The sequence below is a fragment of the Oncorhynchus clarkii genome, chromosome 12 (assembly GCF_045791955.1).
Source record: "Oncorhynchus clarkii lewisi isolate Uvic-CL-2024 chromosome 12, UVic_Ocla_1.0, whole genome shotgun sequence".
Classification (NCBI taxonomy): Eukaryota; Metazoa; Chordata; class Actinopteri; order Salmoniformes; family Salmonidae; genus Oncorhynchus; species Oncorhynchus clarkii.
Genome location: NC_092158.1, coordinates 85,850,813 through 85,916,122, shown reverse-complemented (window position 1 = coordinate 85,916,122; position 65,310 = coordinate 85,850,813). Strand labels below are relative to the sequence as shown.

Genomic DNA, 65,310 nt, shown 5'->3' with positions numbered 1-65,310 from the left:
CACTTTGAATCACCTCACGGTGCGTGGGTAGCACTTCTCGACAACACCAGTAACACCTGTAATTATTGTCAGGTCATGTCACACTGCTGTCTAATTTGAATTACCGTTACTGTGATTGTTCTTAATAGAAATGTCAAAAAATATTTTTCTAATTGCTCTCAGGGCCTTGATATATCAATGAAATATTTACATTCCATCTCCTTAATATATCTGTAATACAGGGACACAACTTTCACTGGGGATGGGGGGACATGTCCCCCCCACATTATGAAATAGCATTTTTGTCCCCCCCAGTTTTATCATTGGAATGTGATACAAAACGAGGCAAGCGGTGTGCTTTAGGACCATGAGGACGCCTCCGAGCGGTTTGGCGTGTTTATCCGACTGGATAGAAAATTTAAGTAAAAAATAAAAATGATGTACCCCCCACTTCTAAAACCAGAGTTGCTATAATATGTTGTCTGGCTTGACAGTAAACAACTGGCACCTATCATCAAGCAATTCTGTTGTTATATATTTACACTACCGTTCAAAAGTTTTAGGTCACTCAGAAATGTCCTTGTTTTTTAAAGAAAAGCACATTTTTTGTCTATTAACTTCTTGGTGACAGGGGGCAGTATTTTCACGTCCGGATGAAATGCATGCCCAAATTCAACTGCCTGCTACTCGTCCCCAGAATATAAGATATGCATAGTATTAGTAGATTTGGATAGAAAACACTCTGACGTTTCTAAAACTGTTTGAATCACGTCTGTGAGTATAACAGAACTTATTTAGCAGGCGAAACCCAGAGGACAAACCATTCAGATGTATTTTTTTTGAGGTCACTCTCTTTTCAATGAGTTTTCATTGAATCCAGATTTCTAAGGGACCTTCTTGCAGTTCCTATCGCTTCCACTGGATGTCAGCAGTCTTTAGAAATTGGTTGAGGTTATTCCTTTGTGTAATGAAGAAGTACGGCCATCTTGAACGAGGGTCACTTGAAGTGTACTGTTGGATAGAGGCACGTGACCAGAAAGCATGCTTCAGTCTGTTTTCTTCCTGTATTGAACACTATCTATGTGGTTATGTTAGCAGAGCCGTAGGGGGCTCTATCTATGTGGTTATGTTAGCAGAGCCGTAGGGGGCTCTATCTATATGGTTATGTTAGCAGGGTCGTAGGGGACTCTATCTATGTGGTTATGTTAGCAGAGCCGTAGGGGGCTCTATCTATGTGGTTATGTTAGCAGGGTCGTATGGGGCTCTATCTATGTGGTTATGTTAGCAGAGCCGTAGGGACTCTATCTATGTGGCTATGTTAGCAGAGCCGTAGGGGGCTCTATCTATGTGGCTATGTTAGCAGGGTCGTAGGGGACTCTATCTATGTGGTTATGTTAGCAGGGTCGTAGGGGGCTCTATCTATGTGGCTATGTTAGCAGGGTCGTAGGGGACTCTATCTATGTGGTTATGTTAGCAGAGCCGTAGGGACTCTATCTATATGGTTGTGTTAGCAGAGCCGTAGGGACTCTATCTATATGGTTATGTTAGCAGAGCCGTAGGGGACTCTATCTATGTGGTTATGTTAGCAGAGCCGTAGGGACTCTATCTATATGGTTATGTTAGCAGAGCCGTAGGGGACTCTATCTATGTGGTTATGTTAGCAGGGTCGTATGGGGCTCTATCTATGTGGTTATGTTAGCAGAGCCGTAGGGACTCTATCTATGTGGCTATGTTAGCAGAGCCGTAGGGGGCTCTATCTATGTGGCTATGTTAGCAGGGTCGTGGGGGACTCTATCTATGTGGTTATGTTAGCAGGGTCGTAGGGGACTCTATCTATGTGGTTATGTTAGCAGAGCCGTAGGGACTCTATCTATATGGTTATGTTAGCAGGGTCGTAGGGGACTCTACCTATGTGGTTATGTTAGCAGGGTCGTAGGGGACTCTATCTATATGGTTATGTTAGCAGAGCCGTAGGGACTCTATCTATGTGGTTATGTTAGCAGGGTAGTAGGGGACTCTATCTATGTGGTTATGTTAGCAGAGCCGTAGGGACTCTATCTATGTGGCTGTGTTAGCAGAGCCGTAGGGGACTCTATCTATGTGGTTATGTTAGCAGGGTCGTAGGGGACTCTATCTATGTGATTATGTTAGCAGGGTCGTAAGGGGCTCTATCTATGTGGCTATGTTAGCAGAGCCGTAGGGGGCTCTATCTATGTGGCTATGTTAGCAGGGTCGTGGGGGACTCTATCTATGTGGTTATGTTAGCAGGGTCGTAGGGGACTCTATCTATGTGGTTATGATAGCAGAGCCGTAGGGACTCTATCTATATGGTTATGTTAGCAGGGTCGTAGGGGACTCTACCTATGTGGTTATGTTAGCAGGGTCGTAGGGGACTCTATCTATGTGGTTATGTTAGCAGGGTCGTAGGGGACTCTATCTATGTGGTTATGTTAGCAGGGTCGTAGGGGACTCTACCTATGTGGTTATGTTAGCAGGGTCATAGGGGACTCTACCTATGTGGTTATGATAGCAGGGTCATAGGGGACTCTACCTATGTGGTTATGTTAGCAGGGTCATAGGGGACTCTATCTATATGGTTATGTTAGCAGAGCCGTAGGGACTCTATCTATATGGTTATGTTAGCAGGGTCGTAGGGGGCTCTATCTATGTGGTTATGTTAGCAGGGTCGTAGGGGACTCTATCTATGTGGTTATGTTAGCAGAGCCGTAGGGACTCTATCTATGTGGCTATGTTAGCAGGGTCGTAGGGGACTCTATCTATGTGGTTATGATAGCAGGGTCGTAGGGGACTCTATCTATGTGGTTATGTTAGCAGGGTCGTAGGGGACTCTATCTATGTGGTTATGTTAGCAGGGTCGTTAGGGGCTCTATCTATGTGGTTATGTTAGCAGGGTCGTTAGGGGCTCTATCTATGTGGTTATGTTAGCAGGGTCGTTAGGGGCTCTATCTATGTGGTTATGTTAGCAGGGTCGTAGGGGCCTGTCTGGCTGCAATTTGGGGTCATAAAAAGCTAATGGGCCTAACATTCAACACTGGCTGACTGGATGAAAAGCCAAAGCCCTCTGGCCTATGGTCCATTCACCAGAGTGGATGGGTCATGATCAGGGGCTGGAGCAGGGGGTAGCATAGGTAACCCTGGGTTGACCCAGGCCTGGAGTTTTGCAAGGTTTAGTTCCAACCAGGCACCGCACCTGACGCTCCTGAAAACTCTGGAGGTAACTCTCCAGAGGTAACTCTGGAGGGCTGGATACTGTACAAGCACCATCATGTTTTAACCTGCTATAGCCTTCCCTATCATGATCCCTGCTGAATCAGCATGATGCACTGTCCATGGTGCTGACAGACTGCACTAGCCTTTTTCAGCATGCAACTCTCTCTCATAAAGATCCCACTTGACACAGACATCAATTCAACTTCTATTCCACCTTAGTTCAACCTAATTTCATTGAAATGGTGGAAAGAACGTTGATTCAACCATTGTGTGCCCAATGGGATATTCTCACAGTGAAGACTAATAATATACCTAGTAAAATAGATATCATCTCGATTAAGCTAACTTGAAGAAGTAACTGTAAAACAGACTAGATATACAGAAATGAGAACTAGGCAGCCTAATGAAAACTCAGTGCAGTGATCATGATTCATCTGTATGTCTTTGATTATAACAAATCAGGGTTCTGCGTTCAACTCACTACTCATGCCATCCGTTCAGGGAAACGTGTGGGCGGGTGAATTGTTTTCACTGTCGGTCGGGAGTGTGATTGGTGTCTTAACTTCCAAATGGCAGACGGTGGAAAAGGGGACAGCGTGGTGTGTCAACATCTGCTGATACCAAGCCATCTCTCTCTCTCGCTCTCTCTCCCCCTTAGCCTCCACACTCAGACGCGTCGCAGACACATTTTCAGTATTATTTCAAGAAGTACAACCAATGCTGTTCAGCCAATACTCTTAAATACTTTCTCATATAATCCATATTATCCAACGTGCACACGCTTGCTTGTGACAGCCTGTCAGCCTTGCGTTATGCAGAGAGAGAGAGAGAGGGAGAGAGAGAGAGAGAGAGAGAGAGAGAGAGAAAGAAATATATAGCACCAACTTGTCTAGAGAACACATCACATGCAGAACGTCACAGTATTATCCCCGCGTGATTCCCCTCCTCCCTCCAAATCCCCCTCTCACATCTGTCCATCCGCGCGCCCAACCGTCGATCTATCGACCGACACCGTCTTTCTCATTCTTTTTCCCAAGCAGCCTGAACACATATAATGTTTCGTATAGATGTATCGCCGCACAAACATATCCAACAACTGTAACTCAAATAGGCAATGTTTCCATTAGGCTATTGCGTCCTACACGAATTCTAGCCTACATCATCAAACTGAATTCCAACATTTAAAAAACTAACAACACAATCACGAACACAAAATCGGCTATTGAAAGCAGTAGGCTTTGCCTACAGAACCATGTCGTCTACTAGTACTGCTGCGTCGATAGACAGACAACGCAGAGCTTATGTTTAGCGCAGGTGGCTGCTCTGCAAGCAACAGCATTCGCCCGGTACCATCGATCCGTTTCCCTCTGAACTATTCATTACTATGCGACTACAGGAGCATGCCATTTACAAAATAATTCACATTCGCTTGGAAGGTAAACAAATTATTACAGTACCTCCTCTGATTTCCGTTCCAAAATATTCTTCCAACGCTTGAAGCAAAGAGGCAGATTTTTTATATTCTCTGCCAACGCCGTAGTTCAGCTGCACAGCGCGCGAGTGATGAGAGCGCGCGCGAGATAGAGAGAGCGACACAGAGAGAGAGAGACCTCTATGTGGAGGTAATGCCACTCCTGCTTAGATTGAATTGCAATGGGCTCAGTGGAGGCTCCTCAGAGGAGGAAGGGGAGGACCATCATCCTCTGTTTGCAACTGTTGGACTAATGATTACAGCCTAGATAAGCTGGATGCTGTCAAGAGTGTGTAAGGCGGTATTGAATGTGCCACTGTCTGTCCATGTCCATCATAAACGGCACTGACCACCACTGACTGGGCTATTTGCTACTAACATAACAACAACTAGACCCACCCACTATAAATGAACAGTAGGCTAATGTCAATGAATATATCTTATTTGTCTGCAAATGTAATGTCTTAGACACATTTCACTTTGACACAATCAAACTAGTCATTCCTCAGAGTGGTTTTATGGGTTTTATCAGGTAAATCTGGTATTCCACTCACTCAGCAATGCAGAGAGCCCCTAGCACCTGGAGAGGAGGTGGGTGCATTGACTAATCCTCTGTTGCCCTCACCCTAACTCAATCCCTTTCTGACTCACCCTACCTCACCCCTCAATAGCTCTGTTACATACTGTATACAACCTCAGCCTTCAATATCCCCCACTCCCCAACCAACCTCACCCCTCAATAGCTCTGTTACATACTGTATACAACATCAGCCTTCAATGCCCCCCACTCCCCAACCAATCTCACCCCTCAATAGCTCTGGTTCATACTGTATACAACCTCAGCCTTCAATACCCCCCACACCCCAACCAACCTCACCCCTCAATACCCCCCCCCCCCAACAATACTCCCCTCCCCAACCAACCTCACCCCTTATCACCCCATCAATCTAGACAGAGATAGAAAGAAAAGGGGTAGGAGACAGGAGTAGGAGAGAGAGAAAAGCCCTTATGAGTGTCTGTGTGTGGTCTTCTGTTGGACGGGTGTTGGACCAGACCAGTGGTGAGACAGGGAGTATGGAGTTGTGGCCAGAAACACCTGTCAGAGGATTATCCCACAGGACAACATGGAACACTGAGGAAGCTGCATGTAATGGGAACTGCGTTTGTGTGTGAAAAAAGTGAATGAATTAATATATGGGAAGATGTACAGTATATTATTTATTTAGGCTATGTGGGAAGATATGATATAAACAAGGGTAAAGAAGTGGGGATGTGAGTGGGAGGGATGTTGAACCAGTCTGGTTCACATGTATGAACATGCTCAAACTCAAATAGTACATATCTCAAACTGTGTGTGTGTGTCTGTGTGTGTGTGTGTGTGTGTCTGTGCGTGTGTGTGTGTCTGTGCGTGTGTGTGTGTGTGTGTGTGTGTGTGTCTGTGCGTGTGCGTGTGTGTGTGTGTCTGTGTGTGTGTGTGTCTGTGCGTGTGTGTGTGTCTGTGCGTGTGTGTGTGTGTGTGTGTGTGTGTGTGTGTGTGTGTGTGTGTGTGTGTGTGTGTGTGTGTGTGTGTGTGTGTGTGTGCCAATGTCCTAGTGACTCAAGTATCGGGCTGAGTATGATAAGACAACTGAGAATGCTGCATAGATACGTGTATGATACACCCCTGTCATGTGCAGACGTGCAGTACTCCACACATGCAGCACCTAGAGCATCATCGGGAGCAGTAAGATGACTTGATTGTTAAGAGAATCATGTTCTCAATGTTCATAAACTGAACCTCAATTAAACTGCTCAGTCTGCAACCCAGAATTTGTAAGATTCTAGTTGAATGAAACAGACAGTCCCAGCCTACAATAGCCAGAATGTTTATTTACGAGAGCTCTGAAAATCATACAATGCACCTAGCCTTTTATACCTCACATTTGGTCATACCATACCCCATACCCCTTATAAATGCCCCTCTTCTCTAACACTGTCAATGCTTTTTACAAGTCTACTCCAACATATACATTGCTTATCATATCCTGCAACATGTTACATAATCTACTGCAAGCCTAACGGTTTCTCCCCTCCCTGGGTGGAGAGACCTCCTTCCCTGTTATTAGTTTCACAGTGGTCACATGTGGTCTGCCACAGTTCCTTGTCTGGGGCGGCAGGGTAGCCTAGTGGTTAGAGCGTTGGACTAATAACCAGAAGGTTGCAAGTTTAAATCTGTCATTCTGCCCCTGAACAGGCAGTTAACCCACTGTTCCTAGGCCGTCATTGAAAATAAGAATTTGTTCTTAACTGACTTGCCTAGTTAAATAAAGATAAAATAAAAAAACAGTTCCTCTTTTTCTATGCACAATTCTAGTCTTATGATTCAAATACATCTCACTCCATTATCCAGTGACAGGGTGGAATACTGTTAGTTATTGCCTTAACATTAATTTTAAAGTATAAATCATTTAGTCATTATCTTACCATTACCTTAAACATATGAATCTCCATAACATTGATAGATTACAAACTATGATCTGATTCATCATAATTATGTCCCTAGACCAGAGACAGAGTGGGGGGAACAGGATCTCTTCCTGAGTCTTTTTGGTTCCAACCTTCAGGGCATGTGTTGAGAAAGAGAGCAACTCTGTTTGGGCTGATCTGTGACCCAATAGCACCTCCCTCGGTAAGAGGGGAATGATGCAACCTCACTTACACACCAGGATACTTTATTGACACACGCACAAACACACACGCACGCACGCACACACACACACACATATACACACACACACACACACACACACACACACACACACACACACACACACACACACACACACACACACACACACACACACACAACACACGCACACACACACATGCACACACACACACACACACACACACACACACACACACACACAGACGAAATGTACATGCAAAGGTAGTTGAATGGTAGTGGTTGTGAAACAGAAGAAACAGAGGTAATGAATCCCCTGTACACAACACTATAACTGATAGCACAAGGATGTTATCAAGGGAAGGATGAAAATGTATTCTGAACAAAAATATAAATGCAACATGCAACAACTTCAAAGATTTGACTGAGTTACAGTTCATAAAAGTTTCAGTGCAGCAAACTCTCTCCAGAAGTTCAGTGAGGATCTCTGAATGATCCAATGTTGACCTAAATGACTAATGATGATAAATACAATCCACCTGTGTGTAATCAAGTCTCCGTATAAATGCACCTGCACTGTGATAGTCTCAGAGGTCCGTTAAAAGCGCAGAGAGCATCATGAAGAACAAGGAACACACCAGGCAGGTCCGAGATACTGTTGTGAAGAAGTTTAAAGCCGGATTTGGATACAAAAAGATTTCCCAAGCTTTAAACATACCAAGGAGCACTGTGCAAGCAATAATATTGAAATGGAAGGAGTATCAGACCACTGCAAATCTACCAAGACCTGGTCGTCCCTCTAAACTTTCAGCTCATACAAGGAGAAGACTGATCAGAGATGCAGCCAAGAGGCCCATGATCACTCTGGATGAACTGCAGAGATCTACAGCTGAGGTGGGAGACTCTGTCCATAGGACAACAATCAATCGTATATTGCACAAATCTGGCCTTTATGGAAGAGTGGCAAGAAGAAAGCCATTTCTTAAAGATATCCATAAAAAGTGTTGTTTAAAGTTTGCCACAAGCCACCTGGGAGACACACCAAACATGTGGAAGAAGGTGCTCTGGTCAGATGAAACCAAAATTGAACTTTTTGGCAACAATGCAAAACGTTATGTTTGGCGTAAAAGCAACACAGCTCATCACCCTGAACACACCATCCCCACTGTCAAACATGGTGGTGGCAGCATCATGGTTTGGGCCTGCTTTTCTTCAGCAGGGACAGGGAAGATGGTTAAAATTGATGGGAAGATGGATGGAGCCAAATACAGGACCATTCTGGAAGAAAACCTGATGGAGTCTGCAAAAGACCTGAGACTGGGACGGAGATTTGTCTTCCAACAAGACAATGATCCAAAACATAAAGCAAAATCTACAATGGAATGGTTCAAAAATAAACATATCCAGGTGTTAGAATGGCCAAGTCAAAGTCCAGACCTGAATCCAATCGAGAATCTGTGGAAAGAACTGAAAACTGCTGTTCACAAATGCTCTCCATCCAACCTCACTGAGCTCGAGCTGTTTTGCAAGGAGGAATGGGAAAAAAATTCAGTCTCTCGATGTGCAAAACTGATAGAGACATACCCCAAGCGACTTACAGCTGTAATCGCAGCAAAAGGTGGCGCTACAAAGTATTAACTTAAGGGGGCTGAATAATTTTGCACGCCCAATTTTTCAGTTTTTGATTTGTTAAAAATTTTTGAAATATCCAATAAATGTCGTTCCACTTCATGATTGTGTCCCACTTGTTGTTGATTCTTCACAAAAAAATACAGTTTTATATCTTTATGTTTGAAGCCTGAAATGTGGCAAAAGGTCGCAAAGTTCAAGGGGGCCGAATACTTTCGCAAGGCACTGTATACATTCATTAGGCCCTAATCTCTGGATTTCTCATGAATGTGAATACAGATATGCATCTGATGGTCACAGATACCGTAACCCTAGTCTAAACCGTGTCTAAGCAAGGGGAGAGGATCATATCAAAGTTCATTTAGCTATTTGATTTTGAATTTTAAGACCCCTTAAGGTATCAAAAATATATATAAAAAAATGATTGGATGAAACATTGAATTTGGCAAAATATCTCCTTATTTTCCATAAACAAATTGAACTGGTACCAGGGACCTTCAGAAGAGTGTTGTGAGGCTTGTGTCCTAGAGAAAAATGGAGAACACCGGTATGTTTGTGAGAGTCTCAGCTGTCCACAGAGTGGTTACAGTATATTAGTGTGTAGCCCAAACCATTTTGACACTATAGACAGAAGTTGGCAGAAGAGGCTGTTCCGACGTCAGACGAGTCTTGTGGGGTTTGTGGGCTTCCTTGAGCAAAATGGAGAACACCCGTGTGTTCTTTCAGTGGTCATAATCATTTGTTGGCAATTCGAACTTTACAGACATTTTTGCGAGAAGACCGATTTTCAGGATGCCTCATGCTCTGACAAACACCGCTCCAGCTCTGCCACCTTTCACCACAGATGCAGGAGGGGGATATTGGCAGATGCGGTGGATTGAGCACTTGCAGAAAAACTGATATCTCTAGCTTAAACAAACAGATTTTGATGGGGATTGTTTTATTATGTTAATTCGATTTCTGGAAATTGTAGGCTAAGGGTTAAAAAAAAGGTAGGGTTGTGGATCAGAAAACCAGTCAGTATCTGGTGTGACCACCATTTGCCTCATGCAGAGTGACACATCTCCTTTGCGTAGATTTGATCAGACTGTTCCTTATGGCCTATGGAATGTTGTCCCACTCCTCTTTAATGTCTGTTCGAAGTTGTTGGATATTGGCGGGAACTGGAACACGCTTTCGTGCACGTCCATTCAGAGCATCCCAAACATTCTCAATGGGTGACATGTCTGGTTAGTATGCAGGCCATGGAAGCACTGGGACATTTTCAGCTTGCAGGAGTTGTGTACAGATCCTTGCGACATGGGGCCGTGTATTATCGTGCTGAAACATGAGGTGATGGCGGTGGATGAATGGCACAACAATGGGCTTCAGTGAGGACGACGAGCAAGCAGATGAGATTCCCAGAGACGATTTCTGACAGTTTGTGCAGAAAATATTCAGTTGTGCAAACGCACAGTTTCATCAGCTGTCCGGGTGGCTGGTCTCAGATGATCCCACAGGTGAAGAAGCCAGATGTGGAGCTCCTGGGCTGGTGTGGTTACACGTGGTCTGCGTTTGTGAGGACAGTTGGACGTACTGCCAAATTCTCTAAAACGACATTTATGGTAGATAAATGAACATTCAATTATTTGGCAACAGTGCTGGTGGACATTCCTGTAGTCAGCAAGCCAATTGCACCCTCCCTCAAAAGTTGAGACATCTGTGGCATTGTGTTGTGTGACTGCACATTTTAGAGTGGCCTTTTATTGTCCCCAGCACAAGGTGCACCTGTGTAATGGTCATGCTGTTTAATCAGCTTTTTGATATGCCCCACCTGTCAGGTAGATGGATTATCTTGGCAAAGGAGAAATGCTCAGTAACAGGGATGTACACAAATTTGTGCACAAAATTTGAGAGAAATAAGATTTTTGTGCGAATGAAAAATTTATGGAAACTTTTATTTCATTTCATGAAACATGAGACCAACACTTTATATTATATTTTTGTTCAGTATATATGCTACCTGACATATTACAATACAGCTATAGACAAAGACATTATGCAACAATAGTAACAACTACGAAGAACAATATACAAATATCGCACAACTCACTCTGTGCACGCACACCATCCCACAAGCTCAGAGATATGAGTCAAGCAGTTGTTGTGCAGGACAGAGATGAGCTTGCTGCTCTCTCTGTGACTGCTTGAAGTAGAGTTTGTGATCTGGGACCCAAGCTGACTGCCTGTGATGACCCCACAGTGTCATAAGGCCCCTGGCAACCATGACCCCTAGCAACAAATGGTTGGCCAGTGTCCTAGGTGTGAAGGGCCAGTTTATGACCCCCCTGGCCTGCTTGGTTCCAGTGGGGGAGGGTAGCCTACTACAGAAGTTAGAAAGAGAGGGCTGTGAGAGAGCTGTGACATGGTGTGCGAAGAGTCTCTGGCAGGGAATTCGTAACAGATTGGTCATGTCACTGTATCACTAACTAACCCCCGGCCTGTTGGACAGAAAGACCCACTACATCTCAGAGACTTTAAGCATAATTACAGACACAATATGGAAGACTTTCACTGAAATCCCAATCGACCTCTGCCCCTTAGGATATGGAAAAATATCACCCATCCAATTAAACAGCAAAGTAAAGCAACTACCATGTTATTCTATATGCACCTTCCAGAACTAAAGGAGTGCCTGGAGGAGAGTTGAGGAGAACTGGAGATTGATTTGGAATTAAGTAAATGTCTGCCCACTGGGCAAAAACTGGTTGAATAAACATTGTTTCCATGTCATTTCAACCCCAAAAATAAATGTGCTGATGTTGAATCAATGTGGAAAAAATCATCAACATACAGTTAGGGCATTTTGTCTTTTTTTCACTCAACTTTTAACCTAAATCCAATGACATAGTGCATTTTTTTATTTCACTTTAAATTCACGTTAGTTGACAAGTCAACCAAATGTCAATCAAAACTAGACGTTCAACAGACATCTTTGCCCAGTGGGTGATTAGTTAGCTGCCTAGCAACTTTGTATACTAAACACCCCCAGACGCACAGCACACATTTTTAACATGGTTTGGAGTTTATTCCTGACTATTTTGACAAAGTCTAACTCATTCGAACTCAAAGAGCAGGGCTGTTAACCCAACAGCGTTTCCCGGCTGACAGACCAGCACGACTCCAGCAAGCACTGCAGCTGGGTTCCCATGGTAACAGGCAAAGAGACTAGCAGTACTGTGACTCGGAGCAAAACACCCCACACCAGCCTCCTCCTTTTCCTCCACCTACTTCTTCTTTATCTTCATCTTCATCTTCTTCTTCTTCTTCTCTGTCCCCCTATTGTACTCTCTTTCACTCCTGCGGCTGCATTCACCCGTCTTCGAATCTCCCTTTATTTCCATCCATCTCTGTATGCCTCTCTATCTCCTCCTCCAGTTGACTTGTCCTGACATCTATCTATCCATCTCTGTATGCCTCTCTATCTCTTCCTCCAGTTGACTTTTCCTGGCATCTATCTATCCATCTCTGTATGCCTCTCTATCTCCTCCTCCAGTTGACTTGTCCTGACATCTATCTATCCATCTCCATATTTATGTCTTTCTCTCTCTCCCTACAACCCCACCAGGTTTTCATTATTTGTCAATCAATTGAATCATGGCTAGGCTGGAACAAAAGCCTTTACCCAATGGTATCTCGCCATCAACAGAAGACCTGTGTCCTCACTTTAACTCCTAACTCCAATGAGAGCAGGAGCTTTGATGATTAGGTGCTGTTGCCGTGTGGTGAAAAGAGGGCATTACAACAGTATGCAAGCGCAGTATTGTCTGTCTCCAACCGTGGCTCTCTTCCGGCTATTTTATTATAGCTCTGAGAGGATCCTGTCCTCTCCTCACCCCTCCTGTCCTCTCCTCACCCCTCCTGTCCTCTCCTCACCCCTCCTGTCCTCTCCTCACCCCTCCTGTCCTCTCCTCACCCCTCCTGTCCTCTCCTCACCCCTCCTGTCCTCTGCTCACCCCTCCTGTCCTCTCCTCACCCCTCCTGTGCCATCTGTCTGGAAACCCAGTCGCTATGCTCTCAAAACACTTCAGACTGCAGCTGACCGGGACTTTCTTATCTGGGCTCAGCCACAGGGATTCCATTGAATAAATCTTTATTGTCCCTGAGGGACAATCCAATGGTAAACGCTAGACTCAAAGCAGGTAGAGACGCAGTTATTTATTTATATATAAACAACTGCAACCTACACATTTTCATTTGTTTATTTTGCACAATGGTAAATATGCTGTAACTACTGTATATATAATTTATAAATATGAAATTCTAGAAATACATTTGCAGGATAATAAAACATTGTTTTATGTAGATAAAGGAAATATTAGTAAATACAAAAGGTCAGGCTGTGTTATCTGAGTCATTAGCATCCATATAAACACACCTCTCTCTCTCTCTCATACTTAGTGTGTACAGTGTGCATTGAAAGATATACCGTGGAGGCCCACTGTGCTGAAATGCTTTGAAGGTCTGATGGTATCGTATCATGTTGCTCTCATCCTGGCCGTGTTCCTTTGTTTTGTCTCTCTTCACCAGCCTTGTCCAGGTCTTCAGAGACGGAAGGTGCTTCTTTCTGTTGGAAAAACAAGACCTCAACAGGTTAGACTTTCTGTGGTAAAAGACTATGCTTACATAAGTTCTATAAGGGACTTGGCCAGAGGGTCATTCAGTAACATTACATTCATCCTGGAAGGAAGAGAAAGCCTCACATAGATGTAAGAACTAGTGATGAGTGAGGAAGGTATAGACTTACCATATAGTCTGGAGTAGAGGAGCTGGAAGAACAGCCCAGCCACTTCCTGTACTCATCACGTACCTATGATACAATACAACAACAACAACAACACACCAACACTAATTATACACAGACCACACCGTGGAGGGCAGACAGAGGGGAGGTTAAGAACGTGTGTGTGTGTGTGTGTGGGGGGGGGGGGGGGTCTACCTCCTTGTTGAAGAGACAGTGAACGATGTAGAGGAAGGTGCCCTGCTGGGAGTTGAGCACGATGAAGAGGTACTTGAAGACCATGGTGGACTGGAACAAGCCCAGCACCCAGGTACAACCCAGGATCACAAACTGTGCCAGGATCTTAAAGATGATCAGTCTGAAAGAGGGAGGGAGGGAAGTGAGGGGGGTGAGAGAGGGAGGAGGGAGGTGAGAGTGGAAGGGGGAGAGAGAGAGGAAGGGTGGAGGGAGGGAGATGAGAGCGGGGGATGGTGAGAGAGGGGAGGGAGGAAGGTGAGAGAGGGAAGTGAGAGAGGGAGGTGAGAGAGGAAGGGAGGTGAGAGAGGGGGAGGGAGGGAGATGAGATGGGGAGGGAGGGAGAGAGGTGAGAGGGAGAGAGGGAGGTAAGAGAGTGGGAAAGGGAGGGAGTTGAGGGAGGGAGGATGGGAAGAGGAGGGAGGGAATGGTATAAAAACATCGTATGGATTCATATGAAGAGACAAGAATACTAACACTACAACACATGCCCATCGGTATCAACAAACATACACATTACATATGGCTTAGTTACTGTATGTTCACAGACATATGTACACACACACCTGGTGTCTTTGGACTGTGAGACATCACTCTTCATGTTAGCCAAGGTAGGTCTCAAACTCCAGATTGTAACGCAGAACAATATCCAGTTCAGCTGTGGAAGAAGCATAAGGAGGTCAGTGTGTGTGTGTGTGTGTGTGTGTGTGTGTGTATGCGCGCGCGCGTGTGTGTGTGTGTGTGTGTATGTGCGCGCGCGCGCGCGCGTGTGTGTGTGTGTGTGTGTGTGTGTGTGTGTGTATGCGTGAGTGCATGTAGATCCACTCACTGCTAGGACAGTACACACTGGCCCTAACACAGCCCAGGTAAAGTATTGTTCTGGCTTCAGCCAGCATCTGAAACACAGAAACAAATGAAAATGTCTTGTAAGTGTGTGTTACTGGAAGAGAGATAATATTTGTGTGTGTATGTTAGTGAAGAGAGATAATGTGTGTGTGTGTTAGTGGAGGAGAGATAATGTGTGTGTGTGTAAAATTTCTACTCACACTTTAGATCCCCCATAGCCGTCACGTTTCACAGCTGCAGACACACCCACGATCACCAGGGGGATGCCATAGCCAATCAGGAAGAGGTATTTCTTCTGGAGGCCTTCCCTCTGGATGACCTGGATCCTAGAGAGTCTCTGGACCAGCAGGTAGAGCTGGAGCGCCTCCAGCAGCATCCACAGGAAACTGGCCACTACCAGGAAGTGGAGGAGACCTGCCATGATGGAGCACACCAGCTGGGGACAGAGAGGACGATGAGATAGATATTAACACATGGACATGCTCACCCGCATGCAGGCACACACACACACACACACACACACACACACACACACACACACACACACACACACACACACACACACACACACACACACACACACACACACACACAATGAGAACGAAGAAGCCATGCATATACAAATGAAGGTTCTTTCCTAACCCAGCACCTTGTGAGTGAGGTAGGTGTAATCCAATAGCAGCAGCAGATGGGACAGGAAGAGGCAGAGGCAGAGGTGGAGGCGGGCTGTGTTGTTGATCTTAGGGTTCCAGCTACACAGCAGGAAGGTGAGGATGGCCAGAGCAAAGAAGACCAGGCCCACGATCACACACATTCTGTTCACCCACTCTAGGAAGGGATTGTCCTCCGACACAGTCTGGAAGGATGGAGACACACACAATTAAGCATGAATACACATACTAACGTGTGCACCAGAACACAAACACACACACAATCACAACCCACACAAACACAGAGCCTGTACCTCCCCTGTCTGCATGATGAGGGCAAAGGTGGAGAGGTGAGAGCAGCTACACACTGTGTAGTTCTCATCAGAGAACACAACCCAACAGCCGTTCACTGACCAATGCCTCCCCTTGGTTCCATTCTCATATTCCATTCCTCTGTCCTCCCAGTACACACAGGTCATCAGGCCAGGCTCAGCCAACTTCTGAGAGAGAGAGAGAGAGAGAGAGAGAGAGAGGGAGAGAGAGAGATGTTTAAATACTGACAGTATGCTATGAGGGATGGAGGGGTGTATAGACTGACACAGCTGGGGAGCGATGGAAAAGAAGGGAGATAAACAGATTAAGGGAGAGTGAAGAACCAGCACAGACCAGCAACATCAACACAGCACCTCAACTGATGGACAGAAAGAGAGAGAGTTCATAAACAAGTTATTCAAGTCAATCAATGAAAACAATTGTACACCTCTGTGAACTGATTTATCATCAGGGTTTTAAAATGCCCTAGTGGCACCAGGAACTTTAACAGGGACCAGCCAACCCTTTGATACAGAATGCAGTGGTGAGTATTAAAACTGTCAGCAGTAATAAAATGAATGGCACTCTATCCCCATTAAAGCACGCCATCCAAAGATGTAAGAGTAGTGGCTGCTGCCATCTGGTAAATGGTGTCACCATAACCAAGAACTGGCAGAACAGTTGACTGAACAATCAGACAGACACACAGACACACAGCCATACAGACAGACAGACAGACAGACAGGCAGGCAGGCAGACAGACAGGCAGGCAGGCAGGCAGGCAGGCAGGCAGGCAGGCAGGCAGGCAGGCAGGCAGGCAGAGAGGCAGGCAGGCAGGCAGGCAGGCAGGCAGACAGACAGACATACCCTCTTGTGGCTCATGGTGAAGTTGACAGGCTCAGAGAGCTGGGTGTGGTTGATCTTGGGCAGTGTGGCGGTGATGACATCAGACAACATCTCTGTGTGGTTTTCTGTCTGCAAGAAGCTAGCACCCAGAAGGCTCTCCATCCCACTGACTGTCAGGAATACTGCTGATGCTGTACCTAGGGAAACAGAGTAGGGGGCTGTTGTCAAATAACACTCAGAACCTTCATCATCATCATCACCAACAACACCATCATCATCACCACCATCATCATCAATATCATTATCATCAGTATGATTCCCAATATAGTCATCGTCATGGTGATATTCTTCACTGTGATCTTAACCACCACTATACAGCTGTGTCTGGTCTATCTCACCATTATTGTTTCTGGCCAGAGCATTTAGGTTGATGTCCATGGTGTTTCCCCTGGCTGAGAGGGAAGAGGTGTCTGTACTGTTGGCCTCCATTACCTGCAGACTAATGTCTAACATACACATTTACAGTACAAGTATTATTTAATATGGGGAGAATGAGGGAGAGATTATGTGTGTGTTAGACACTAATGTCTGACACAGATACCAGTTATACTTCAACTTTTACTGACAAGGAAATAAACTAAAGCAATACTGCATTACTGCAGGGGGGGAGATGGAAAGGTGGTAGGGGCTGTATGTAGGTCCAGACTGCATAATGGTTCTTCTTACCCAGCTCAGGTGTGTGTATGGTTTTGTTGACCCGGCCCTGAGAAGGGTCCACTAAGGCATTCACCAGGAGCACTGAGATCTTCAGGACCACACTGCCAGACTCCCCGCCATCCTTTCCAGCCCCACTCCACCCCTGGCCTGTACTGGCCTGCTGCGCTGAGATGGTTCCCACTCCTGACACCTTCTATGGAAATGGATAGATCGATGAATTCATGGAGGAATTCATTCATGAATGAGAACGGTTACATGCACACAATAAGGAGATTATTGTGGATAGTCCGGTTAATATAATAGTTTGTTTAAAATGTTTGCATGCTTTGCAAGAAGAACGATTTCCCTTATAATCCTGTTTACACTGACACAACTGAGATCAGGCTACTTTTGATAAACGCCAGAAATCGCCAATCCAATAAATAATTCTAACACAGTGACCATGTTATTTTTGAGAAGACTATTTGATTCAGAGTTCGGACATAAAAGTTTGTATGCGAAAAATATTTATAAGACGCACACAGTTTTTGCGAACTCACTTCACTGGCGCATTAGATGGAAACGTGCGGTACCCGGTGCTGGCACATGCACAGATCAAATACACCGCTGGAACGCCGATGAAGATAAGCAGAACTCGGCCATAATCAGTTTCATATTGAATTCTTAGTGTGCATGTAAAGGTACTTAATAATTAACATACTGCCTTGACTAAGACAAACTAACCCTACTCCGATAATTATTATTTAAAACATGAGACAGAGTTGGAAGGGGGCATTACCAGGGCTGTCGAGAGGCTGTTTGTCACTGACTGAGGAAAAAAGAAAATGGGAGAGAAAGAAGGGAGAGAGGAACGGGGGAGAGATACAATGACATTGGTTAGCATGTGGAGACATTAAACAGGACCCTCTGGGTAGGGAATAGAACTATGTACTGAAACCTGACCCCTTTCCAAATGATCCACTAAGTGGCGCCAGAAATCAACGAACGAGCATGTCAGTGGCCGTTTGTCTCAAGCGTCTCAGAGTAAGAGTGTTGATTGAGGATCAGTTGAAACTTTAAGATCACATGAACAAAATTACATGGACAGGGGGAACCTGATCCGGGATCAGCACTCCTACTCTGACAGATTTGATACATATGGCTCAAGATCTACAGAAGTGTTTAGAATAGATAGTAAGAGCTATGGGTTGTTAATTTGTATTTTTTTAACCTTTATTTAACTAGGAAAGTTAGTTAAGAACAAATTCGTATTTACAATGACGGCCAAACCCTCCTCTAACCCAGACGACACTGGGCCAATTGTGCGCCACCAGATGTCTACCAGATGTAAAGGTTGCTATACTGACCCCTTCTGGTAGGACTATGTCAGGGTTCTCCATCAGCTGTTGGTTCATCTGGTTGAGGAAGTACATCTCCTTAGACTGGCCCTGCAGTGGGAACACAGATACAACATCAGCACAACATCAACACAACATTGGCACAACATCAACACAACATCAATACAACATCAGCACAACCAGATGACAATGTTGTTACAACTTTGTCGTCAGTGATACTTTTCCTACATCTTCATCCGACAGGATCAATTTTAAAGCCCACCATACTGTATGGGTGGTACTTGCACAGGATCCATTCTAAAGACCTGTGTGTTTCCAACCACGTACCTCTGGGGGAACTATGGCGGCTAGAACATCATCAACACCTGTGACGGGTAATGGAGGGAAGGAGAGAGAGAGAGAGAGAGAGAGAGGGAGAGAGAGAGGGAGAGAGAGAGAGAGAGAGAGAGAGAGAGAGAGAGAGAGAGAGAGCGACACAGAGATAGAGAGTGAGAGAGAGAGAGAGAGAGAGAGAGAGAGAGAGAGAGAGAGAGAGAGAGAGAGAGAGAGAGAGCGACACAGAGATAGAGAGTGAGAGAGAGAGAGAGAGAGAGAGAGAGAGAGAGAGAGAGAGAGAGAGAGAGAGAGAGAGAGAGAGAGAGAGAGAGAGAGAGAGAGAGAGAGAGAGAGCGACACAGAGATAGAGAGTGAGAGAGAGAAAGAGAGAGAGAGAGAGAGAGAGAGAGAGAGAGAGAGAGAGAGAGAGAGAGCGACACAGAGATAGAGAGTGAGAGAGAGAGAGAGAGAGAGCGACACAGAGATAGAGAGTGAGAGAGAGAGAGAGAGAGAGCGACACAGAGATAGAGAGTGAGAGAGAGAAGGATAAATAAAAAAGAGAGCGAGAGAGAGAGAAAATAATATATCAAGTTCCCATCAGACCTCCGAAGCATTTCACTACACTGGACTTCTTCTGTACATAATATATTTACAAACAATACAAGTATGACTCACTTTCACACACAGTGACGTCAGTTTCCCACAGTACTCCAGTGGAGGAGAAGTATCCTTCCACGCAGGAACAGTGGAAGGTCCCTGGTGCATTGGTACACACAGAGTGGAGACCACATAGACCAGGGGTGTTAGCGCACTCATCTATGTCTACAGGGAGAAACAAACACTGGGATATACACACATACAGTAACGGATACACATACAAAGATACACCACACATATACACACACAGTTTTACATGCAAGCACTGAGCACACTCAGTGAAGTATGTCACAGACCTAGGCATGGGTTTAAAGGGCTGGCTATGGCATCTGGGCTGGTGAGCAGGTAACCAAAGAGGCAGGTACAGCTGTGTGCTGCATAAGAGTTGGTACAGTTGGCATCGGGACCACACACGGTTTTGTTCAGACACTCATCAATGTCTGTAGGGTTCAAACCACAGATACAACTGATGAGAACAAGTTATGGTCTAGGTTATGTCCCAAATGGCACCCTATTCACTATACAGTATATATACACCCTGTATACATATACACCCTATATACACATTCACTATATACATACACCCTGTATACATATACATACACCTTATACACATATTCACTATATACATACCCCCTGTATACATATACACCCAACATTCACTATATACATATACCCTGTGAACATATACACCCTATATACACATTAACTGTATACATGCACCCTTGTTTCATATACATACACCTCATATACACATTCACTATATACATACACCCTGTGTACATATACATACACCCCATATACACATTCACTATATACATACACCCCATATACACATTCACTATATACATACACCCCATATACACATTCACTATATACATACACCCTGTATACATATACATACACCCTATACACATATTCACTATGTACATACACCCTGTGTACATATACATACACCCCATATACACATTCACTATATACATACACCTCATATACACATTCACTATATACATACACCCTGTATACATATACATACACCCCATATACACATTAATTATATACATACACCCTGTATACATATACATACACCTTATACACATATTCACTATATACATACACCCTGTATACATATACACCCTAAATACACATTCACTATATACATACATCCTGAATACATATACATACATACATCTTATACATACATCATTCACTATAGACATACACCCTGTATACATATACACCCAACATTCACTATATACATATACCCTGTGAACATATACACCCTATATACACATTAACTGTATACATGCACCCTTTTTTCATATACATACACCCCATATACACATTCACTATATACATACACCCTGTGTACATATACATACACTCCATATACACATTCACTATATACATACACCCTGTGTACATACACCTCATATACACATTCACTATATACATACACCCTGTGTACATATACTTGTACATACACCCATATACACATTCACTATATACATACACCCTGTGTACATATACATAAACCCCATATACACATTCACTATATACATACACCCTGTATACATATACATACACCCTATACACATATTCACTATGTACATACACCCTGTGTACATATACATACACCCTATACACATATTCACTATGTACATACACCCTGTGTACATATACATACACCCCATATACACATTCACTATATACATACACCCTGTATACATATACATACACCTCATATACACATTCACTACATACATACACCCTGTATACATATACATACACCTCATATACACATTCACTACATACATACACCTTGTGTACATATACATACACCCTGTATACACATTCACTATATACATACACCCCATATACACATTCACTATAAACATACACCCCATATACACATTCACTATATACATACACCCTGTATACATATACACCCCATATACACATTCACTATATACATACACCCCATATACACATTCACTATATACATACACCCCATATACACATTCACTATATACATACACCCTGTATACATATACACCCCATATACACATTCACTATATACATACACCCCATATACACATTCACTATATACATACACCCCATATACACATTCACTATATACATACACCCTGTGTACATATACATACACCTCATATACACATTCACTATGTACATACACCCCATATACACATTAATTATATACATACACCCTGTATACACATTCACTATATACATACACCCCATATACACATTCACTATATACATACACCTCATATACACATTCACTATATACATACACCTCATATACACATTCACTATATACATACACCCCATATACACATTCACTATATACATACACATCATATACACATTCACTATATACATACACCTCATATACACATTCACAATATACATACACCTCATATACACATTCACTATATACATACACCCTGTGTACATACACCCCATATACACATTCACTATAAACATAGGGAATAGGGTGCCATTTGGGATGTAAACCTAGTCAGTGCCCCATGATACAGTATGTTAACGACAACAGCAGTGAGACAACACAGTACCTATACAGGGGTTGGCCTTGCTGGGGTCTAGGACTGGGTTTGTGGGTGAGAAGCCTAGGAGACAGGTACAGTTGTGGGCTCCTGGTGTGTTGGTACAGACAGACTCCTGACCACAGATGGTTGAGTTGAAACACTCGTCAATATCTGTGGGGGTTCAATAGTTGAATAGTTCAGTTAGCATATTAGCATCTTACGACAGGGTGCCAGGCAGCATCCAGGTTGACAACATTTTGGTCAGTAGTGTATGATATAGATAATAATATACTGTAACATAAAATGCTACCATGAGTTCTTCCATCTCTTTTAGGAAGCACTGTAAATTAGCGTAAGTTAGATGTAATGATGCAATACACATGACTGTTGTTATACATTCAATATGTTCATGTTTTACTGGTCCCTATCTAGATAAATGGTTTATATTGAAATATTTAAAAAGTTTCGTCAGATTTATCACAGAAAGCTAGTGTTAGTGCTGTTCAGAGACCTTGGCAGTCGAAGGGTCCGTCAGGCTTGTATCCATTGTAACAGGTGCAGGTGTAATTTCCTGGTGTGTTTGTACATTTACCAAAACCACCACAAACCTTCTCAATCTCCACACACTCATTCACATCTGGGGGGGACATAGATTTAATATGCCAATATTTACAAAGTTCCACAAATCAAAGCATACAAAACCAGACAGCGTTCAGCAATTGTATTTTCTGTATGTTTTTTAAAATCTTGCTTACACAGCAGACAGCAGACAAATTCACACATATATATTCACAAAGTTAAAAACAGCAGAAAATGCAGGTATGTCGTTCATAGCAGCCCTGAAATTCAAACTCTGGTCTCATGTTATTGATATGATTGGTGCAGTATGTGTATGAGTGGTAAACATACCTGTGCAGGGGTTGTGGGTTGGGTTGAGTGCCAAGGCTGGGTCTGAGGGTACAAACCCCTCTAGACAGCTACAGTTGTAGACTCCTGGTGAATTAGTACAGTTGGAATGTGGACCACAGAGATTAGCGGTCTCCTCACACTCATTGATATCTGTTGGGGAGGGTTAGGACAGAGTTAGAGGCTATCTTCTACATCAAGGGTGGAAAAATACTGCCCCGGGCTGCTAGTCAATTCAATGCAGCCCGCAATGGATTGTTTTCTAAGAAATACTTGTTCTGTCCTTTAAATAAATTTTGAATAACACATCTGCCATTTCTGAATCCTGATGTGGCTCTTGAGCCAAAAAGTGTGCCTACACCTAGTCCTGTTCGACAGACAGACAGACAGACAGACAGACAGACAGACAGACAGACAGACAGACAGACAGACAGACAGACAGACAGACACAGACAGACTGATCAAACACGTAGGACTGTCTAAACTGATTTAACTGATAAAACCAGACAGCCCATTACATAGCTACTACGGCACTTCTACCTTGGCAACCGTAGGATTCGTTTGTGGGTAGATGTTTTGGAGGTATCTTGTATCCAGAGACACATTGACAGCCTCCATTATTGGTTGTACTACACTCTGCAAGTGGACCGCAGGAGTCTGCCACACAGTTCCTATGGTCTGAACAGAGAGAACAGACACACAGTCTACTTTAACAATCTACTATTTTAGCTTGGAACAATGGGACACAAGAGCAGGTTCACTTCAAGCCAGATATAATGTCTCTGTGACCTTAACAGATTGACTGCTTCAAAAACAAGTAGCTTGCTTTATGATGTACTACTCTTTTAGTATACACCAATGTATCCATTAAACTTCATATAAAGTACATTTTAACAGCTCAATATACTTAAGTGCTAAATAGACAATAACATGTGTTTGGGAGGAGTACTGTACAAGTCAAATAAAAATCAGGGGATTTCTCAACTCGCTACTCACATGTCACATAACCCATGTAGGCGATTGGGTGGCTGTTCATCTGCCTGTACACATAGAATCCTCCAGAAGAGCAGTAGATCACTTGAATAGCTACATTGTAATTACAGCAGGAACCTGTGTTTCCACACGCGTTGCCCGTTGTTGGAGTCTCAGACTCAGACTGAGGATGTGTAAAGGTCAGATGGATGGGATAATATACCCCGCTGTAAGAGAGTGGAGCACATTGTGGAATGACGGTGTCCCCTCCGATCCCGACGTAGCGCACCCATATGTTTGTTCGCTGTGTGTCGGTATTGATGGGGTAGCCGGGGATAGAGGAAGAGCTGAAGAGATAGTTACGTCGAGGCTCATCCAGAGCCGTGTAGCCATCACAGGAACCTGGGTGGAAGAAGAAGACAATAAAACATATAGCCCCAATGCCAGGGTTTAGCTATGGGCCCACTGTTCCATCATCAGGAGAAATTGAGTTACTTCTGTAGTGTTAAACCTCCTACCAAATATCAGAACTCATAATCAAACTGATCACATAGAATACAAAATAAGAACATGCAGGGGTTATTGAACTATTAAACTTCCCACTGGGCACAGACATCAATTCAACATCTATTCCACATTGGTTCAAAGTCATTTCACTGAAATGACGTGGGAACAATGTTGATTTAACCAGTCTGTGCCCAGTGGGTACTTACCATTAGGATAAGAGGAAGTCCCAATGATGAACAGAGAACCTGAAAGGAAGGAGAAGACACAAAGTCAAGGGCAGACAGTAATACTAGATGGTGATCATTTGGGATAAAATACTGAAATATCAGTTCACTCACCCAGGAGTAGAGACAGAGAACAGTAGCTCATCCTGACAGATCCCTCTTCCAGGGCTGAATACATTGAATACCTTCACCCAGTCTAAGCCATACGTGCATCCCAAGAGAAACATCTCAATTTGCACACCACCCAAAACTCTGTTATCAGAAGGTTTGAGACTTATGCAAATTATCTTTTTTAGGTTTGGATACAAACCTCCATCTTAACAAAACAAAGTGAGGGAGACGATGACTGAGGTCAGAAGCTATTCTTTCACTGATGGCAGGGAGGGGGAAGAGGGGGATGTCATCCATTTTGAGGCCTGCTCTGTGGTAAACGCTTAAGTAGCATAACACAGCCTCAGACAATTACAATAGGCAACTCAAATTGGCTTTGCAATTCAGAAGCCTAATACGGATTTTCTTGTAATCTCTGGAAATATCCAACCATCAAGACTAGGCCTATAGCCTAGAGATGTTACGCTTGTGGTGTGGCTTGACCACAGATCAGATCTGGTCGTTGTTAGCCTACTGTAATTAAAATGCATCTTAAAAAATGATGACCTATCCCAGTAGCCCACTTGGCCCTTATAGCCTTTATGGCAAAATATAGCTAGATATGAATGTTGGACAATCAACGAACAGGCCTATATGGTGAAGTGAGTGCTACAGGCTCCTCACACCACCAATATGCTCTCATTCACACAAGGGTTATTACAGATGGGATGGAGGCAACGATGAGTATAAACCTTAGATTAATCCCAGGGGCTGGTTTGAAGCCACTATGCAGCCATGTTTGTGCTCCTCCACCGTTGTAAAAAGGTTTTTGGAAGATATACTGTAGAAATGCATTTATTAATGTATACATTTGTTTTTGGCAAGTATATTCTATTACAGACACCCAAATGCATATTTTAAATTACATTATGTGAACTGAACATACTGTATATATATATAAAAAAATATATATCTAAAATATATATTTTTTCCTTGAAGTAAAACATTTTGAGAGCACTAATGTTACTGTCTCCACTACAACAACAAAATACATTTAATTACTGTAGAATTCCATTCATTCCTATGGAGGACACCTCTTTCTGAGGAGTAGCTTCATAGCCTATCATTGGCCAATACATAGCATTAGCAATCTAGGGTTTATATACATCATTGGATGGAATCATGTGCCCTCTGCCTTGTTAAATAGATACATGGTGCTCCATACCCATTACAGCCTGGCTAATTGAAAGCAAGGAATTTTTCAACTAACCTGTTCTTGTCGATACTTTCTTTGTTCTGATTCGGTTAAAAGTCTATATTATAATGGTTTGTGTCCAGTTAGTTCTCCAAAAGTTAGAGAATATTCAGAAATATATTAATCCATGTATTGTATCAAGTGAGAAATGCCTCTTGCATGTGTGTAGATCTTTGTTTTGGTAGCACTGTGTGACGTGCTGTCATCTAAAACCTGTAGCTATAATCTAATAAATATCTGAGCACTTCAACCTGCCTTTCCTCTTGTTGAGTCTCTGTCCGTATGACTGCTAAGGTCTTTCTACAGAATACTTGAAGCTTAATTCAAATTTGCGGCAAGATAAAAGAGGTGCTCATAAAAGATTTGTGCCTATCACAGGTCCTTACGTTATGTTTTAATTCAGGTGAGGAGTTTACACAATTTACAATTTGTCAAATAAAATCACAGATTCTCAAAGTTTTGGATACTGTGAAAAACCCTTGTTGCCACTTAGACTCTCCTTGCAGGTTTCAGAATGACAAGTGTGTGCACGTCAGGGCAGTGTTTATTAAACAAAGAAAGTATGTTAACATTACTGCTGAACTTGAAGGCAGACAGAGATAAGCCTTGACTGCTATCTCACCTGTTGACTCATGATGGTTCTCAGAGAACACACCTGAAGGGGACTGAGGGGGTTGGGGGGAATGGGTTGGGGAAGCCTTTTTTGTTTATTTCCCTTACATACAGAATATTACAAAACTGTTGATGCTGTTCTCTGTCTCAGTATGCATTTCTCTGATTGTTTTTCTTTTTTCAAGTGGTTTCTCACAGGTACAGGAAATTATTCAATGTGAAATACAAATACTACAACTGAATGAATATAACTGAATGAATATTATTTCAATGTTATACCAGTACCTATAACTCCCTTCTGAAAAAATGATAATCTTATTAAAAAGTTGGTCATACAAAACAGGGGTAAAACCATGCTGATGGAGCGATACTGTGGATGGACTAGACAGAACAAAGACAGAAAGAAGAAGTAGAACCTAGAAAAAAGTAAAATAGTGCGTCATTGCTCACTGTTTTGCCTGTGCTGTCAATTTGTCTTGTAAAGCTGGGCATGCTCTGTTGCATCTGATGATCTCTATGTAAATACAGCACACCTTCAAGACAAATGGAAAATAAAGAAACCAAGAACAAAAACACGTTTTTCAACTCCCTGTGTTCATGTGAATAGGATTTGAGAAGGTAAATCGCAGCTGTCTTTGTGCAAACCTGGTTTTATTTGTAAATGTATTTTCTACCATTATCTGCAGTCCTCTCTCAACATGCTTTCAGGGGTTCAGGGTGGTTCATTTGAGTGATGAGGGAGGCCAAAGCAAAGATTCTATGTAAAGCCCACTTATGTCAATTCTCTGAGTCTTCATTTGTATACTAGTCTATAATGTTTTTGTTTATTTGCTTCTTGATATTTCTGTAATAGTATAGTATTCCCTTCCTTATTCTGAATTTCCAATAATTGCAACAAAAAAAAAATGTAGTTAGATGAGCATTTCCCAGTCCAGGGGCCTCATTTATCAAAGGTGCATGCACACAAAAAGACTGTAAACCTAAGGTGCATTCAGTTCACTTGAACGTTTGCTAAGTTGCGGAACGGTTTGTACTGAACGACACATTTACCCAAAACGTTCTTTCTTGTATGTTATTGAACAGGCTTTGAGGTACTTTTGCTCCCGTTTGGTGGGTGTGGCTTGAAACAATGAGTGACCTATTTAAAGGGCATTGGGCATGCTGACTGCGTTCCCCAATCCACAACCCAACTCCACACAGTTTTTCAACTGGTCGTTATGTACAGCACCGTTTCTGTTCAATTAAACATTCCAGAATGTAAAGACTTACTGAACGCAGCCCTTGTGTATGCCAGTGTTCCTGCAAAAGGTAGTATTTATCAATTATGAACTTGACAGGAAAGTATCATTATTTCCACAGTCCACATACTCTCAGATCATGCGTATGCACAACTTCTAGTGTATTGCAAGCAAATATTGTTATTTTGAGGGAAATGTAAAAAAAAATGTATGCAGATGAATTATAACAATGGTAGTTTAATCTAAACATTATAGTGTAGGCCTAAAGATAAAACAGATGCATTTGCTGTTGGTAAGGAGATCGCAAGGCAGCATGTGGCTTATGTGCTTATTTTACTTGTATTATATAGTCCTAAATCATAATCATATTGCAGGACGTCTCTCCTTTACTGACATGACTGACTTATTCCCACGACACAACAAATATTAGCCTACCATTTATGCATCACTCATTTAATAGCCAAACTTCCTTGAAAATAAATAGCTAGACAGGTAGCCTATTTAAAATATTTGACAGCTTAGGCTACGGTAGGCCAATTTCAGTGCAATTGGAGCACAACATCATAGCCTATTTAAATGTGGAGCCAATACCAAGGGAGGAGATAGAAACACAATAATCTATTGATAAACAAAATAATCCGGGCTAATCAAATTAGTATGATATGTTACGTTTGGCAGGTATGTATTAATTTGTGGATGTCCATCATATTTTACTCATTACAATTCGTATGATATGTTACGAACTACAATTTGTATGATATGTTGCGAATTACAATTTGTTGTGGCTAATGATAGCTAGATGGCTAGGTGGCTAATGCTAATATTAGCTAGGTGGTTAACGTTAGCTAGGATATGGGTTAGGGGTTTAGGTTAGTGTTAAGGTTAGGGTTAAGGTTAAAGGTTAGGTTAAAGGGTTAAGGTTAGGGGAAGGGGAAGGGTTAGCTAACATGCAAAGTATTTGCAAAGTTGCTAAAAAAGTAGTATGCTGTTGCAAAGTTGCTAATGAACTAAAATGCCAAATGGTGTTTGTGATGAGATTCGAACACGCACCTTTGGGTTGATAGACAATCACGTTAATTCAAACACGCAACCTTTGGGTTGATAGACAATCACGTTAATTCAAACACGCAACCTTTGGGTTGATAGACAATCGCGTTATACACCCATCCATCCATCCACCCCAACCAACCACCCCCCTTTAGTTTTGCCTTAAGTAACCTTCTGTCTTATGTAACCACACCACACCAAATGTAACATATTATATTCATTGAGTATCCCAGATTTTTTACTATGTTATGTCTAGTCTATGAGACCAGGTTGAAAAGGTGAATGGAGTGTGTTTTCCAGGCAGGGTTGTAACACTCCTTCACAAGTGCACAAATATAGTATGGCTGTAATTTATCAATGAAAATGTGTATATATTGCCCGATACAGTTTGATAAATAAAAATAATTTGTTGGTAAATAACTGAGTCTTGGCAAATATGCAGCAAGGTAGAATCACAGCAGCCTACTGTAGATGGTCTCTCAACAGTTGTCAACCAGATGTTTTCAATCATTAATCGTCACCAAGGATTTAAAGTAATTGTACAGTGAAAATTTCACTTTTAAAAGTCAATTTCTGTTAACTTGTACGCAAATAATGTTGACCCGTTATACTCGTACTTGTGGCCAACGCATTCATTGGAGAAAAAAACACTTCAAAAATCACACCTAAACTTTTATCAATTCAATTCAAGGGCTTTATGGCATGGGAAACATGTGTTAACATTGCCAAAGCAAGTGAGGTAGATAATATATAAAGTGAATATATAAAGTGAAATAAACAATAAAAATGAACAGTAAACATTACACATAGAGAAGTTTCAAAACAATAAAGACATTACAAATGTCATATTATATATATATACAGTGTTTTAACAATGTACAAATGGTTAAAGGACACAAGATAAAATAAATAAGCATAAATATGGGTTGTATTTACAATGGTGTGTGTGCTTCACTGGTTGCCCTTTTCTCTTGGCAACAGGTCACAAATCTTGCTGCTGTGATGGCACACTGGAATTTCACCCAGTGGATATGGGAGTTTATCAAAATTGGATTTGTTTTCGAATTTATCTCAAACAATGTTTAAAATATGCTTGCTATTTCCTCACAGAGGATGATGTCATCTAACTGCAATAATTATACTTTTTAGAAGGAATTGTAATGAAGTATAGGTCATATTTCGTAGATAACTGGAAACAATGGACAGTTGTTTTAATAATAGGATATTCTTTGGTTTCGCGGCACGAGCCTATGGCATCTATCTACTAAGAACTAAGTGCTGTTTGAATTTGTTTTCCGGCCGACCATTATTCTTGACGGAACGGTTGGCGGAAAGCAGCAAGACTTGTCATGTGTTAGTGTTATTTTAGATCCTTAGTACGTCCCTACCGAAATAAAGGAAAAGGTTTATGGTTAGGTTGGATAGGGACGTTCAAAGGATACCAGATAGTACTAACCCAAGACAAATATTTAACTAACGACTGCATGAGTAACGTTAGATACTAGATATTAAGTGCTAGATACATACTAATATGAAATGTTATCCATGACTTACGTTTGATTACCTATAAATCAACATATTTTTGTTTCGTACATTTTGAAGAGGTAGGTTGACTGGGTCAATATATTTCTTGAGTGTCTTAGCCTACTGGTAACTAGCTACAGACTAACGTACAGTATGTAGTAACTTAGCTCTATCAGAGGAAGAGGCGAAGCCTTTAATATCCAAAAGCTATGGTTCTATAGCTAACGTTAGTACATAAATGACCACAAACAACTGCCTTATGATGAGTCATTTCTGCATATGCTGAGACCGAAGTCAGTTAAGCATGTCCTATAGTGTTCTATTTTGCTATGAACTGAAAAAAATGTCGTTATACTTCAACAGGTGATCACTTACAGGTGACTGCTTGACTAAGAATAGGGGCATACTGCCTCTGTATACAGTCGACCATGGCGTCATTGGTAAGTCTTGGGTGTATGGTTTACTTGTAGGGTCAACATGACGGTATCAGTCTATTGCTCAACACATTTGCTTCATCTGTTGCTTGCTTATCTCATTGTCAGGCTTGCTGGGCATTAATATGGAGATGCTCCCCCCTTTACTGCTATAGCAGCCTCCACTGTTCTGGGAAAGCTTTCCACTAGATGTTGGAACATTGCTGCAGGGATTTGCTTCCATTCTGAATTCAGCCACAAAAACATTAGTGAGGTTGGGCATTTAGGCCTGGCTCTCAGTCGTCATTCCAATTCATCCAAAAGGTGTTCCTTGGGGTTGAGGTCAGGGCTCTGTGCAGGCCAGTCAAGTTCTTCCACCAATCTCGACAAACTATTTCTGTATGGACCTTGCTTTGTACACGGGGGCATTGTCATGCTGAAACAGGAAAGGGCCTTCCCCAAAATGTTGCCACAACGTTTGAAGCACAGAACTGTCTAGAATGTCAATGTCTGCTGTAGCGTTAAGATTTCCTTTACCGAAACTAAGGAGCCTGAACCATGAAAAACAGCCCCGGACCATTATTCCTCCTCCACCAAACTTTACAGTCTGCACTATGCATTGGGGCAGGTAGTGTTCTCCTGGCATCCGCCAAACTCAGATTCATCCTTTAGACTGCCAGATGGTGAAACGTGATTCATCACTCCAGAGAACGCATTTCCACTGCTCCAGAGTCCAATGGAGGCAAGCTTCACATCACTTCAGCCGACGCTTGGCATTGTGATTTTAGACTTATGTGCAGCTTCTCGGCTATGGAAACCCATTACATGAAGCTCCTGACAAACAGTTCTTGTACTACGTTGCTTCCAGAGGCAGTTTGGAACTCGGTAGTGAGTGTTGCAACTGAGGACAGACGATTTATACGAGCTTCAGCACTCGGCGGTCCCGTTCTGTGAGCTTGTGTGGCCTACCACTGCGCGGCTGATCACTTGTTGCTCCTAAATGTTTCCACTTCACAATAACAGCAGTTAGAGTTGACCGGGGCAGCTCTAACGGCAGAAATTTAACGAACTGACTAGTTGGAAAGGTGGCATCATTTGAAGGATTTGAAAATCACTGAGCTCTTCACTAAGGGCAGTCTACTGCCAATGTTTGTCTATTGAGATTGCATGTCTGTGTGCTCAATTTTTATACACCTGCCAGCAACGAGTGTGGCTGAAATAGCCGAATCCACTAATTTAAATGGGTGTCCACTTACGTTTGTATATGTAGTGTAGCAAACTGTGTGTGTTTTTTTACAGGGTGGCAGCAGTTCCTCTTCTACAGAGTACATAGTCCGAGTCCCCAAGTAAGTACTATCCAAGGCCTACAGCCATTGGGTTCTCATTTAACATTTGACTACTGCAGGGTCAATGTGTACAACATTCCTGACTCTCTGTCTAACCGTTAATAATCATTGCATGCAATACGGTTTTGGAAACCTCACTCTACTTTCAAATCACCCCAAAATAATTTTCCAAGTACAAAAGACACTTAACGTGCATCATTTTAACACGGATTTCCACAGAGTTTTTTTTTCGCGTTGCACATTTACCTGAACTATCTGAATTACGACACTTCCTGAGCTAATGGAAACGCAGGAGTGAACACAAAAAACATCTCAAACAAAAACCTCAGTTGATAAAACAGCTAAGTGTATCTTCTGTATGTGTAGTGTTCCAAGCAGGACATACAATTCACTTTTTGGTTCACCAGCCACTGTGTCAGGTAGATTTAAAAAATCTACCAGCCACTCAGATCTTTACATTACAGTATTCATCTAAAATAGATGTTATTTTTTTATTCTCTCCTCAATCTACATACAATGGTTTATAATGACAAAGCGAAAACGGGTCTTAAGACATTTTTGCACATTTTATAAAAAAAATATAAATAGATCCCTTATTTACATAAGTATTCAGAGCCTTTGCTATGAGACCCTAAAAATGAGCTCCGTTGCATCCTGTTTCCATTGATCATCCTTGAGATGTTTTTACAACTTGATTGGAGTCCACCTGTGGTAAATTCAATTGATTTGACATGATTTGGAAAGGCACACAACTGTCTATATAAGGTCCCATAGTTGACAGTGCATGTCAGAGCAAAAACCAAGCCATGAGGTCGGAGGAATTGCCGTAGATCTCGGAGACAGGTTTAATACTCGAGGCTGTAATCGCTGCCAAAGGTGCTTCAACAAAATACTGAGTAAAGGGTCTGAATACTTACTTACTTTCAGTTTGTAATTGTAATTATTTTATTCTAAAAAAACTGTTTTTTCTTTGTCATTATGGAGTGTAGATTGGGGGGGGGGGGTGTGTGTAACGTACCAAAATGTGGAAAAAGTCAAGAGGTCTGAATACTTTCCGAATGCACTGTACATTATGTGGTATCTATATGAATCATGATATAGCTTACACCACTAACCTGTGTGTGTGTAGGAACACCAGTAAGAAGTACAGCATCATGGCCTTTAACTCTGGGGACAAAGTAAACTGCTCCTCCTGGACCCAGGTATGCAGGCCAACTCTCTGGGAAACTCCCTCTCATTACAACTTTCCTCAATAGGCTACTAGAACACTCAATGATTCTCTCTCCCTGTCTGTCTCTCCTTCGTTCTCTCTTCCTCCCTGTCTCTTCCTCCCTCCCTGTCTCTTCCTTCCTCCCTCCCTGTCTCTTCCTCCCTCCCTGTCTCTTCCTCCCTCCCGGTCTCTCTCTCCCTCCCCGTCTCTCTCTCTCTCCCTCCCCGTCTTTCTCTCTCCCTCCCCGTCTCTCTCTCTCTCCCTCCCCGTCTCTCTCTCTCTCCCTCCCCGTCTCTCTCTCTCTCCCTCCCCGTCTCTCTCTCTCTCTCACTCCCCGTCTCTCTCTCTCTCCCTCCCCGTCTCTCTCTCCCTCCCCGTCTCTCTCCCTCCCCGTCTCTCTCCCTCCCCGTCTCTCTCCCTCCCCGTCTCTCTCTCTCCCTCCCCGTCTCTCTCTCTCCCTCCCCGTCTCTCTCTCTCCCTCCCCGTCTCTCTCTCTCCCTCCCCGTCTCTCTCTCTCCCTCCCCGTCTCTCTCTCTCCCTCCCCATCTCTCTCTCCCTCCCCGTCTCTCTCTCCCTCCCCGTCTCTCTCTCTCCCTCCCCGTCTCTCTCTCTCCCTCCCCGTCTCTCTCTCTCCCTCCCCGTCTCTCTCTCTCCCTCCCCGTCTCTCTCTCTCCCTCCCCGTCTCTCTCTCTCTCCCCGTCTCTCTCTCTCTCCCCGTCTCTCTCTCTCCCTCCCCGTCTCTCTCTCTCCCTCCCCGTCTCTCTCTCCCCGTCTCTCTCTCTCCCCGTCTCTCTCTCTCTCTCCCCGTCTCTCTCTCTCTCTCCCCGTCTCTCTCTCTCTCTCCCCGTCTCTCTCTCTCTCTCCCCGTCTCTCTCTCTCTCTCTCCTCGTCTCTCTCTCTCCCCGTCTCTCTCTCTCGCCCCCGTCTCTCTCTCTCCCCCCGTCTCTCTCTCTCCCCCCGTCTCTCTCTCTCCCCCCGTCTCTCTCTCTCCTTCCCCGTCTCTCTCTCTCCCTCCCCATCTCTCTCCCTCCCCATCTCTCTCGCTCCCCATCTCTCTCCCTCCCCGTCTCTCTCTCTCTCTCCCCGTCTCTCTCTCTCTCCCCGTCTCTCTCTCTCTCTCCCCGTCTCTCTCTCTCTCTCCCCGTCTCTCTCTCTCTCTCTCCCCGTCTCTCTCTCTCTCTCTCCCCGTCTCTCTCTCTCTCTCTCCCCGTCTCTCTCTCTCTCTCTCCCCGTCTCTCTCTCTCTCTCTCCCCGTCTCTCTTTCTCTCTCCCCGTCTCTCTCTCTCCCTCCCCGTCTCTCTCTCTCCCTCCCCGTCTCTCTCTCTCCCTCCCCGTCTCTCTCTCTCCCTCACCGTCTCTCTCTCCCCCCCGTCTCTCTCTCTCTCTCTCTCCCCCGTCTCTCTCTCTCCCCCGTCTCTCTCTCTCCCCCGTCTCTCTCTCTCCCTCCCCGTCTCTCTCTCTCCCTCCCCGTCTCTCTCTCTCCCTCCCCGTCTCTCTCTCTCCCTCCCCGTCTCTCTCTCCCTCTCTCCCTCCCGTCTCTCTCTCCCTCCCGTCTCTCTCTCTCCCCCCTCCCGTCTCTCGCTCTCCCTCTCTCTCCCCCCTCCCGTCTCTCGCTCTCCCTCTCTCTCCCCCCTCCCGTCTCTCTCCCTCCCCCCTCCCGTCTCTCTCCCTCCCCCCTCCCGTCTCTCTCCCTCCCCCTCCCCCCTCCCGTCTCTCTCTCTCTCTCTCCCTCCCCCCTCCCGTCTCTCTCTCTCTCTCCCTCCCCCCTCCCGTCTCTCTCTCCCTCCCCCCTCCCGTCTCGCTCTCTCTCTCCCTCCCCCTCTCTCTCTCCCTCCCGTCTCTCTCTCTCCCTCCCGTCTCTCTCTCTCTCTCTCCCCCTCCCGTCTCTCTCTCTCTCCCTCCCCCCTCCCGTCTCTCTCTCTCCCCCCTCCCGTCTCTCTCTCTCCCCCCTCCCGTCTCTCTCTCTCTCCCCCCTCCCGTCTCTCTCTCTCTCCCCCCTCCCGTCTCTCTCCCTCCCCCCTCCCGTCTCTCTCCCTCCCCCCTCCCGTCTCTCTCTCTCTCCCCCCTCCCGTCTCTCTCTCTCTCCCCCCTCCCGTCTCCCCCCTCCCGTCTCTCTCTCTCCCCCCCTCCCGTCTCTCTCTCTCCCCCCCTCCCGTCTCTCTCTCTCCCCCCCTCCCGTCTCTCTCTCTCTCCCCCCCCCCTCCCGTCTCTCTCTCTCCCCCCTCCCGATCTCTCCCGTCTCCCGTCTCTCTCTCTCCCACCTCCCGTCTCTCTCTCTCCCTCTCTCCCTCCCCCTCTCCCCGTTTCTCTCCCCCATCCCGTCTCTCTCCCCCTCCCGTCTCTCGCTCTTCCTCCCGTCTCTCGCTCTCCCTCCCGTCTCTCGCTCTCCCTTCTGTCTCTCTCTCGCTCTACCTTCCTCTCCTCCCCTTCTATTATTTATATTAGCTTCTACACTTCTCATCTCCCTACTCCGCTCCCGTTGTCCCATCCGTCTCACGCTCTGTCTTCTCTCCTCCCTCCTTTACCCCTCCCCTCAGGCGCGTATGGAGCGGGACATGAGTAACAGGAGGATGTATGGTGTGGAGGAGACTGAGGAGGGGGCGGCAGGCAGTGAGTTTGGGAAGAAGCAGAGGGAGGAGGCACGCAGGAAGAAGTTTGGAATCGTCACCAGGGAGTTCAAGGTGGAGGACCAACCCTGGATCCTCAAGGTCAACGGCAAGGCAGGGAAGAGGTGAGGCAGACAAACACACACACAATGAGCTTACCTTTACTTAGCTCTGGTTCTCTCACAAATACTTACCAAGCCATCCTTTGTCTTTCTGTTGATCCGAGGGCAAGGAGGAACTCCCATATAGCCTGAACTATCCTTTTATATCAACATGTTTCTCTCTGTTTCAGGTTCAAGGGTACGAAGAAAGGGGGCATAACGGAGAATGCGTCCTACTACATCTTTACCCAGTGTCCCGACGGGGCCTTTGAGGCCTTCCCCGTCAACGGTTGGTACAACTTCGTGCCCCAGGCCAAACACCGCACGCTGACCGCCGAGGAGGCAGAGGAGGAGTGGGGCAGGTGAGGAGAGGATGAAGGGGAGGGGAGACAGGTGTGGGGGAGAGAGACAGGAGAAGGGGAAATACTGAGGGGAAGAATAAAGATAGGGGGTGCAAATTCACCCCTCAGGTAAAAACACTAGGGGGTAGATGTGGGGGAACGTAGTAGGGTACACACATACTTCCTTCCTACTTCCTCTCAGGAGGAACAAGGTGGTGAACCACTTCAGCATCATGCTCCAGAGGCGCCTGCGGGAGCAGGAGAGAGGGCCGGACGATGACGACGAGGAGGGCGAGAAGGGGGGGAAGAAGAAAAAGAAGAAGGGAGGAAGAGGAGGGGACCTGCGCATCCATGACCTGGAGGATGACCTGGAGCTGAGCAGTGATGAGAGTGACAGCAGTGGAGGAGAAGGTGAGGAGAGAAGAGAAGAGAGCTGAGCAGTGATGAGTGACAGCAGTGGAGGAGAAGGTGAGGAGAGAAGAGAGCTGAGCAGTGATGAGAGCGACAGCAGTGGAGGAGAAGGTGAGGAGAGAAGAGAGCTGAGCAGTAATGAGAGCGACAGCAGTGGAGGAGAAGGTGAGGAGAGAAGAGAGCTGAGCAGTGATGAGTGACAGCAGTGGAGGAGAAGGTGAGGAGAGAAGAGCTGAGCAGTGATGAGAGCGACAGCAGCGGAGGAGAAGGTGAGGAGAGATGGACGAAGGTGAGGAGAGAGGAGAGCTAAGTGACGAGCAACAGTGGCGTGCGAGAAGGTTTGGGCTTTTTTCCGATTAATCTTTCCTCGATTCGTTGCATCCTCTCGTTTTGACCTTCTCCAATACAGTTGAGAACGAGATGAGGAGTCGCAGAAAGATCAACTGAGATGGAGTAGAGGAAAGTGACAGCAGCTTCTGTGGAGAGAAGGATGGAGGGAGGGAGAAGAGAAGGAGGGAGAAGGGAGGGAGAAGAGAAGGAGGGAGAAGAGAAGGATGGGAGGGAGGGAGAAGAGAAGGATGGATGGATGGGAGGGAGGGAGAAGAGAAGGATGGGAGGGAGGGAGGAGAGAAGGATGGAAATAGGGGGGAGAGAAGGATGAGGGAGGAGAGAAGGATGAAAGGGAGGTGAGAGGGATGGATGGAGGGAGAGCCCAGTAATGATGAGTATGAAGGCAGAGTAGAAAGAGGCATGGGAGTCATTCAACCTCAAAAAGCACAAGAAAGGTTTTGGACACCCACCAATCAGATTGATCTGAAATGGTATCTGCAGTTAGAAACATCAGATTAGCATTTCTTGAATGTTATTTTTCTGAAAGACAATTAGAACTCAAATTGAAAGCTAGTTGATTGCACCCAAATTGGCCATTTAAATTGATAGGATTTATATAATATTCAATAAATATAGTTCCCAACATCCGATATGGACCAAACTTCTTCTTAACAATGATTAATACGTGAGGAATCCAAACAAATGTCGAACAAATAAGTACATTTTACATGTTCAACTGTTGAATTGTTAGAAGGTGCATCTCTCTTTACGTTCCCTCTCTTTTCTCTCCCCCTCTTCTTCTGTTCCTCTCAGATGGAGACAGCAAGCCCAAGAAGAAAGAGGGGGATGTGAAGGGGAAGGGGAAGAAGAAGAAGAAGAAGAAGAAGAGGGGCAGTGACAGCGAGGCGAATGAGGACAGTGACGATGGAGACTTTGAGGGCCTGGAAGTCGACTACATGTCAGATGAGAGCAGGTGAGACACACAGACACACACACACACACACAGACACACACACATACACACACACACACACATACAGACTCACACACATACAGACACACACACACACACACACACACACACACATACAGACTCACACACACACACACACATACAGACTCACACACACACACACACATACAGACACACACACACACACACATACAGACTCACACACACACACACACATACAGACTCACACACACACACACATACAGACTCACACACACATACAGACTCACACACACACACACACATACAGACACACACACACACACACACACACACACACATACAGACTCACGCACACATACAGACTCACGCACACATACAGACTCACACACACACACACACACACACACACACACACACACACACAGATTCAAAGATAAACATACAGATACGCACACATACACACACACACACACACACAGATACACAGACTCACAGATAAACACACAGATACACACACACACACATATATAGACTCACAGATAAACATACAGATACACACACAGAGACTCACAGATACACACACAGACTCAGATACACACACACACACACACAGACTCACAGATACACACACACACACACACACACACAGACTCACAGATAAACACACAGATACACACACACACATACAGACTCACAGATAAACATACAGATACACACACACACACACACACACATACAGTGCATCCGGAAAGTATTCCGACCTGTTCACTTTTCCCACATTTTGTTATGTTACAGCCTCATTCTAAAATGGATTAAATAGATTTTAAAAATCTTCAACAGTCTACAGACAATACCCCATAATGACAAAGCGAAAAGTTTTTTTTAGAAATGTTTGCAAAATGATTAAATATGAAAACTGAAATACTTAGTATTCAGACCCTTTGCTATGAAACTCAAAATTGAGCTCAGGTGCATCCTGTTTCCATTTATCATTTTTTTAACCTTTTATTTAAAACCAGACAAGTCAGTTAAGAAAAATTCTTATTTACAATGACTGCCTACTCCGTTCAAACCCGGACGACGCTGGGCCAATTGTGCTCCGCCCTATGGGACTCCCAATCACGTCCGGTTGTGATACAGCCTGGAATCGAACCAGGGTCTTTAGTAATGTGTCTAGCACACAGATGCAGTGCCTTAGACCGGTGTGCCACTCGGGGGCCTCTCAAGCTCAGGTTGGATTGGGAGCGTCGCTTCACAGCCGTTTTCAGGTCTCCAGAGATGTTCATCCTTGAGGTGTTTCTACAACTTGATTGGAGTCCACCTGTGGTAAATTCAATTGATTGGACATGATTTGGAAAGGCACACACCTGTCTATATAAGGTCTCACAGTTGACAGTGCATGTCAGAGCAAAAACCAAGCCATGAGGTTGAAGGAATTGTCCGTAGAGCTTTGAGACAGGATTGTGTGGAGGCACAGATCTGGTGAAGGTACCAAAAAATGTTCCCAAGAACATTTATGCAGCATTGAATGTTCCCAAGAACACAGTGACCTCCATCATTCTTAAATTGAAGAAGTTTGGAACCACCAAGACTCTTCCTAGAGCTGGACGCCCTGCCAAACTGAGCGGAACTAGGTCAGGGAGTTGACTACGAACTCGATGGTCACTCTGAAAGAGCTTTTGAGTTCCTCTGTGGAGTTTGCTAAAAGGCACCTAAAGGAATCCCAGACCATGAGAAACAATATTCTCTGGTGAAACCAAGATTGACCTCTTTAAATGCCAAGCGTCACATCTGGAGGAAAGCTGGCATCATCCCTACGGTGAAGCATGGTGGTGGCATCATCCCTACGGTGAAGCATGGTGGTGGCATCATCCCTACGGTGAAGCATGGTGGTGGCATCATCCCTACGGTGAAGCATGGTGGTGGCATCATCCCTACGGTGAAGCATGGTGGTGGCATCATCCCTACGGTGAAGCATGGTGGTGGCATCATCCCTACGGTGAAGCGTGGTGGTGGTGGCATGCGGTGGGGATGTTTTTCAGCGGCAGAGACTGTGAGACTAGTCTGTATTGAGGGAAAGATGACCTGAGCACAGAGAGATCCTTGATGATAACCTGCTCCAGAGCACTCAGGACCTCAGACTGGTGCGACGGTTCAACTTCCAACAGGACAACGACCCTAAGCACACAGCCAAGACAACGCAGGAGTGGCTTCAGGACAAGTCTCTGAATGTCCTTGAGTGGCCCAGCCAGAGCCCGGACGTGAACCTGATTGAACATCTCTGGAGAGACCTGCAAATAGCTGTGAAGCGACTCTCCGCATCTAACCTGACAGAGCTTGAGAGAAGAATGGGAAACTCCTCAAATACAAGTGTTGTAGCATCATACCCAAGAAGACTTGAGGCTGTAATCGCTGCCAAAGGTGCTTCAACAAAGGACTGAGTAAAGGGTGTGAATACTTTCAGAATGCACTGTACACCACAACTTCTATTGACAGCTGTATGGTCACACACCAGAGACACTTGTAGAGCCATACACACACTTCCTGCAACCTCTCATTTATTTTCTCATCCCTTCCTCGCTCTCTCGCTCCTTACTCTCTTGTTCCTGCAGTTCAGAGGAAGAGGTCGGCGAAGAGAAGGCCAAGTCCAATAAAGAGGCCGTTCCCAAAGGTCAGAGGGCACCCCCATGGCAACAATACGTGTTCATGTGTGTGAATTCTAAGAACATTAACTCTGTTCACAGGAATCGACGAGGCATCGGAGAGTGAGGAAGAGAGCGAGGAGGAGAAACAGAACGAGGAAGAGGGGAAAGAGGAGGAGGAGGAAGAGGAAGGGAAGAAGACCCCAGTCCAGACGAAGAAGAAGAGAGGTAGCAGTTTTTCTTCTTCTTTAGAATCTTTACTGATCAGGTATCACAGGGAAGTGGCAAGAACCCACGGAAATATACTGTGTTTTTGTTGAAGGGGGCTATGATGTGATAATGTTGTGTGTGTTTCAGACAGCAGCGGTGAGTCGGACACTTCGGAGGACAGCGACATCGATGGAGAGGCAGCCTCCGCTCTCTTCATGGTGGTGTGTGTGTGTGTGAGAGTGTTAGTTTGTGTGTGGTCCCTTTTGTAGTGCCACTGTTCAATGTCAACCCCATTTCCCTGTCTTTCTCGCAGAGATGGAGTCTTGATATCGTGTTCTTGATCTGGGTTACGGTGCCCAAGATCTGGGGCTTTTCTAAAAGTCTTGAACAAGACTCTGGTAGTTGATGAACCTGATACCATATTTTGTAGTTTCTATGTGGCACAAAAGGGGTGACACAACACACAATTTCCAGGGTATCTTGCTTCCCTAGTGTGGCAGCAGTGTGGGCACAAAAACAGGCCTTTTTAAGCCTTTGATGTGGTTGGTGTTGGTCTGACTCTCTATCTTGGTATTCCACATTTCAACTGGTGTTGGTGTGATAACGGTCTGCAAACACTGGGTCTTTCTTGGTCTGGTTGAGAGTGGCTCTCGTAGACAATGCTCTTGACTACCACTCTTGACGTTCCCCATTTCCTCACTACCCCCCCCCCCCCCCCCCCCCCCCAGAAGAAGCGTACTCCTCCTAAGCGCGGTGGTGGGCGTGGCTCTGGAGGCAGCTCCAGGACTGGCAGTCGCCCTGGAACACCGTCCATAGACTCCGCCTCCACCTCCAACACACTCCGAGCCGCCGCTAGCAAACTGGAGCAAGGTACACACACACACGCATGCACTCACACACACACGCATGCACTCACACACATATTCACAGATTGGAAATAGATTTTTATATTTGTAATGTTTTCATTTATATTTACATATTCACAGGATCTGAAAGTCTTATTTTGTTTGTGGTACCTTAAGGCTATGTGTGACCTCAGCACTGCATGCTGACTCTGCTTGATTGAACAATAAAGGGTTGTTAAAACTGCGTCCGTCACCCTGCTCCCTCCCCTCACAGGTAAGAGACAGGTGGTGGGTGGTAGCTCTGAGTCTCCAGCTGCCAAGAGGCTGAAGATGGAGTCCAGCAGTACGGCTGTCACCACCCAGAGTCCTGCCCCCTCAGGGAAGAGCACGCCACAGCCCCCCTCAGGCAAATCAACCCCCAGTTCCAGGTATATTCCTCTTCAATCTCTCCTGTTTGTTCACTTTTCTCACCCTTACCCTCTCTAGCTCACACACACTCTCGTTCTGTCTCTCGCCCTCTTTTCTCTGTCCTCTCCCACACGCACGGTCTTTCTTCTTATTCTCTCCCCCCTTCCACCACACACCCTCCCCTTGGTGTTTTGTCCCACTCTCCATCCTGCCTCTCCACAGTGACGTTCAGCTGACGGAGGAGGCGGTGCGTCGCTACCTGATCCGGAAGCCCATGACCACCAAGGACCTGCTGAAGAAGTTCCAGACCAAGAGGACTGGCCTGAGCAGCGAGCAGACGGTCAACGTCCTGGCCCAGATCCTCAAACGCCTCAACCCCGAGAGGAAGAACGTCAACGACAAGATGCACTTCTACCTCACAGAGTAAACCGGGCTCGTGTTCATTAGGGCATGCGTTTTAAAATGGAGACTGAGTCCAAGTTCCTCTTTCAGTCCCTTTGGTGCCTAATGAACACGACCTAGGGAGGGAGGAGGAGATGAATAGGAGAGGAAGAGCATGAACGCAAAGTCCTCATTGATTGATCAGCGGAAGGAGGAGAAGGATAGAACAGGGTCCTTGGAAGAGGAAGAGAGTGGAATAAGGTAGAAAGAAAAGTGTTACGCAACTGTGATTTGAGATGCGGTGTGTAAACTAGCCTCAATGTCTGTCTCTAGAAATGGTTTGAAGTCAACTGTACCTGTGGCAGTCCTTTCAGGTCAAACAACTTACTCTTACAATATATAGGTTTATCAATGAATTACACAGATGTGAAGGTATCAATGAAAACATTCCATGTAGATCTTGCCTGCTGATTCATCTCCCACCACAACCCACTGGATTCAACAAGACAAGTGTGGGTTATTTTGTACGATTTGCAGTATCTCCCCAGGCTTTATTTCTCATTTTAGAATTGTCTTTTTTGTTTATTTTCATTTGTAATAAAAACCCTGCTGTTGCCGTGGCTGGTCTCCTTGTCATGTTTCTGGTTGGTTTGCATAATTAGAAGCAGAACACTGGAAAATGATGTCATACATCTTAAGGCTTTTCAATGAAGACACCCTAATATTCTTTGAGGTTCTGCCAGAGGTCTACTGTGCTATCCAGTGGATTCATTGGACATATACTTTGCAGCAACTGTTGTGTATGTACTTACTTGGATAAGAGTAGTGTGCACTTCAATGACAGTACTGTTGGCCTGTACTACTTCATGCCATGGAGAAGTGGTTGTGTAGTAGAGAAACCATGTCAAGCAGAAGTCATTCATCCTTATTCAGCATGACATGACAGGTGTAGGCATATTAATGTTACACCTTCCTCTCCTGAGGAAAATGACTTGATGTGCCAAGTAGAGTCAAATATACTGATGGCACATCTGACCGTTTATTAATGGAGCGATTACTGGCAGATCCCAAATGATCTTGGCTTCCTCTGTTATCGTCAAACTTTGTTGACATTTGAAACTCGTTTGACCCCTAAAAACCTGCTTCTTCCTGTCCTGTTTCTACAATGTATTGATTTTATTTTTTTACAGTGAGGTGGAGCGACAGTGATGTCCTAATTCTCAAGATTCTTCAGGAAGTTGACTTTATATTAGTTGCTGATATGTTCATCCCAGATAAATCACAATCCTTTAACACAAACCAGTATTATGATCTGCAGTGTGGACCGAGGCCAGTGAATGATGAGAAACAGTTGGCTCCAATGTTTAGATCCAGGCTACTTTACTGTAGGCTTATACTTGTTGTTTTGTAGTGAGAAAACATGTCATTCAGCATCACTCTCAACGACTGACACCTCATTCTTACATCAAGAAAAAGTCAATTCATATTTTTGTCAATATTCAATCACAAATAGATCATACACTTCAACTATATATGTTAGATATTAAAATGAAAATAATGTGATGTATTTGAGTGTAAACACATGACCCTGCAGTATTGCTGATAGTAACTGGTAGTCATACTGTAGGGGATCAGGTGGTTGGACCAGTTCAGACACCATCAGGGAAGGACATGTAATGGAGGACATAATGAGGGATTGACCTTAAGGGTTGCCCTATTGCTTGGAGCAAATGAACTGAGCAGTCGGGCAAGTTGAACCTGCTCTGGTTGCCCCATTAGGCAGGGGATTTTTCCAAACTGAATTTCAGTAGCCTAACATAGGGGCTACACTTACATTTTTTTGGTCCTGCTACACAGGAAGTATAACTATTGGTCAGGGTGAGCAGAGCGCCAGACAATACTATATCCTATGGCTCTCGATTGTGAGCTGTGTGTCTAAATCTGAGTCTTCCAGAGCCGGTATGCTTACAACCAGGTTGTAGAAGGGTCTCATTGCGCTGCAAAAGTTACGCATTCAAACTGATTTTTCTACTTCATAGCATGCTAGCAGATACCCATAGACTTCCAGTCATTGTGCTAACACTAGTTAGCATTGGCTCACAAAATGACCTCTAAGTTCCTTCATACTGGACAAAGAGACATAAAAATGGTATCCAGGAGTTCAACAGCCTCTGAGGAAGTAGATAATGGGCCTCATTGCCAAAATCTCAAAGTATCCCTGTGACCATTTTGCTTGTAAACAATTACTTTAAACTGTTCTGTCAAGTGACAGTAATCACCAGGCAACCAACAAAACAAACTGCTGTCCAATGGGCAAGAGCCTTTCAAACCTTAATGTCAATCCCTGACATCAACGGTGCAAATAGAGGAGAAAGGATCCAAAATGGTTGCCAGACAGTTCTGGGGAGAACAACAAGGTGGGGTATTGTGAGTCCTGTGTGCCTTTACCTCATGCCCACTGATCTGACAGAACTTAACCGGCCACATGGTGAAACCTATCCAGAACTTTCACTAATCAGTTGGCATGAAGACAAGGACACAAGACTTGGAAGGCACAGTAGTAGTATTGGGATGTAGCCCTGATCTTTTTCATTAAACAATATTCATGTCTCGACCTTCATTGGTCTTCATGTTCGGGCTATGTCGTAATTGTTCACGAACCAATCACAGGTCTTCTTGATACCTGTTGGGGAGGAGAGACACAGTCAGTCATCTATGGATACTGTGCATTTTGGAAGAGTGGTTTAATCACTGTGAACGTTACTTTCATCATAATCATAAAACGACCAATAACCAGATAGGTATCAAATATCATGCTGTAATGGGTCTGTGTTATTTACAAGGCAACTAATTGTTTTCTGGACAGGAAATACAACCCTCAATATTTGGATCTCTGACCTTCAGAGAGCGGCGTGAAGGTGAAGTCAGGGAGGTAGCGTCGCAGCTTGGCGTTGCTGGCCGTCTTCTTCATCTGACCGTCTGACTTGCTGGTGTCGAACTGATGTCATAGGTCAAGGGCCACAGAAGGCAAAGCACAGGGAGATGACATAGTTACAGTGCAACGGATATGGGGGATAGCTAGTCCGAGTGGGCATTTAATGTACTACATCTGTACGTCTTTCAGTCCAACAGGTGTAATGAACCTTTAGATATGGTTGCTGGTGTTGTACTAAGGATTCTACTAGATTGGTTCTAGACACTGATCTAAGGTCAAATTTGAATAATGGTTAAGGTAAGGAATTGGGGAAGATACGCTGATCCTAGATATGTGCCTAGGAGCAACTCCTATCAGGCGTACACAACCTGTGGAAGGATACAACTATTTGACCTTTGAAGTCCAGGGCATCTGCAATCATCTCTACGGCGTCCTTGATGGGGAGCTCCTCCTCCTCCCCCACTGTGAGAAACAAGTGACAAAGGAGCTTGGTCCAGTTACATACGGTACACACACACATTGACTGATCACACACACACACACACACACACACACACACACACACACACACACACACACACACATGTTGGACTCACCAGAGAGAATGATGGGGTCAACCTCATCATACTCCCGCAGCACCCAGAGGAACAGACGTGCAACATCCTGAGAAAACACACACACAGATTTAATGTACACACGCACATATCTGACACACACACACACACACACACACACACACACACACACACACACACACACACACACACACACACACACACACACACACACACACACACACACACACACACACACACACACACACACAGAGTAATTCACTAAACATACCAGAGAGTAGATGAATTGTCTCCTGGGTGTTCCGGAGCCCCACACCTGTAGTGGGGTTCCCTCCTCTGTTAGAAGGAGAGTAGAAAGGAGTATGTGTTTGTATATGTCTGTCTGTGTGTGTGTACGTCAAAAATCAAATTGTATTGGTCACATACACATGGTAAGCAGATGTTAATGTGAGTGTAGCGAAATGCTTGTGCTTCTAGTTCTGACAGAGCAGTAAGTTTTTACATTTTTTATTTCACCTTTATTTAACCAGGTAGGCTAGTTGAGAACAAGTTCTCATTTGCATCTGCGACATAGCCAAGATAAAGCAAACAAATTCACAACATCTTCCTTATACACACAAATGTAAAGGGATGAATAAGAATATGTACATATAAATATGTGGATGAGCAATGGCAGTGATGCATAGGCCAGATGCAGTGGATGGTATAGAATACAGTATATAAATATGAGATGAGTAATGTAGGATATTTAGACATTATTAAAGTGGTGTTATTTCAAGTGACTAGTGATACCTTGATCAAATCCATTTATTAAAGTGGCCAGTGATTTGAGTCTGTATGTAGGCAACAGCCTCTCTATGTTAGTGATGGCTGTTTAACAGTCTAAGGGCCTTGAGATAGAAGCTGTTTTTCAGTCTCTCGGTCCCTGCTTTGATGCACCTGTACTGACCTCGCCTTATGGATGATAACGGGGCGAACAGGCAGTGGCTCGGGTGGTTGATGTCCTTGATGATCTTTTTGGTCTTCTTGTGACATCCGCCTCTGTGTGTGTGTGTGTGTGTGTGTGTGTGTGTGTGTGTGTGTGTGTGTGTGTGTGTGTGTGTGTGTGTGTGTGTGTGTGTGTGTGTGTGTGTGTGTGTGCAGTATTGTGAGTGTTACTTACTTTTAGCAGCATATGTCTTATGCATGAGCGCTGAGAGCACGTGACCATTTTCAAAGTTGAAGTTGTCATAGGGACCATACACGTTAGTCGGGATTACGGCGGTGTAGCGACGCCCATGCTGCGCAAAGTATCCCCTGTTGTTAATTAAGTCCACACACACACACACACACACACACACACACACACACACACACACACACACAACAATCATGTTGTGGTTAGAACATTAATGACCCACTCCAGCTATTTTTGAAACAATATTCTAAGTACACATACAATACAAGGTACAAACCCTTAAGGGTAGAATTTTTTTTTTGACACAAATGGGGAAATTCAAGGAGTTGGCAATTCAAGGGGTTAGTCTGTTGGATGCATACCGATGTCATCGGCCTTCCCTCTTGCTTCCCAGAACAATAGCAGAGCAATAGAGGTTCCTTGGAAGTTGTGGGAACATATGTTTTTGGTTTCCCATTGGTTCTGGGAACAAACGCCTAAGTTTCCTGACCGGTGAAACTGACTTTTTTTACGTTCTGAGAACATTCATTTTTTGGTTGCAGGGACGTTCTGAGAACGTTTTACAATGATTCCCTGAAAGTTTTCCTGGGAGGTTTTATTAATGTTCTGATAATGAAATTATAGGTTATTTGAATGTAATTAAATAATATTCTGAGAACATGTTTCAATAAGACTTTTAATAACACTGCTAGCTTAGGTTAACTGTTTTGAACACCAAGCACAGATGGGACACATGGAAATTAAATTGCTTAGGCATTAATCATGGCAAACACATCTCTTTTTTATTGTCACAAAGAGCATATAAGATTTAAACCTATGATCTTGTGTTTCCTATCCATGGACTCAGTCCACTGCGCCACCAGGTTGGCGCTAGCATGCCATGTTTTGTAACTTATACAAAGCTGTGTATTTTAGTCTATTCAAACAGACCCCATTTCAAAGGAAACAAGTGCTCATAAAGATCAGGTGTGGCCAATTAGCGGGTGCGGCTACTTCATGAACTCACTTAACAAGATAGAGGATAGAGAGAGTTTTGTTGACGCTGAGAACGGAATGTATATATTAATAAATAACATTTTTAGAACCCTCTTGTGGTTTTAATGTAAAGTTTTCTTAATGTTCTGAGAATATTACTAAATAGAACCATGAGGAAACCTGTAGGAAACGTTACGCTGAAGTACTGAAATTCCCACATAAGAACGTTGTTCTTAATGTTCTCTGAACAATTTGAGAACATTACTTTAAATAGAACCATGAGGAAACCTGTAGGAAACATTATGCTGAAATTCTGAAATTCCCACAGAAGAACGTTGTTTCTTAACTTTCTGAGAGCATAACTTTAAATAGAACCACGAGGAAACCTGTAGGAAATGTTATGCTAAAGTACTGAAATTCCCAGATAAGAAACATATGGTTCTCAGAACATTATGTGCTAGCTGGGCTGTGCCATGTAATGAGGGACCTGCACCAGCTACTGAAATGCATCTTTTGTTAAGTTCATCAGGTGATAAATGAGGTGCAAGGGAGGCTGGAGTGGGTCTTTCAAATGTGTGCTAATGTACCTGCACAGGTAACAGATTAGTCACCAGCTCACCTGTTCTGAATATCAATCATTCTTTTGGCATGTGAGTAGCCAAAGTTTGAGTCATGTGGGGGCCCATTGTGGATCTGTGGGAAGGGGAAGAAAGCATGAGTGATCCTACACCATCTTTTATTAAAAATCCCAGTTTGGAGGGCCAGAGATCCCCCAAACATAGAGTAGTTCTACTGTCACTGGGCACATACTCGGTCCCAAATGGCACCCTAAACTGTTGAACTCCTACCTTTGACCAGGGTCATTAGGTCTCTGGTTAAAAATAATGTACTATATAGGGAATTGGGTGCAATTTGATGCCACCATAGTATTTTAGTATTAAGGTTAAACACAACATAATCTCATTGATTTGGTCTTACTGGTTGTTCAACTCACCATGCTCTCATCAATAGGGTATGTGGTCTTGTCAGGAAAGATGCAGCTGGACAGACAGGACACCACCTTGGTGACGCCCCTTTCGTGAGACGTCTGCAGCACGTTGTCATTGATGCGAAGGTTGTCCCTCTGTGAAGGCAATACACTGTGGTCTCAATTCAATAAAACCTGTATTGCGACTCTTACACAATAACTTGTTTTTACACAATAACTTGTTTTTACACAAATGAATTAAAAGAATGCATTTGGAGACAGTGAGACACCCCGTCCGTGACGAGCACGCGCATCCGCTCAGCCTTCGTCTGCGAAACCATCTCTCACTCTCACTCACTCTCAAAGAATGCTAACTTCTATTTTTTAGTTGTGATATTCACATGCTGTTATTACGCTGTAGCCCATCATTGTAAATACACATTTGTTCTTAACTGACTTGCCTAGTTAAATAAAGGTTAAATAAAAAAATATAAAAAATAAACAGATGGATTAATACCCTTTTGGAATTAAGATGAATACATTTGCCAACAAAGTCCCTGTGTAAAGTTGACTTTGACAAGTTGAATTTAATTTCAGCCTAAGTAGTTGCCCGGCCAGGCGAACATGGACATTTATATTCAGGTAATTCAGCAGAAGATCTTTTCCAGAGCTGCTTCCAGTCGGTGCATTCAACCAGTAGCTAGATAAGACAAACCATTTCACGGACTGGCCTTTAGGCAGTTCAGGCAAAATATCAGATGGGCTGGTTCCATCTTCAGCCCATCAGCCTGTCTAAACTGCGGGTTTTGTACACAAACATCATTATTTGGTTAACAATTGGGGCGCCAGGCAAAGAAATGGGCCAGTGAGTTAGAAATGCCCCTTCCGAATTTCTGGACCCATCCCTGATTTAACAAATGTAGTTTGGGACAGAAACGTATAGCCTAGGTATTAAAACAAACTGGGTAGTTAGGTATGCTCACCAGAAAGTGTAGGTTCTCCTTCATGTGAAGATAGAGTCCTCCCACTTTGGCAGCCAGGTGGATGACATGGGTGGGCCGATACTTCTCAAACACTGCTCTTGTCTGTTGTAGATCTCTGGCAGAACAACTGTCATCATCATCATCACCATCCCATTTAATGGAAACACATCAATCTCATAAAAGTATGCATGCACGAATGTAATTAGCTAAACATTTAATGTGGTTCCAACAGGAACTATATAGAAACTCCAAATATATACTGTATCTATGCATCAATCTACATATCTATAGAATAGATTAGAAAATAATAGAATAGCAGAGAATAGAATATTTTTTTCCAGAGTGAACTTATTTTGTTCCTGTTGGAACCACAAAACCAGCCCCAGATGTAAAAGGGTCATAACAGGATTTCATACAGTGCAACATGTATACATTTCCTATAGAAATATGTTATGTAGAACAGACATGCTGGTGTTTCTCGGGCATGAAGAATATGGGATCATGGCATCTCTTGTATATAGGCTAGGCCATTTTTATCTGCATCGACCAAGCCTCAGACCAGCTCTGCTGATAATATGAAGTTAATGTGACATAACTTACACGAGGTTGGCCTCTTTGGAGGACAGGAAGGTCCACTGCTCGCCCTCGAGACAGCCGCCTTCCTGTTTCACCACGTGCTCGATGGCCTTCCCGACCAATCCAGATCCGCCCGTGACGAGCACGCGCATCGGCTCAGCCTTCGTCTGCGAATCCATCTCTCACTGATCAAACAAAGAATGCTAACTTTAATTTTTCAGTTGTGATATTCACATACTGTTATTACGCTGAAGCCCAAAACAAAGTAGGCTGATATGAATGACAGTATGATCATGGCCCTATTTATAGTCTACTTTAGAACGTAATAATTATGATTTAAAAAAACAACAATTACATTTAGGTCAGTAAGGAATTAATCAAATATATGCTATACAACATCAAACGCAAGTTGAAAGGTATAAACACACTTTTCGTTTCAATTACAATTTCATTGTAGCCTATTTGTTTAATCATGGAGGCTACTTTATTGTATTTATTTCCTATCTACATTTATTGACTTTTGTCTTTTGAAATAAATTCAATTTGGCATATATTAAGCCAAAAGGGGAGTGAATGGTATTATGACAATGTTAATTTTAGCCTATCAAAAGGATAAACAAACAGCCTACGCCAATATCGACATATATTTCATTTTTAAATATAACAATTTAGTTTAAAAGAATGGGAAATAAGAGTTAGGCTATATTACAAAACAGAAGCCTATATTACAATATCAGATTGTCATACAGGCTACACCACTGACATTATTTTAGCAAAGCAAATCAAAGAGTAGCCTAAAAGTGTATGAGGTCTGTCGAAAGAAAATGTCTACTTATGTGTTAAATACAATGTAGCCTAGCCTATAAATAGGCCTTATAGGCCAAACATTTTAGGGAAATAATTGCAAATATTAATCGGTAGTCTATGTGGGCTATTTTGAATTCAAATAAAAAAAACTCAAAACGAAATAATGATGAGAAGACAAAACTAAGAATAGTTATACATTTAGGCTAATAAGGAATTAATAACATGCTATACATCATATGCAAGTTGTTTAATCATGGAGGCTACTTTATTGTATTTATTTCTATATACATTTATTAACTTTTTTCTTTTGAAATAAATTCAATTTGCCATTTTAAATATTAAGCTCAAGAGTCCAAAACGGGAGTGAATTGCATTAAAGTCGTGTTAATTTTAGCAAAAGGACAAATAGCTTGTTTAATCGAAATATCGGTTGGCCTCATTAGGCCTATATTACAAACAGTATATTACAACATCAGATGATCGTATAGGCTACAACACTGACATTATTTTAGCAACACAAACAAGAGTAGGCTAAAAGTAGCATATACGAAGTTGGTCGAAAGAAAATGTCTATGTTGAAGTCAAACGCACCCATCCATTCAACCAAAAGTCATCTACATAGGACTTAAAGGACAAACGTTTATAAAGGCAAAACATATTAATCCGCATAGTTTACGTGAGCTATTTTGAATTATAATCAGTCACATTTTTAACTCGGAAAGACTCTCGTGTTATTTTGTATGTATCTTATCAATACACAAAGTTAATGTATGAATTCAAACCTGTAAAATTATTCGTTAGAATTTTCCTCCTCGGATAAAGTCGGTATTAGATCCTATTTCTGAACGCTCAAGTACATAAATGAGGCATAGGCTCTCCCTTGTCTTGCACACTAACCTATCAACAGGTAAGCCGCAGAAGCAAGGTGGAGTCGCACTTATACTGTGAGCAACACTTAGAGAACAAGGGAGAGCAGTAGCCTTACAGGTGACCATCGCAGTTTCTCGCACCGTCACTCACGTACCACACACCACATTAAGAAAATACCAGAACTGTTAAGATACAGTTGAAGTCGGAAGTTAACATACACCGTAGCAAAATACATTTAAACTCCGTTTTCACTATTCCTGACATTTAATCCTAGTCAAAAATTCCCTGTCTTAGGTCACTCAGGATCACCACTTTATTTTAATTTAATTTATTTTAATTTAATTTTCTTTCAGCATTTCTTTCCTTCATCACATTCCCAATGGGTCAGAAGTGTACATACACTCAATTAGTATTGGTAGCATTGCCTTTAAATTGTTTAACTTGGGTCAAACATTTTGGGTAGCCTTCCACAAGCTGCCCACAATAAGTTGGGGGAATTTTAGCTCATTCCTCCTGACAGAGCTGGTGTAACTGAGTCAGGATTGTAGGCCTCCTTGCTCGCACACACTTTTTCAGTTCTGCCCACACATTCTCTATAGGATTGAGGTCAGGGCTTTGTCATGGCCACTCCAAAGCCATGACTTTGTTGTCCTTAAGCCATTTTGCCACAACTTTGGAAGTATGCTTGGGGTCATTGTCCATTTGGAAGACCCATTTGCGACCAAGCTTTAACTTCCTGACTGATGTCTTGAGATGTTGCTTCAGGATATCCACGTAATTTTCTGTCCTCATGATGACATCTATTTTGTGAAGTGCACCAGTCCCTCCTGCAGCAAAGCACCCCCACAACATCATGCTGCCACCCCCCTGCTTCACGGTTGGGATGATGTTCTTCGGCTTGCAAGCATCCCACTTTTTCCTCCAAACATAAGGATGGTCATTATGGCCAAACAGTTCTATTTTTGTTTATTCAGACCAGAGGAAATTCCTCCAAAAAGTACGATCGTTGTCCCCATGTGCAGTTGCAAACCGTAGTCTGGATTTTTTATGGCGGTTTTGGAGCAGTGGCTTCTTCCTTGCTGAGCGGCCTTTCAGGTTATGTCTACATAGGACTCGTTTTACTGTGGATATAGATACTTTTGTACCTGTTTCCTCCAGCATCTTCACAAGGTCCTTTGCTGTTGTTCTGGGATTGATTTGCACTTTTCGCACCTAAGTACGTTCATCTCTAGGAGACCGAACGTGTCTCCTTCCTGAGCGGTATGACGGCTGCGTGGTCCCATGGTGTTTATACTTGCGCACAATTATTTGTACAGATGAACGTGGTACCTTTAGGGGTTTGGAAATTGCTCCCAAGGATGAACCAGACTTGTGGGGGTCTACAATTTTTTTCTGAGATCTTGGCTGATTTCTTTAGATTTTCCAATGATGTCAAGCAAAGAGGCACTGAGTTTGAAGGTAGGCCTCGAAATACATCCACAGGTACTCCTCCAATTGACTCAAATGATGTTAATTAGCCAATCAGAAGCTTTTAAAGCCATGACATAATTTTCTGGAATTTTCCAAGCTGTTTAAAGGCACAGTCAACTTAGTATATGTAAACTTCTGATCCACTGGAATTGTGATACAGTGAATTATAAGTGAAATAATCTGTTTGTAAACAATTGTTGGAAAAATGACTTGTGTCATGCACAAAGTAGATGTCCTAACCAACTTGCCAAAACTATAGTTTGTTAACAAGACATTTGTGGAGTGGTTGAAAAACTAGTTTTAATAACTACAATCTAAGTGTATGTAAACTTCCGATTTCCACTGTAGGTTTGCTGAAAATAAAATGTTTTCCCCAACATAAATTGAATATAACTTCAGTTTTTTTTATTTCACCTTTATTTAACCAGGTAGGCTAGTTGAGAACAAGTTCTCATTTACAACTGCGACCTGGCCAAGATAAAGCAAAGCAAAGTGACACAAACAACGACACAGAGTTATACATGGAATAAACAAACATACAGTCAATAACACAATAGAAACGTCTATATACAGTGTGTGCAAATGAGGTAAGATAAGGGAGGTAAGGCAATAAATAAGCCATAGTAGCAAAGAAATTACAATTTAGCAGATTAACACTGGAGTGATAGATGAGCAGATGATGATGTGCAAGTAGAGATATTGGTGTGCAAAAGAGCAGAAAATTAAATTAAAACAATATGGGGATGAGGTTGGTAGATTGGGTGCGCTATTTACAGATGTACTATGTACAGCTGCAGCGATCGGTTAGCTGCTCAGATAGCTGATGTTAAAAGTTAGTGAGGGAAATATAAGTCTCCAGCTTCAGCGATTTTTGCAATTGTTCCAGTCACTGGCAGCAGAGAACTGGAAGGAAAGGCAGCCAAAGGAAGTGTTGGCTTTGGGGATGACCAGTGAGATATACCTGCTGGCATGCGTGCTACGGGTAGGTGTTGTTATCGTGATAAGGTGGAGCTTTACCTAGCATAGACTTATAGATGACCTGGAGCCAGTGGGTCTGGCTACGAATATGTAGCGAGGGCCAGTCAACTAGAGCGTTCAGGTCGCAGTGGTGGGTGGTATAAGGGGCTTTGGTAAAAAAACGGATGGCACTGTGATAGACTGCATCCAGTTTGCTGAGTAGAGTATTGGAAGCTATTTTGTAGATGACATCTCCGAAGTCAAGGATCGGTAGGATAATCAGTTTTACGAGGGTAAGTTTAGCGGCGTGAGTGAAGGAGGCTTTATTGTGAAATAGAAAGCCGCTTCTAGATTTGATTTTGGATTGGAGATGTTTAATATGAGTCTGGAAGGAGAGTTTACAGTTTAGCCAGACACCTAGGTATTTGTAGTTGTCCACATATTCTAGGTCAGAACCGTCCCGAGTAGTGATGCTAGTCGGGCGGGCGGGTGCGGGCAGCGAAAGGTTGAAAAGCATGCATTTGGTTTTACTAGCGTTTAAGAGCAGTTGGAGGCCACGGAAGGAGAGTTATATGGCATTGAAGCTCATCTGGAGGTTAGTTAATAACACAGTGTCCAAAGAAGGGCCAGATGTATACACAATGGTGTCATCTGCATAGAGGTGGATCAGGGAATCACCAGCCCTCTGATTTGACTCACTGTACGCTGTCTGCGAAGTAGTTGGTGAACCAGGCGAGGCAGTCATTTGAGAAACCAAGGCTATTGATTCTGCCAATAAGAATACGGTGATTGACAGAGTCGAAAGCCTTCGCCAGGTCGATGAAGACGGCTGCACAGTACTCTCGTTTATCGATGGCGGTTATGATATCATTTAGTACCTTGAGCGTGGCTGAGGTGCACCCGTACAGTGCAACATGACATACATTCCAATAGAAATATGTTATGTAGAACAGACATGCTAGTGTTTCTCGGTCATGTAGAATATGGGATCATGGCATCTCTTGTATATAGGCTAGGACATTTTTATCTGCAATGACCAAGCCTGAGACCAGCTCTGCTGAGAATATGAGGTTCATGTGACGTCACTTAAACAAGGTTGGCCTCTTTGGAGAACAGGAAGGTCCACTGCTCGCTCTCGAGACAGCCGCCTTCCTGTTTCACCACGTGCCCAATGGCCTTCCTGACCAATCCGGATCCGCCAGTGACGAGCACAGGCATTGACTCAGCCTTCGCTTCCAAACACATTTCTCACTCTGATCAAAGAATGCAAACTATAATTTTTCTGTTGTGATATTCACATAATGTTACTACGCTGAAGCCCTAAACAAAGTAGGCTGATATGAATGACAGTGTCATCAACGCCCTATTTATATTCTACCTTAAAACGTAATAATTATTATAGAAGTTACATTTAGGCCAGTAAGGAATTAATCAAATATATGCTATACAACAGGAAACGCAAGTTGAAACATATTAACACACTTTTCATTCGTTTACAATTTCATTGTAGCCTATTTGTTTAATCATGGAGGCTACTTTATTGTATTTATTTCCTATCTACCTTTATTGCCTTTTGTCTTTTGAAATAAATTCAATTTGCCATATTAAATATTAAGCTCAAGAGCCCAAAACGGGAGTGAATGGTATTATGACAATGTTAGCCTATCAAAAGTATAAACAAACAGCCTATGCCAATACCGACAGATATTTAATTTTTCAAATGTAACAATTTAGTTAATTGAAGGGGAAATAAGGGTTAGGCTCTATTACAAAACAGTAGCCTATATTGCAATATCGGATTGTCATATAGGGTACACCACTGACATTATTTTAGCAAGTAGACTAAAAGTACATGAGGTCTGTCGAAAGAAAATGTCTTTTAATATGTTAAATACAAACATTGTGGGAAATAATAGCAAATATTAATCTGCAGTCTATGTGGGCTATTTTTTATTAAAATCAGTCGGCCATTTTTAACTCGACAAGTCTCTCGTGTTATTTGGATATTATTGTATCAATAGATACACAAAGTAATTGTTTTTAATTCAAACCTGCAAAAAGTTAAAATAAAGTCGATATTAGATCATTTGTGCACTCAAGTACTGAACTGAGGCTATCTCGTCTTCCAGACTATGTCCTTAGCAAAGCAGCAGGCGGGAGACACATTCACCCTTCCATAGGCTACCTGTAAGCTATTTGATAGCATGTGTAGAGAATCTGACTATCCTACTTTTATCTGAACTATCACTCACGTACCACAATTAGAAAATACCAGGAATAGCCTGAAAATAACTGTTAAGATAGGTTTGGTGAAAAAAACATTTTATATAACTTCTGTTGGAAATTGGGATGTAATTAAGAAAACAGGCATATAATTGACTGGATTTTAACGCATTTCAAGTCAAATAAAAAAGGAATTAGTCACATGCACCGAATACAACAGGTGTAGACTTTAACGTTACATGCTTACTTTTGAGCCCTTTCCCAACAATTCAGAGTATAAACAATTTTCTAAATAAAAACATTAATAGTAACACAATACTTGTGCTGTGGTATGAGGAAGTTGAAGTAATTGAGTCAATATTTTCAAGTAGGTAGGGGTAAAAGCAATCAGGATAGATAATAAACAGAGTAGCAGCAGCATGTGACCGAACACCTCTATTTGGTCTTATTTAGCAAAATTTTAAATTGTGTTTTTTACATTGGATAAAAGTAGAGACTCAGATATACAAAATGGTATATCATACACTGCAGTTGTGGAATAATGGGAAAGTAACTTTGCTTTGAAAGTTGATAAACTTCTAACCCCATTTTTGAGAAAGTGGCCCTTGAAAGTTTTGATACACCTACTGGACAGCTCTTCTTTGTTTACACCTATTCAGCATTGTTCACCCCCTCTTAAGCCTTAGCCCCGCCCATCTCTTTACTTTTTAAATTGTTTTATTTAAACTTGTTATGGCTGGGGGCAGTATTGAGTAGCTTGAAATAAGGTGCCCAGAGTAAACTGCCTGCTACTCAGGCCCAGTTGCTAATATATGCATATTATTAGTAGATTTGGATAGAAAACACTCTGAAGGTTCTACAACTGTTTGAATGATGTCTGTGAGTATAACAGAACTGAGAAAAAATCCTACCAGGAAGTGGGAAATCTGAGGTTTGTAGTTTTTCAAGTCATTGCCTATCAAATATACAGTGTCTATTGGGTCGTATTGCACTTCCTACGGCTTCCACTAGATGTCAACAGTCTTTAGAACCTTGTTTGATGCTTCGACTGTGAAGGAGGGAGGAATGAGAGCTGAAAGAGTCAGAGGTCTGCCAGAGTGCCATGAGGTGACCACGCACGTTCACGTGAGAGTTAGCTTGCGTTCCATTGCATTCCTACAGACAAAGGAATTCTCCGGTTGAAACATTATTGAAGATTTATGTTAAAAACATCCTAAAGATTGATTCTATACATCGTTTGACATGTTTCTACGGACTGTAACGGAACTTTGACTTTTTGTCTGCTCGCGCCTCATGAATTTGGATATCTGGGCTAAATGCGTGAACAAAAATTAGGTATTTGGACATAAATGATGGACTTTATCAAACAAATCAAACATTTATTGTGGAACTGGGATTCCTGGGAGTGCATTCTGATGAAGATCATCAAAGGTAAGTGAATATTTATAATGCTATTTCTGACTTCTGTTGACTCCACAACATGGCGGATATCTGTTTGGCTTGTTTTGTTGTCTGAGCGCTGTACTTAGATTACCATTGCATGGTGTGCTTTTTCGGTAAAGCTATTTTGAAATCTGACACAGCGGTTGCATTAAGGAGAAGTATATCTAAAGTTCCATGTATAACACTTGTATTTTCATCAACATTTATGATGAGTATTTCTGTAAATTGATGTGGCTCTCTTCAAAATCGCCGGATGTTTTGGAACTACTGAAAATAACTCGCCAATGTAAACTCAGATTTTTGTATATAAATAGTATATAAAGATGAACTCATCTGATGAAGATCATCAAAGGTTAGTGATTCATTTTATCTCTATTTCTGCTTTTTGTGACTCCTCTCTTTGGCTGGAAAAAGGGCTGTGTTTTTCTGTGACTAGGTACTGACCTAACATAATCGTTTGGTGTGTTTTCATCGTAAAGCCTTTTTGAAATCGGACACTGTGGCTGGATTTACAACAAGTTTGTCTTTAAAATGGTGTAAAATACTTCTATGTTTAATTAAGGAATTTTAATTATGAGATTTCTGATTTTTTGAATTTGGTGCCCTGCATTTTCACTGTCTGTTGTCATATCGATCCCATTAGTGGGATCTAAGCCATAAGAAGTTTTTAACCTTTATTCAACTAGGAAAGTAAGTTAAAAACAAATTCTTATTAACAAGGGCCCTCGGAGTGTGGTGTCAGAAAAATACCCTCACACTCAACGTCAACAAAACAAAGGAGATGATTGTGGACTTCAGGAAACAGCAGAGGGAGCACCCCCCTATCCACGTCGACGGGACAGTAGTGGAGAGGGTAGTAAGTTTTAAGTTCCTCGGAGTACACATCACGGACAAACTGAATTGGTCCACCCACACAGACAGCATCGTGAAGAAGGCGGAGCAGCACCTCTTCAACCTCAGGAGGCTGAAGAAATTCGGCTTGTCACCAAACGCACTCACAAACTTTTACAGATGCACAATCGAGAGCATCCTGTCGGGCTGTATCACCGCGGCAACTGCTCCACCCACAACCGTAAGGCTCTCCAGAGGGTAGTGAGGTCTGCACAACGCATCACCGGGGGCAAACTACCTGCCCTTCAGGACACCTACACCACCCGATGTCACAGGAATGCCATAAAGATCATCAAGGACAACAACCACCCGAGCCACTGCCTGTTCACCCCGCTATCATCCAGAAGGCGAGGTCAGTACAGGTGCATCAAAGCAGGGACCGAGAGACTGAAAAAAAGCTTCTATCTCAAGGCCATCAGACTGTTAAACAGCCTCCACTAACATTGAGTGGCTGCTGCCAACATACTGACTCAACTCCAGCCACTTTAATAATGGAAATTGATGTAATTTTTTTTTTATCAGTATCCACTTTAAATAATGCCACTTAATATAATGTTTACATACCCTAAATTATTAATCTCATATGTATATACTGTACTCTATATCATCCACTGCATCTTGCCATCTTAATGTAATACATGTATCACTAGCAACTCTAAACTATGCCACTTTTATGTTTACATACCCTACATTACTCATCTCATATGTATATACTGTACTGTACTCTATACCATCTACTGCATCTTGCCTATGCCGTTCTGTACCTTCACTCATTCATATATCTTTATGTACATATTATTTATCCCTTTACACTTGTGTGTATAAGGTAGTTGTTGTGGAATTGTTAGGTTAGATTACTCGTTGGTTATTACTGCATTGTCGGAACTAGAAGCACAAGCATTTCGCTACACTCGCATTAACATCTGCTAACCATGTGTATGTAACAAATACAATTTGATTTGATTTGATTTAAATGACGGCCTACGGAAAGGCAAAAGGCCTCCTGCTGAGATGGAGGCTGGGGTTAAAAATAAAACATTTATTAAATAAAAATATAGGACAAAACTCATCACGGCAAGAGAGACAAAACAACACTACATAAAGATAGACCTAAGATGACAACATAGCATGGCAGCAACACATGACAACACGACATGGCAGCAGCACAACATGGTACAGTAGCAGCACAAAACAAGGTACAAACATTGTTGGGCACAGACAACAGCACAAACGGCAAGAAAGATGAGACAACAATACATCATGCAAAGCAGCCACAACTGTCAGTAAGAGTGTCTGATTGAGTCTTTGAATGAAGAGATTGAGATAAAACTGTCCAGTTTGAGTGTTTGTTGCAGCTCGTCCTAGTCGCTAGCTAACTTTAAGGATTCACATATGAGGCCATGTGCTAAACAGAGTGAGTAAGGTAGTGTAGTAAACAAAGATTTCAAGACTAAAAGTGGTAGAAGTAGTAGCCTACAATAAGGAAACACTTGAGGTAAAAACACACTTTGTGTGTCCTTTGCCTAAATCCTAATCTGATTTTGGTGCATGTCATGTTGGTCTTCATATTACTGCCTCTGGTAACCACAGAATATATCAAATAAAATCAGACTTTATTTTTTCTATGCACAAGATACAGAAGGCATACATACACAGTACAGAGAAATGGTTAATTGCATATTTGAATAGTAGCAATATTGTGACGACCCTCCCAGTATTGTGACGACACTTCAGTTTAAATGACCTTGTGTTTGGACATAGGGTGCGTGGACTTCTATCTAACAGTCCCTGTTATCTTATGTGTGTGATCTCCGGCGACGCCTGTACGCTGCTGGTGAAATGGCTAATGAGAAGCTATCATCTTCACAGGAGAGGGTAGCCATTTGATTAACTGTTCAGCAGTTTATGGCTTGGAGTAGAAGCTGTTCAGGAGCCTTTAAGTTCCAGACTTGGTGCTATGGTACCGCTTGCCATGCGGTAGCAGAAAGAACAGCCTATGACTTCGGTGGCTGGAACCTTTGACAATTTTTAGGGCCTTCCTCTGAAACCGCTTGGTGAGCTTGATGGCAGGGAGCACGGCCACAGTGATATACTGGGCTGTACTCTCTGTTGCACCTTACGGTCGGTCGTATGCCAAGCTGTTGCCATACCAAGCGGTGATGCAGCCAGTCAAGATGCTCTCAATGGTGCATCTGTAGAACACCTAGGAACTTGAAGCTCGACACGCTCCACTACAGCCCCGTGGATGTGAATGGTGGTGTGCTCGGCCATCCATTTCCTGTAGTCCACAATCAGCTCCTTTCTCTTGCTGACATTGAGGGAGAGGTTGATGTCCTGGCCCCACTCTAACAGGTCTATGTCCTCCTCCCTATAAGCTGTCTAATTGTCATTGATGATCAGGCCTACCATCGTTGTGACGTTGGTAAACTGAATGATAGCGTTGGAGTCGTGTGCGGTCATGTAGGTGTGGGTGAACAGGGAGTACAGGAGGGGACTAAGCACACACCCTTGTTGAGCCCCCGAGTTGAGGGTCGTTGCCAACCCTCACCACCTATGGCTGGAAGTCCAGGATCCAGTTGCAGAGGGAGGTGTTTAGTCCCAAGTTCCTTAGCTTAGTGATGAGCCTGGAGGACACTATGGTGTTGAACGCTGAACTGTAATCAATGAAAAGCATTCTTACATAGGTGTTTATTTTGTCCAGGTGGGTAAAGGGCAGTATGTTGTGCAATACAGATTGCGTCATCTGTGGATCTGTTGGGGCAGTATGCGAATTGGAGTGTTTCCAGGGTGCCTGTGATGATGGTGTTTATGTGACCATGACCAGCCTTTCAAAGCATTTCATGGCAACAGATGTGAGTGCTACTGGGCAAAAGTAATTTAGACAGGTTACCTTGGCGTTCTTGGGCACAGGGACTATGGCGGTCTGCTTGAAACATGTAGTTATTGTAGAATGGGTCAGGGAGAGGTTGAAATTGTCAGTGAAGACACTTGCCAGCTGGTTAGAGCATGCTCTGAGTACACGTCCTGGGAATCTATCTGGCTCCACAACTTTGTGAATGTTAACCTGTTTAAAGGTCTTAGTCAAATGTCATGACGTTGCCCTCTTTGGGTAAAGCAAGCCCATCCCCCTCTCCCTGCCTCCCCCTTTCCTCCTTCAACTAGGCTGCTGTGGTCAGAGAGAGGTCATAAATTCCTGAGTAGAAGACCCTGCCACATGGCCACACAGTATAGAGAGAGTGGTTTCATAGAGAACAAAGGAATTTCTTCCACCTCACAGAACTCGAGGTCCGAACAAATTGAATGTTCCAGAGAAGGATCCAGCTACGGACTGGTCCGTTTGTTACAACTTGGGGAAGCTCATGGGAGACGGTGTGGCCACATTACCATAACGCTGTTTATATAATAGCCTCAGATATGAGGTTTACATCTAATTGTTGTATAAGATGAATGAGTGAGTATGATACTGTTTACACAATTTTACAATGTGATTTTGGACTGTTTAATGAAACGCCAATTCCCTTTTGAGTTTAACTGAATAAGAGGACCGCCCCTGAGCCGAGTTAGGGTCAGGCATCCTGTGACAGCCCTTTTCTGCAATTCCGAATAAAACCCAACTTTGAGAAATTATCACCAGACCATGCTTTTCTCCATTAGGAGGGGACAAAGGTTGTAGACCATTGCTGAATCTTTTAACCATACCACGTGGTTAAACTCTTAGACTATCGATACCGACAGAGTAAGAACAAGTCTTTGATATTAATTACTAGTCTGCAGCTAGAAATTCGGTATCATTAAAAGCGAAGAATGACAACCGCCGAAACATCCATTCTATAACAAATGAATGTCACTCTGAACAATCCACCCTAACCACAACAGAGAGAGAGAGGGAGAGAGGCGGACAATTCTACAAAATACTTTTCACCAGCGATCAAGACAACACACTGAGCGTAAATATATTGATTGATTGCAATTGTTCCCGAATGAGTGAGCGTTCATGTGCAAAGGATTAGCATTTCAATTGTTATAATTATCACTCTGTAGTGACTTCTTAGTCGACCCCCACTTCCCCTTTTGTCTAACAAGCCGCCATGCCGGTTTAGCCCAATAGGGCACATTCTTCTATCATTTCTTGGAACCATATTTACTTTGTTGTTTTGTTTATGCATTTCTGTGAATTACTTAGTTAGTAATAAATAAATGATTTATGACAATTGATGTATGGATGACTCATACTGAAGACTGGGTTCGTGCAGATTTACGACATTTGGAATGAGACTAACGTGAGGTAAAATAAATTATTAATTAATCAGAAGACTATGGATCAGATATGAACATATCTGAAAGGTTATATTGGGAAATTATAACTTTGTGATCTGAATATTTTCCTTGGTGCCCCGACTTCCTAGTTAATTATGGTTACATGATTAATCAGTCTAATCGCGTAATACAAATTACAGAGAATCTTTGATAATAACTTCAGTTTAATGATAGTAAAGACACGACACACATCAACTATGGAGAGAGTGATCACACAGTTGTCTGGGACACCGGGTTCTCTCATGCATGGTTCAGTGTTTCTTGCCTCAAAGCGAGCATAGAAGGCATATAGCTCGTCTGGTAGGCTTGTGTCACTTGACAGCTTATGGCTCGCTTTTCCTTTTTAATCTGTTATAGTTTGCAAGTAGTTTTTTTGCCTATTTGCATAGGTGACAATGGTAGACATTTAGGAAAGAAGGATTTCAGTTTTCCTGCATTAAAATCACTGGCCACTAGGAGTGTTGCTACTGTGTGAGCATTTTTGTGTTTGCTTATGGCCCTATACAGCACATTGGGTGCAGTCTTAGTGCCAGCATCGGTTTGTGGTGGTAAATAGTGTCGTCTACAAGTTATCATGAGGTATTCTAACTCAGGCGAGCAGAATGTCGAGACTTCTTTACTATTAGAGATTGGCACCAACCTTTGTTAACAAAAAGAAACACAACACCCCTTTCATTTTACCCTACGCTGACGTTCTGTTCTACCAATGCATAGAAAAACCAGCTGGATTTACATTTTCCATGTGCGTGTTTAGTCACGACTCTGAGGAACATAGAATATTAAAGTTCTTCAGATCATGTTGCTACGATAGTCTCGAACAGAGCTTGTCCAGTTTATGTGATTTCACGGTCGCCAATAGAACGGATGGTAGAGGCGGTTTATCCATTTGCCGACGAATTCTCATCAGGTACCCCGCATGCCGGCCTGTATAACATTGCCTGATCCATTTTCGAGTGTTTGGGATTGGAGGCTGGTTCGGGATGAGCAGTGTGTCCTTCGCCATTGACTCATTGAAGTAAAATTCAAAATTGATTGTTCGCTGTTCTGATGTCCAGAAGCTCTTTTCGGTCATAGGAAACAATGGCGGAAACATTATGAAGAAAACAGATCAGCCCTCCTCAAAAAACACAAAATAGCACCATTGTTCAGGAGCCCATTAGACTGCTACTAAACTCAGCAAAAAACGAAACGTCCTGTAACGGTTTTCCTCCTCTTCTGAGGAGGAGTAGGAAGGATCGGACCAATATTCAGCGTGGTACGTGTCAATGTTAATATTTGTTTAAACTGAACACAACACAAAATAACAAGCGAATGACCGAAAATGAAACAGT

The 65,310-nt window shown here is 43.3% G+C and overlaps 3 protein-coding genes across 5 annotated transcripts; 1 reads left to right on the top strand and 2 right to left on the bottom strand.

Moving 5' to 3' along the window:
* Window positions 1-13,503: 13,503 nt before the first annotated feature.
* On the bottom strand, window positions 13,504-24,993 carry LOC139422579 (adhesion G protein-coupled receptor E3-like). The gene is made up of 20 exons (XM_071173722.1): window positions 24,963-24,993; window positions 24,831-24,869; window positions 24,142-24,519; window positions 23,149-23,298; window positions 22,751-22,876; window positions 22,267-22,410; window positions 19,966-20,109; window positions 19,722-19,834; window positions 18,707-18,787; window positions 17,370-17,553; window positions 17,042-17,149; window positions 16,665-16,840; window positions 15,800-15,985; window positions 15,485-15,691; window positions 15,036-15,271; window positions 14,819-14,885; window positions 14,556-14,647; window positions 13,954-14,113; window positions 13,762-13,824; window positions 13,504-13,581 (listed from the first exon to the last, which is right to left on the bottom strand). Exons 1-20 carry the CDS (start codon window positions 24,991-24,993, stop codon window positions 13,504-13,506), a joined length of 2,763 nt encoding a protein of 920 aa, XP_071029823.1.
* Window positions 24,994-30,523: 5,530 nt separating this feature from the next.
* On the top strand, window positions 30,524-43,433 carry LOC139421562 (general transcription factor IIF subunit 1-like). Of its 2 annotated transcripts, none has more exons than XM_071172582.1 (14): window positions 30,524-30,694; window positions 30,978-31,054; window positions 32,327-32,373; window positions 33,503-33,575; window positions 36,121-36,314; window positions 36,482-36,652; window positions 36,834-37,042; window positions 38,186-38,345; window positions 40,940-40,998; window positions 41,072-41,197; window positions 41,327-41,400; window positions 41,911-42,049; window positions 42,299-42,452; window positions 42,655-43,433. In XM_071172582.1, the coding sequence occupies exons 2-14, from the start codon at window positions 31,043-31,045 to the stop codon at window positions 42,857-42,859; spliced, it is 1,623 nt and encodes a 540-aa protein (XP_071028683.1). In that variant the 5' UTR covers window positions 30,524-30,694; window positions 30,978-31,042; the 3' UTR covers window positions 42,860-43,433. The 2 variants fall into 2 exon arrangements, with proteins under 2 accessions (XP_071028683.1, XP_071028682.1); XM_071172581.1 differs by having other exon boundaries at window positions 41,908-42,049.
* A 606-nt stretch (window positions 43,434-44,039) lies between these two features.
* On the bottom strand, window positions 44,040-52,717 carry LOC139421563 (GDP-L-fucose synthase-like). 2 transcript variants are annotated; one of them, XM_071172584.1, is made up of 11 exons: window positions 52,591-52,717; window positions 51,026-51,186; window positions 50,426-50,540; window positions 49,470-49,598; window positions 49,095-49,168; window positions 47,486-47,619; window positions 46,595-46,659; window positions 46,345-46,411; window positions 46,131-46,210; window positions 45,712-45,811; window positions 44,040-45,496 (listed from the first exon to the last, which is right to left on the bottom strand). In XM_071172584.1, the coding sequence occupies exons 2-11, from the start codon at window positions 51,178-51,180 to the stop codon at window positions 45,441-45,443; spliced, it is 975 nt and encodes a 324-aa protein (XP_071028685.1). In that variant the 5' UTR covers window positions 51,181-51,186; window positions 52,591-52,717; the 3' UTR covers window positions 44,040-45,440. The 2 variants fall into 2 exon arrangements, with proteins under 2 accessions (XP_071028685.1, XP_071028684.1); XM_071172583.1 differs by having other exon boundaries at window positions 50,426-50,552; window positions 52,591-52,678.
* Window positions 52,718-65,310: the final 12,593 nt, after the last annotated feature.

Excerpts from the sequence above, each read along its gene's own strand:
- LOC139422579 (XM_071173722.1), bottom strand. The coding sequence starts at position 24,993 with ATGAGCTACTGTTCTCTGTCTCTACTCCTGG. Across the intron at positions 17,554-18,706 it reads ACATAGTCCTACCAGAAGGG|AAGGTGTCAGGAGTGGGAAC; the intron begins GTCAGTATAGCA and ends CCATTTCCATAG. Across the intron at positions 13,582-13,761 it reads CCTCTACTCCAGACTATATG|AAAGAAGCACCTTCCGTCTC; the intron begins GTAAGTCTATAC and ends TTTTTCCAACAG.
- LOC139421562 (XM_071172581.1), top strand. Across the intron at positions 37,043-38,185 it reads TGACAGCAGTGGAGGAGAAG|ATGGAGACAGCAAGCCCAAG; the intron begins GTGAGGAGAGAA and ends TGTTCCTCTCAG. Across the intron at positions 41,401-41,907 it reads CCTCCGCTCTCTTCATGGTG|AAGAAGCGTACTCCTCCTAA; the intron begins GTGTGTGTGTGT and ends CCCCCCCCCCAG.
- LOC139421563 (XM_071172583.1), bottom strand. The coding sequence starts at position 51,180 with ATGGATTCGCAGACGAAGGCTGAGCCGATGCGCGTGCTCGTCACGGGC. Across the intron at positions 49,599-50,425 it reads AGGAGAACCTACACTTTCTG|AGGGACAACCTTCGCATCAA; the intron begins GTGAGCATACCT and ends TTGCCTTCACAG. Across the intron at positions 46,211-46,344 it reads TGACCCCATCATTCTCTCTG|TGGGGGAGGAGGAGGAGCTC; the intron begins GTGAGTCCAACA and ends TGTTTCTCACAG.